This window comes from Saccopteryx bilineata, chromosome 6 (assembly GCF_036850765.1).
Source record: "Saccopteryx bilineata isolate mSacBil1 chromosome 6, mSacBil1_pri_phased_curated, whole genome shotgun sequence".
In the NCBI taxonomy this organism is placed as follows: Eukaryota; Metazoa; Chordata; class Mammalia; order Chiroptera; family Emballonuridae; genus Saccopteryx; species Saccopteryx bilineata.
Window position 1 is genome coordinate 205814904 of NC_089495.1, and position 68854 is coordinate 205883757.

The window sequence follows — 68854 nt, forward strand, 5'->3', positions numbered from 1 at the left end:
CCTTTTCATCGTGAAGTCAACGTGCAAGGTCCACGGGAGTTCATATTTCTTTTCTGCAAAAAGCCTATGTTTTCTATTTTCTTACATTGGTACAATCTCTGGAAGAGTAAGGAAGGGACTAAAAAAAGTGCTTGTGGCCTGACCAGGTGGTGGCGCAGTGGATAGAGCGTCAGACTGGGATGCGGAAGGACCCAGGTTCGAGACCCCGAGGTTGCCAGCTTGAGCGCGGGCTCATCTGGCTTGAGTAAAAAGCTCACCAGCTTGGACCCAAGGTCGCTGGCTCCAGCAGGGGGTTACTCGGTCTGCTGAAGGCCCGCGGTCAAGGCACATATGAGAAAGCAATCAATGAACAACTAAGAAGTCGCAACTTGCAACAAAAAACTAATGATTGATGCTTCTCATCTCTCTCTCCGTTCCTGTCTGTCTGTCCCTGTCTATCTCTGCCTATGTAAACAAACAAACAAAAAAAAGTGCTTGTGTGTGTTAAGAGGAACTGGGGAGATGGGGGACAGAAGAGGCATGGAATTATTTTGTAGAACACCATTTTATATTTTCTTTAAAAAATTTTTTGATTTTTTTTTTTTTGAGAGAGAAAGAGAAATGGAGAGAGAGAGAGAGAGAGAGAACACCGACTTGTTTCACTTATTTATGCATTCACTGGTTGATTCCTGTATGTGTCCTGACCGGGGATTGAACCTGCAACCTTGGCGTATCAGGATGATGGTCTAACTGACTGAACTACCCAGCCAGGAGCCACCAGTTTATATTTTCTGATTTTTGAAACATGTGACTATATTATCTACTCAAAATAAATTAAAAAGAAGGGGTAGTAGCAAGCAGACAAAACAAACCACTGAGGAACAGAAATTCCAGGTCCAGACATTCTCTGAGCAGAAATGAACTTGATTCTGTTCATTTCTGAGCTCAGTCTTGACCTTGGAGCCAAATGAAAACTATTAATTATATTGATACATTTTACAGAGGGTTCATGATGGATTTTTTTTTTCTTGGAAGATTGATTTTAGTGTAAAGCCAGAGAATGTCTTTATTTTATTTTATTTTTAAAAAAGGAACAGTAATTAAAACCAGAAAACAGCCACGTAATGGACACACTTCTCCCCATATCCCTCCTCCCGCCCAGCGGGAGAAACGCTTCCCAGGGTCCTCCGCCGGTGGGGTGGGGGTTGGGGGGCTCACTTTCAGAGGCTTGGCTCCCCATCTCTCTCTCCTCCCAGGAGGCCACTTAACTCTCCAGGGAGCAGGCCTTCACGAATCATGAGGGGTGATGGGAAGGAGTGTGCCTGGGAACAGTGTCCCCCCATCCTGGGAATCGGGGACCCAACATGCCCAAGGTTCCACCAGGAGCCATCTGTCTCCTAGAAGCTCCTCGGTGGGGATAGTGGGGCAGAGGCCATGGAGCCGGGCTCATCTCTCAAGCCCTCTGGCCGCGTTACGTTGTGTCGACTGTCGCTCTTGTCTATATCGTTGGGCGTCAATCAGGTTAGGAGGTCTTTGCCACAGGCTGGGTATGACTCCCTTTTGTCCCTGTGTCCAGTCGATGAGGTAGGTGCTACTTAGTATAACCGCCGTTTTATGGACGAGGAAACACAGGCACAGAGAAACCAAGTGACTTCTGCCAGGTCACACAGCTTGGAAGAGCCGGCTCACTGTCTCAGCTGTTTCCCTCGGACACCCCTGCGCCTGCCTCCTGCTGGGCGCTCCCGGTCAGGTCTCCCTCCAGCACGTTGGAAGGAAGTTCGGAGAGCGGCGTGGCAAGCACTGCCACTCAGAGCTGGGCCGGGGCTGTGCGCTTCGCATTTCCACGTCCCGTGGGAGGCCTGCGGCATTACCCACCTCATGGAGGGGAGTTTGTGTTGATGGTTCAAGTCCTCAGGCTCTGCCTCCAAGACCCCCCAACACGTGCCCGGTGACCTCGGTTCCTCGCCCTGTCTCTCCGGGCCCCAGTTTTCGGTGGGCCTAAGCGGGGCACTGCAGGCTGCAGAAGTCCGCGGACGCAAAGATGCGCCACACGTTGACCAGCGGGAACATGAGCAGAGCTCCGAGCAGCGAGCCCAGCTGCACCGCCGCCCCGCACCACAAGAGGGCGCTGCGGCTCCGGTCGCGCAGGGTCACGCCCAGCATCACCTTGACGTAGCTCAGGCAGCCGGTGAAAAGCACCCATGAGGTCACCTGCGGAGGATGGGGGGAAGGGGAGATGCAGAGTACAGGGGTTTGGGGGCGACCCTATGGGGCAGAGGATGTAGGATGACCTAAGATGGCTAAGGGAACCCCATGAGTTGACCTCTCCGGGGCAAAGGAGAGTTCTGTCACCCATGATCAAGTCCAGGGTCTCTGGGAGAAGGCCGCTGCTGACGCAGACAAGGTGGGAAGAGTGGCCTTCCGGGGACAGGCTGTACCAGCACCTTGCGCTAGTCCCCTCACCTTCCTAAGGCTCCGCTCCCAAAGGAGAAGCACCCCAACCCCGCGCCAGGGGCCTCCCCAGGCCTTGCCCAGGTCAGGGGTACCTGTGGGAGCAGATACTCACGATGCAGACTTCTCCAGCCCAGTGGCCCTGCAGGAGAGGGCAGGGGCTCAGCACCGCCATGGCCATGTTGTAGGCCCCAAAGCCGGTCCCCAGCACAGCGAGGAGCCCCAGGAACAGCAGAGACCTAGAGGGCAGAGCGGGGGAGGGGAGGGGAGCCGGTGAGAAGCCCGACTCCCGCCTCCCCCTCCCTGAGAGCCACGTGGGTCGGTCAGCCTCTCCACCGACAGAGGTTAGGCCTGTGCGGAAGCTTCCAGGCCACCAGGTTGAAGCGGGGCAGTAAGGTTCCGGGGGGGGCGGGGGAGGCTGGCCTCGGGTACTCCGAGCATTGATGGCAGGGCCCAGCCTCCCAAGGGGAAGAATGGAAGGACTCCGGTGCTCCACGGACCGGGTTCAAATCCCAGTTCCACCGTTTAATCTGTGAGACTGGCCCCTGAGCCTCAGGTTTCTAACCTGCAGAATGAGTCTTGCAGGACTGCGGGGGCCCGTGGGAGCAGTGTGCGCGGGTTGGGGCCTGGCAGAGGGCCCTACCTGGCATTCTACCTGCTGCACGCCCCACCTCAGACAGGAAGCTGGACCGAGGAGATGGGGGCATGGCTGGGTGTGGGGTTTGACCTCGGGCGACCCCTCCAGGCTGGCCTCAGCGGGCCCTGTCTACACCCTGAGGTTTGCATGGTCTGGGGCCCTGGGGCCCAGCTTGGATGCATGCTACTGGGGGCCTTCCATTTAGAATCCAGGTCTGACAACTGAGGACAAGGTCCTTCCTTTGTTCGAAATCTCTGCCCCTGGGGACCTCCTGTCCTACCTGCAGGACACCAAGGCTGTCTGTGTCCCAGGGTGGAACAGAGGGCCTGCCCCTGCCTCTGAGGGCTCCTTCTGCTCCAGGGAGCTTGGAATCCTTGACTCTCAGATTCTGCATTGCTAATAGCCTGCATGTCTCAGATTCCACAGGTCTGTGGCCTCTGGTCCTGCCTCCCTGGAAATCTCCAGCCTCGTCTATAGTTCATAAGGCCCCGAGGGAGAAAATCCAGCTTTCTGGCCGGTTGACATTTTCTGCTGCCTGTCCTGTGTTCATTCTCCCTGCTCTGGGGCTGGGGGAGGTGGGAGTGGCCAGTGGGGGTGGGCAGGGCTGGGGGAGGTGAGTGGGGCAGGTGGGTGTGTGCATGTCTGAGAGTCAGGGAGGGCACACAGGGCAGATGCGTAGACAGGAGGCTGGCGGACTAGTTTCAAGACCCCAAAGGTGAGCTTTCCTCCCCTGGGAGTCTAAAGCCCTTGCATCGGAACCACTTAAGTTGCTTATTAAAATCTGAAATCCCAGGTCCAGTCCAGCTCAGTCTGCAGCTCATCACTCTGCACAGCGACCGCTCAGAACGGCAGCCCAGCCGTGAAGGCACCAGCTTGGGCTGCAGGCAGGAGGGCAGGCCCAGGCCCTGGGAAGGAGAGCGGGGCCAGACCTTTCTCTGAGCCTCAGGGTCCCCATTTGTAAGTGGGAACCCCAGTTCCTGCCTGGCTGCTGCTTCTCGTGGGACATCGGCAGTGAGGGTTGACTCTGCACCCAGACTGCTTTGATAGCTGTACAGGATTAATTAGCTCGTCTCCTGCTGTCCGACACCCTAGGAGGCAGAACAGCGATTACCCTCATTTTTCAGCTAGATATCCTTGAGGCCCAGAGAGGTGGAGTGACTTGGCCAATATCACACAGCTAGTGAGTAGCAGAGCTGGGATTTGAACCCAGGCAGTCCAGCCCCAGACACCATATATTCTTTACCACTGCACGTAGAGCCTGATGGTGGGGTTTTGGAGTGCTGGCTTTTGAGGTCAAGTGCATCCCCACCCCCAGCTCCCCAGCGCCAGCCGCAGGCAGACCTGTTAGGCAGCAACATGGCGAGGAAGCAGGCCAGGGGGTTGGCCATGGAGCTGAGGGTGGCGGACAGGTGGTAGGCCACGGGCCCATAGGACAGGCAGGAGTAGGTCTGCACGGACGGCAGCACGCCGTTGGTGAGCGCGTTCACGAAGGCCACCAGGGCGTAGATGAAACACAGCTGGGCCGGGGCGTGGGGAGCCGTCTTCTCCTCCAGACGCCCCTGGGCCTTACTGCTGCCCACCGGGCACGGGGGGCCTGGGGGGCCCGAGTCCTCTTTCAGCTGCCGGATGGAGTGGAGGGTGACCTGGGAGGCGAGGAGGTCCTCTGAGGAGGTCTTCCAGCGCCTGCGATGACGCTGGAGGAGAAAGAAGGCAGCGAGGCAGCCGGCTATCATGAAGGAAAGGAGCAGGAAGAAGACCAAGGGTGAGAAGTTGGCAGGGAGGGAGCGGCTCTCCTGGTGGCCCACGGAGGGCGCCGTCCCCATGGGGCCGCGCCCGAGAGCACTGTCATTTCCCTGGGGAAAGACAAGACAAGGCTCATCAGATGCCTGGGTGACGTTAGGACGCCGGTCACAACGTTAATCAGAATAATAATAACAACACACCATAAATATGATGCATTATTAGTACTAAGTACGTGAAGAATGACAGACCCATAACTACCAGGTATAAGTGCTCACACTGACCGCTCAGGGGGCACCAGCACCTTGCATGCGCCCGCAATGGCCCCGTGCCGTGGGCACCATTATCCCCGGTTTTAGAGGGAACAGAGGCGTCGGAACAGTGTGTCCTGCCTGAGGGTTACGGGGAGCAGGTGCCGAAACCCGTTCACATGGTTCTTTCTGACCCAGCTCTCCCCCTCCCTCACCCACGTGCGTGACTTCCCTTGGTCGCTGGCTCCATCTTCATGCTCAGAGGCGGGGCTGGCTGGGAGCCGCCACCCTGTGGTGATGCGGCCCCAGGTGGCCGGATCTCTTTTCAAGAGCTACCCTAAGTCTAGATCGAAACATGCGCAATTGCAAAAGAAATGAGCACGTCATTGGCTAATTCAAACACTTAAAAAAAAAAAGGCTTGCCGGCTCTGGGCAGCCTGGGTCGCTGGCGGGCAGCCTGGGTCGCTGGCGTGCAGCCGCTGCTGTATTGCTGGGTGGTGGTGGATGTTGTTTTAGTTTGTACCGTGTGGTTTGGATAATATCAGACAGGTGTAAGTCGCCCCGATAACCAGCGGAAGAAAGGTTGACGTGCCTACGAAAAAAGGGTTCTGTGAAATGTTGCCTCCCAGGGTGATCTGATCATACTCTTTTTAAAAAAATGCTTCCTATTGATTTAGAGAGAGGAAGGGAGAGAGGGAGAGACAGGAACATCACTCTGTTCCTGTATGTGCCCTGACTAGGGATCGAACCGGCAACCTCTGCACTTCAGGTTGATGCTCTAGCCCACCAAGCCATCTGGCCAGGGCTGATCATAAGTTCTTAACTGGGCCAGTCATGGTGGGTAGTCAGTAAATGTTTAAGTCTGTTGGTTTCAGGAGCACATGTATCTTTTGAGTTACTGACATTAAATATGATATTTATATTTTACCTGGGTTTACAGAAAATCAGTACAGCCTTGACTTTGAGGTCTACAGACTGTGTTTCTAGAGGGAATAAAACGTCTTCCGTAAATTTGCCAAGTGAAAGAATGTTCAAGGCTTACTTCTCGGTGGTTGTTAGAAATTGAGGTTTGAAGGGTTAAAGTCTTAATGTATGGAGGAGCGACCTGGCGGTGCTCCAGAAGGGCCCCTGGAACACCTCAAAGGTTTGGTCTTTATGTTAACTTGTAAAATAAATGCTGAAAAGACTTCAAGGGTATAAGGTGTGGCTAAACGATGCTTATAAGTGAAACAAATAGTCAGGGCGATGGGAGTCCCAGGAGTGCTGCCTGGTCCTCATGGCTCCCTGGCAAAGTCCCTTTCTCATGCATCACAGCGCCTTGAAGCTGGACTTCCAATTAGAGAAAGGAACGGGGGAGCTTGACAGTCTTCAAAGGGTCCATTCTCACACTCTTGCTGAGGCTGGATGGAGTCACTTCAAGAAAATGCCAAATTAGGGAACTGCATCCTTTCACAGCGAGCTCCCAGGAGGCAGATCCTCCGCTGCCAGCTGGAGAGTTTGTTGTTTGCAAAGGACATCAATTAAAAGACACTCTCCAACCTTGTTGGAAGGGACCTTATCAGGCGCCTGACTGTGAATGGATATCTACCTTTTGTCTGGGGACATCATGTCTAGGGACACGAGAAGCCACTGACATCAGAGGTGGCCGGCGATCCCCACACACCGACAAGGGGCCTGGGTACCTACCTATGCACACTGACGTTTCTCTGAGAGACCAGCTGTTTGATGGTCTTTCCCTGTCTGCTAACGACACGAGTCATAACAATAGTTCTACTTGTCCGTTGGGTTTCTCTACAGAGTCTAGCTGCTTGCTGATTACTGAAAATGCATAACTTTCCAATACCCTTTTCATGGCTGACGTAAATGTTACACTAGACGCCAAATGCGGAGAAGGGAGACAGAAGGCAAAACTTGGATGGTGAGAGTTCACAGGGTAGAAATGATCCAAGGGTTTTTTTGTGCAGGGAAGTCTGTAAGATCTAACTGACTTTCATCGACCTGTCCTACCTTTTTTTTTGGGGGGGGGGGGATTCAGCCTCAGTCACATGCCATGTCTATGGTATTGTCCCATCGCCGATGGTCCACCACTTTAACCACACCGTGTGGATGCTGAGACTTCCCGGGACTGAGCCTTCCCTAGTACTGTGGGACTACACTAGCCAGCCAAAAGGCTGGTCATCATTGCATCCTGAGGATTGAGTTAGGACAAAAGAGGGACTAGTGGCCAAAAAACAAAAGGGAGGGGGTTCTACAGAAAGTCACCTCACAGGGTGTGATCCGATCATAAATTCCTAACTGGGCAGGTCATGGTGGGTAGTCCCGCCCCAGGGATAACACGATAACACTTTTTTAGTAAAAGGCTGCTCCTTGCCTTAAGCAAGCCCTGCCCACTGCCTCTGCCCATCTAGGTTAACACACCCTTCACATGCCAGAAGTAGCACCCCTTGAAGGCGTAATTGAGGGAGCCCAGAATCTTAACTTCTCATCTCTGCTGTCCTGTGACCCAGCCCCTGCCTGCCTTCCTCTCGTCTTCTTGGGCTCTCCCTTCTACCCCCTCCTTAATTTCAAATGCATAAAAGGAACAGCAGGAACCCTCAACCCTCCAAAGGATCTGAGATTTTGCTTCCTGACCGTTGTCATCCGTGTCGGCTCAGATGAACTCTCAGGAAACCTCTCTACTGGTTTTGGATGTTGCTTACGTCAACAGATGTTTTTTTTTTTTTTACTGCTGTGAGGTGTTGAAGCAGTGTCTAAAGTCTGTGGGTCTCAGCCCTGACTGGACGTGGACGTGAGCGTCCCCTGGGAAATTCTAAATGAATACAAGTCCCCCCTCCCATCTGTATTTTGAAATTCTGAAATCCAAAAAAGCTCCGAGTTTGTGATTCAGTGGGCAACAACACTCAAAGGGGCGTGAGGCCGGGTACAGCTCTCATCTGCCCACTGGGCACGGGTGCCTCCGTGGACACGTGATGTCCACTGTGGGGCTGGACTGCTGTCACAGGCGGGGCAGGCATGTTCTAAGAGTGGAAACTCCAGATTCTAAAACACATCTGACCTCAAGGATTTCAGGAACGCCCCACGCTCAGGAATCTTACCGGGTTGGTCTGGCTGAGTGTGTGTGTGTGCTTGGGGGGGCCCACTGTGTGTTTCGGTAACTCTCCCAGGTTACCTAATGTGCAGCCAGGTCACGGACACGGGCCCACCCAACGTTTTGGAACTAGGAGCCCTCCACACGATCTCGCTGGGACCAGGCACAGAGAGAGCAAGCACTGTGCCGGCTCTGGGCGATGCCAGGTACCTGTAGGGTGCCGGTCCTGCTGGTGGTATAGGGGCTCGAGGTGGCGGAAGGTGTCTCGGTGACATTGACACAGGTGGTGAGGCCTGAGCCCTGGGCCAGAGCCACCAGGGCAGGCAGGAGGCCGCTGAGCCCCTCACCCACAAAGAAGGTGGTGAGGTAGTGGGCAGACAGCCGGCTCATGAAGGGCAGGAAGGTGACGGAGGAGGTGCAGTCCACCAGCGCCAGGAAGAAGGTGAGGACCAGGAAAGGGACGCTGCGGTGGGCGCCCTGCACCCGGGAGGTGATGTTCCAGAGGAAGGCCAGGAGGGTGCAGGCGACGGTGCCCACGCCCAGCACGGCGAAGATGACGGGCACCTCGGAAACGGAGCCGGGCCGGAGGCGGTGGAGCAGGGCGAAGAGCAGGGGCCCGACGTTGGCCAGCTGGATGATGATGGTGAGGTAGGAGGGCAGGTACCAGCCCTCGGGCAGGTCCGCCACCAGCAGGGGCAGCTCCACCCAGAGCCCGTTGACGGCCACCCAGGAGCCCATGCCGAAGGTGCAGACCAGCAGGTGCGTCAGGAGGGCCATGGCGCCGCCCGCCCCGGGCCGGAGGCGGCCCCCTCCCCGGGTCAGCCCGCAGCGGCAGGGTCTGCGGAGAAGAACACCGGGGGAGCGAGATCAGCTTCAGCGTCGAGCAGGAGATGGGTTTGGGAGCCCAGAATTTCCTCTCACTCCCCCCTTCCTGGACAAGGTGGCTCTTTTATCAGCAGACAACACAAACAAATTCCTTTACCACTGACCTCCCAGTAGGAAGGGACTTTCTCACTGGGACTTGGCAAGCCAGAGACCACCAGAGACAAGTTGGATACGTCCCCTGACCCTGTGGCGACCCCTGACCCCTTAGTTCAAGGCTGTCCCCACGCCCAGTCGTCCGACTCCTTGTCTCAGTTAGAACATGCAGGAGTGTCTCTTGTGGCCGTGCCGCACCCGGGCAGGCTGTGACAGCACAGCAGGGGTCCCACACCCACACTTGACTCTCCAGCGCCCGCTCCCTTTCTCCCTCCGTCCCCCCCTTCCCAGAGCCATCCCTTCTTTCTCTCCCAGAAGCGGCCACAGAATGCGGTCCGACCTGCTCTCCGGCCCACCCCCACTTTGTGAGGACAGCCTGGCTTCGGGGCACTGAGGGGTCCTGCTGGAGAGACGCCGCTCTGGGTGGTGCTGCCTGCCTGCCCCCCCTTTTGCCTGGGCTGTGCCCCGAGCCTGGCACGCCACCCCCTTCCTCACTGACAGCCCACCCAGCTTTCTGCGGAACCCCGACCCCGGGAACCTTCTCCGGCTGCCCGGGGCTGGGCCCCAGGCTCCCTCCGCGTGGGTTTGCTGGTGTGGACGCGTGCAGGCGCTCCCAGGGGGCGTTGGGCCGCTTAGGAGCCTGGCACCGGGAAGGCAGAAGTGCTCTCTGCAGGGGACCCGGCTCAGGGTTCGTGACCTGGGGACCCCATGGCCTCCGCCCGGCAGCACCTGTGTCACTTGGTTCGCTGTGTGTTATCAACAGTGACCGAAACCCGCCCCCTTGGGAAATGGCACCCGAAACTCATGATTTCTAGTATCTCGGGATGTTACCTCAAATCTGATGATAAAAATCCAGTAATTCACTTTTATTGTAAAAGTGTAAAATATTTTGCACAAGCTTGCAACAGATTGGAACTAGAAGACGGAGCTAGCCCACGGGGGAAGAAAGACTGCTGGTTTCTTAAGAGTATTTATCGTAGAAGACCACAGCAGGCCTGCGCGCCCAAATGGCAACCATCACTCTTGGCCCCACCCCCACCCCGTTCACTTGAGGTTCCTGCCTGGGCCCCGCCTGACCCCTCCAGCGCTAGGGTCCCTTGTCGTTGAGTGTGGCTTGCCCGGGATCCCTCGCCGGCTGGGGCGTGGTGGGGGCTGGAACCCCGTCCTGTGTCTCTCCCTCACTCAGCCCCAGACTCCAGGTACTGCCTCCTGCCACCTTCCCGCTCTTCCCTGCAGTACAAGCTGGAGCCGGATGTGTAGGTTCAAAGCCCAGCTTCTACCCTTCCACGCTGAGCAAAGGACTTAACCCTCCAGCGCCCTCATACCTCTCCCTCGGAGGCGTGGGGAGGCTCCCAGCGCGGCAGTCAGAGCCACGCTGGCTGCGAACTCCTGCCGTGCGGGATGGCTGGTGCCCCGCATCGGGGAAGGAAGCGCCTGGCAAACACGGGCCGTTTTGATCCCTATCTCAGTGAACAGATGGGCCGCGTTCGAAAACACGCAGTTATCCTGGACGCACTTCCGGATGTCACACGAGTAATTTCCCAACGGCAAGATCTTGTCATCCCTTCCTCACGCTCAATCAACAAGCACCTACTTTGTGCCCAGAGCTCTGAGTGACGAAAGCAGAAAAGCCACAGGGGCCATCCCCAGAGACAAGTACCAGGAAGAGGCGTGGGGGTGGCAGATGTCAGGTTCAACCAGAGGCCAAAGCAAGAGGTGAGCGAGCGGAGGGCAGGGGCGGCTGGGACCGGGCAGGGAGACGCGAGGTCCTAAACACAGTTCTCCCACTAACACATGTCACCTTGTTGTCACTGTGTGGGAACTACCTTTCTTTCCTCTGACCTTTATTCCTTCCTCTCCTTCTGATTGAGACTGGCCTCACCCAGCACCCGGCTCCCAGGCCTCCTTCTCCCTTAATCATTGGACCCTCAGGACAATGAGGCTCTCTGATCAGCATCAAATCACCTTAGGAACAAAGCCTGGAGCCTGTTGACCACAGAGACAGAGAGCTTCAGTCAAACCGGAGATAACATCTGGGCCTCGGCTGTGTTTCAGCAGCCAGGGGTTATAAACCTTAAGCTCCCAACAGTCCACAGTCGTATGACTTCCCCAGTGAGCCCCGGTCTTCCACAGGCTTTCCTGGGGCTCGCTGCCAGAGTGGTCCCCAGGAGGCGGACATAACAGCTTGCTGCAGAGACACACGTTCCTCGGGACGTGTAGGTTAGCGAACACGAACTCACTGGCTGATAGCGCCTAACAGAGACCATTGCTTTTTTTTTTTTTTTTCTTTTCCAAGTGACAGGAGGGGAAATAGAGAGACAGACTCCTGCGTGCGACCTGACCGAGATCCACCCGGCAACCCCCATCTGGGGCTGGTGATGCTCTGCCCATCTGGAGCCATGCTCGCAACCAAGCTATTTTTAGCGCTTGGCACTTGAGGCTGAGGCTCCACCAGGAACGATGCTCTCAAAACAATAGAGCCATGGCTGCGGGAGAAGAGAGAGAGCAAGAGAAGGGGGAGGGGTGGAAGAGCAGATGGGCACTTCTCCTCTGTGCCCTGACTGTGAATCGAACCCAGGACATCTACATGCCAGACTGACGCTCTACCACTGAGCCAACTGGCCAGGACCCAGGGTCCGTTTCTGTTCCTAAAAGTGTTAGCTGTACTTTCTTTTCAGTGGATACTCCGACACCACCTTGAACAACTTCTTCATCAGAATCTGAGTTCCACCGTGGATGTGGTGGCCCGAACTCCGACAGCCGTTTCTACACTGGGGGGGGGGGGAGGCTGTGGGGGCTTGACAGAGACCAGGCCCCCTCTGAACTTTGGGGCATGGAGCCGCCATGCCAGCCCTGCTCTGCCTGCCACTGAACTATGTTGTTTATTTCATGCTGCTTAAGTTGCAAACGAGCTCTTTGGTTTAAGACACTCATTTTAGATAGAGCAAAAACACTGCCTCAGTCTACAGAGATATATTCTCGAGGATATATATTGACCAATGATAGTAACTGAAAACTAATGTGTATGTGGTCTCCTTTACTATAAATGCCCGACTCAGAAACACAGGTCCTCTGACCTGTGGTGGCACAGCGGATTAAGCATTGACCTGGAACGCTGAAGTTGCCGGTTCAAATCCCTGGGCTTGCCCGGTCAAGGCCCATACAAGAGGCAACTATGAGTTGATACTTCTTGCTTCTCCCCCTTGCCTTTCTCTCTCTCTCAAAAAAAATAAATAAAATAAAATCAATAAATAAAATCTTAAAAAGAAAAAGAAACTCAGGTCATCCTGTCCTACTACCCAGGATTTGATAGAAAACCAAGATCAAACAAAATTAGTTGTTGCAAGACCTTTTTTAAAGAGACGCCAAAAGGTTCGCACAGTAAACGTGGGGGCAAAGGTCTGTTCCAGGCCTGGACGGGAGAAGGCGGCGGATACAGAGGAGGTGATCAATGATTTGCCTAATAAATAGGAATAAAAGTAAATAATTAAAGACAGGTGCCGGTTACCTCTATCATCTGAATAGCAATTAAGCTAATGAGCGAGCTTGGCGCGGAGGTGGTTACACATTTACAAACCTGCCGTTTTTTTCCTGCATAGAACCAGTTTGGGAATAAGCTTTGCTACTGAGTTCTCATTTAGCAAAAACAAAGTCAGCTGAGTATCCTTCTTACCTCTTACCCCCCTCCCCCTCCAATCAATTCCAGCTGGATTGACTTTTTGTTTTAGTGAGAAGCAGGGAGGCAGTCAGACAGACTCCCGCATGCCCCGGACTGGGATCCACCCTACCAGCCCCTCTAGGGGGCGATGCTTTGCCCATCTGGGGGCCCTTGCTCCCTTCTGACTGGAGCCATTTTTTAAGCGCCTGAGATGGAAGCCATGAAACCATCCTCAGTGCCCAGGGCCGACTTGCTCTAATCAAGCCATGGCTGCAGGAAAAGACAGAGAGAGAGAGAAAGAGAGAGGAAGAGAGAGAAGCAAGAGGGGGAGGGGTGGAGAAGCAGATGGGCGCTTCTCCCGTGTGCCCTGGCCGGGAATCGAACCTGGGACATCCACACACTGGGCTGATGCTCTACCACTGAGCCAACTGGCCAGGGTGGGTCGAATATTTAAAATGTTTTTAAATTAAAAAGATATGGTCATGCACCACCTAACAACATTTTGTCACTGCCGATGGCATAGATGGTGGTGATCCCATTAGCTTCTCACGGAGCCGAAAAATTCCTACAGCCCAGTGACGTCACTGGGCGAAGCATTCTTCATGTATTTGTGGCGATCCTACACTGCCACTGCGGTCCAGCAAGACTGTAGCACACACGAGTGTGCATGGTACATAATAATTGATAATGATTAACAACCGACTATGTTACTAGTTTATGTAGTTACTATCTTTTTACGTTATTTTAAAGTGTACTCTTTCTACTTATTTAAAAAATAAAGTGGTCTATGAAGCGGTAAAACCGCGTGGCGCTGTCAGCAGCCTCTCCCGTCTCCTGTTGGCCACACCTGTAGGTTCTGGTCTTTTCTCTCGTGCCCCACTTCATCTTCTGTACGGTACCACAACCGTGCTGGCTTGTAGCCTAGGAACAGCAGGCTCTCCCATCCCGCCTAGGTCTGCAGTAGACAATATGTCACCCAGGTTTGTGTGAGTGCACTCTGTGTTTGCACAAGGACAAAATCACCGAAGGAAAGTCCCTGTCATTAAGTGTTACGTGACTGTAATAAAAATACCCAAAGTCTTTATGGACAACTGATATTTGACAAAGGAGGTAAGAGCATACAATGGAGTAAAGACAGCCTCTTTAACAAAGGGTGTTGGGAAAATTGGACAGCTACCTGCAAAAAAAAATGAAACTAAGACCACCAACTTACACCATTCACAAAAATAAACTCAAAATGGATAAAAGACTTAAATGTAAGCCGTGAAACCATAAGCATCTTAGAAGAAAACATAGGCAGTAAGCTCTCGGACATCTCTCGCAGCAATTTATCTCCATGGGCAAGTGAAATAAAAGACAGGATAAACAAATGGGACTATATCAAACTAAAAAGCTTTTGCACAGCTAAAGATAATAGAACAGAATAAAAAGACAAACTACACAATGGGAGAACATATTCGACAATACATCTGATAAGGGGTTAATAACCAAAATTTATAATGAACTTGTAAAACTCAACACCAGGAAGACAATCCAGTCAAAAAATGGGAAAAGAAATAAATAGATACTTCTCCAAAGAGGACATACAGATGGCCAATAGGCATATGAAAAAATGTTCAACATCACTAATCATTAGAGAAATGCAAATTAAAACCACAATGAGATATCACTTCACACCAGTCAAAATGGCGCTCATCAACAAAACAACACAGAATAAGTGCTGGCGAGGATGTGGAGAAAAGGGAACCCTCCTGCACTGCTGGTGGGAATGCAGACTGGTGCAGCCACTGTGGAAAACAGTATGGAGATTCCTTAAGAAATTAAAAATCGAACTGCCTTTTGACCCAGCTATCCCATTTTTAGGAATATACCCCAAGAACACCATAGAACTGTTCCAAAAGGAGAAATGCACCCCCACGTTTGTGGCAGCATTGTTCACAATAGTGAAGATCTGGAAACAGCCCAAGTGTCCGTCAGTGGACGAGTGGATTAAAAAGCTTTGGTACATACATACTATGGAATACTACTCAGCCATAAGAAATGATGACATCGGATCATTTACAACAATATGGATGGACCTTGATAACATTATACTGAGCAAAATAAGTAAATCAGAAAAAACTAAGAATTATATGATTCCATACATAGGTGGGATATAAAAATGAGACTCAGAGACATGGACAAGAGTGTGGTGGTTACAGGGTAGGGGGGAAGGGGGCTGAGGGAGGGGAGGGGCACAAAGAAAACCAGTTAGAAGGTGATGGAAGACAACTGGACTTTGGGTGATGGGAATGCAGCATAATCAAATGTCAAAATAACCTGGAGATGTTTTCTCTGAACATATGTACCCTGATTTATCAATGTCACCCCATTAAAATTAATTTTAAAAATCCAAAATAAACAATTAATAAAAAAAGAATTAGCAAATACAAATAAAAGGAAATGTAATTCTATTAAAAAAAAAACCCAGCCTGTCCTGTGGTGGCGCAGTGGATAAAGCATCAACCTGGAATGTTGAGGTCGCCGGTTCGAAACCCTGGGCTTGCCTGGTCAAGGCACATATGGGAGTTGACGCTTCCTGCTCTTCCCCCCTTCTCCCTCTCCCTGTCTCCTCTAAAAATGAATGAATAAATAAATAAAAATTAAAAAAAAACAACCCAAAGACTATCTAGGTAGCAGGAAGACATTTAGCAGAGGACCTGGACAGAAGGAGTCCGGACAAGTCTGGCTGGAACAGCGGGTTTGATGGGAAGGGCAGGGCAGACAAGAGCAGATAAGGGGCAGCCTGGGTTTCACTCACATGCCGCGAGACCCACACACTAAAGGCCCGAGTCCCCATGCCCCTACAGAGCCCAGTTCTCTGGGTGCTGATCGGGGCCCCAGCACAGCCGTATAATTTGAGGGAGGTGATTGGGCTCTTTGAGCCTCTGTGTCCTTATCTGGAAAACAGTCATGACAGTGGAATGGCCCAGCATGACTCGTCTCTTTATGGCTCCCCTGCCCTGGCCCACTGATGGCCAGCCAAACCAAGTGCCACGTGCTCCTGGACTGGGGGACACAGCCATCAATGACAGTGGTTGTGGGGGTGTCCAGGGCGGAGGGAACACCATGTGAAGAGGCCTGGTTGTTTTCCGAGAACTAAGGAGTGGCGGCTCAGAATGACTAATACTCGAGTATATTGGGATCTTTTTTTTTTTTTTTTTAATGCGTATCTCTATTGTCTATTTTTTCTAGAGTGGCCTTACAGTTCTTGTTCATTCGTGTAACCAGTCTTTGTTGGGCACTTGCTCAGTGCTGGATGGCAATCTCTGCTCTCGGGGATGTGGGAGAAGCAGTCACTAAGTAAAGTAACAAAAATATCGAGCCGGTCGGCCGCTGATAAAGGCTGTGGAGGAAAGTGAGGCTGGCAGGGGGGTGGGGTGGGCGATCATGGGGGCTGGCTGCAATCATAATGAGGTTGTCGGAGGGAGCGTGAAGGAAAGGCAGGACTGAGCCAGTTGAGGGGAGAGGGGTCCAGGGGGAGGGAACAGCAAGTGCAAAAGCCCTGGGGTGGAGCCTCACCCACCACGTCCCAGAAATAGATCCTGGTGTTGGAAGAAGAGCCGGAGGGCAGTGCGGCTGCAGCAAGCAGTGTAAGCGGGGACGGGCAGGTCACAGAGGGGCTCGCAGGTGAGAGTTTGGGTGTTTTCTCTCAGTCAGAATCCTCACTGCTGGCTAGGCAGAGGTGGGACCGGCTCTAATTCACTGTTTCACAGAATCATGCTGGCTGCTGTGAGGAGAACGGTGAGGGGCCCAGGTAGAAGAAGCAGGAGTGAAACCTGTTCACATTGTTGGGAAGCTGGTATGGTCATGCAGGTTAACAAAGTTAAGACAAGTAACGATAACAATAATGGCAACTACAACAATAGCGACCCTCTGTGGGCTCCCTGTTTTGCCAGGCCCTGTGCTAGGCACTTTACACACATTATCCATCGAACCCTCTCAGCCCTCAGGGAGGTAGGCATTAGGATTAGCGCCATGTTATAGATGAGCAAACGGAGGTGCAAAGAGAGAAAGCAATTTAACTGAGTTTCTCTGAACATATGTACCCTGATTTATCAATGTCACCCCATTAAAATTAATTTTAAAAATCCAAAAAAATTAATAAAAAAAGAATTAGCAAATACAAATAAAAGGAAATATAATTCTATTAAAAAAACAAAACAAAACCCAAAGACTATCTAGGTAGCAGGAAGACATTTAGCAGAGGACCTGGACATTTAGCTCCCAGCTGGCCGTTTGGGAGCTGATGTGTGAGCCTGGGTACATCTGGCTGTGGACTCAGCCTTCTTAACCAGTCCTGGGGTGAGGGCACTAGGAAGCGGCTGCAGAGGCCAAGCTGAGCAGGACCCCTCTGCACTAACCCCAGGCCTCCCAAGCACTTGGGCGGAAAAAGGGAGAAATGTGTGTGTGTGTGTGGGGGGGAGACAGTTCCCAGGGAATCTAAGAGAGGCTTTCAGACATACCTGCTTCCTGGGGCCCCTCCTGCAATTGTGGGAGACCAGAAGCCCAAGGCTTTGAATGGGACACTAAAGGCACTCCCATAAAAGGTGGCAGACAGAGCCTGGGGAGGCTCAGGCGGTATCTCTTTTCTTTGCATTCCTACATCAAAAGCCAAGAGTCCCGGGGCGGGGGCGGGGGAGGGGATGGAGGAGGGTTCTCGCCCAGGGCCAGTGCACTCTCAGGGACGGTCCTGTCTGACCTTGACCATCAGAGCCCAAGCAGCAGCCTCCACCCCAATTCCCTCCTGCCCTCTGCTTTAGTCCTTCACAGGTTGATGGTGCATCCACTCTCTTACTGGAGTGTACCTGTGTCACCTGTTGGGTGACGGTCTCTTCCACATGGAGTGTCATCTCTTGACAGCAGGGACTGGACCTGTCCTTTCTCCCGCTGTCCAGGTGGCCATCTGGTGTGCTAACGCCAGGGCCACCAACCGCGCCCGCCATCACCATGTAAGCTGGGCTGGCCAAGGTGGCCCTGGGCAGACAGGGTCTGACAAGGTCTGGACAAGGGGCCTGAGTCCGTTTGTCCCAGATTTCAGGCTGCTGGAGAACTTGGTCCAGAGTCCTTGGCGAGTCCTGCAGCCCCCCCCCCCCAACCCCTGGGCCTGCCCCGCCCTGACAAGGGTGGAGGGGGGCGGTAGCAGGATGACTCTGAGGCAACAGAACAGGGAAACTGTGAGGATCAAAACCAAAAACCTAGAGGGAGAGATGGAGACACAGAGACAGGAAGAACCAAAGCTAGAGCAGAAATGGGCAGAAAGAGAGACAGAGGGCCACGGCCCGGCAACAGGAGGAGATGGAGGCCGGGGCGGCTGGGCGTGCGGGTGCCTGGCCTGGTGCAGCACCCAGCGGCTCACAGCTCACAGCCACGCGCATCAAGACGCCTTCTCCACCTCTCCTTGTCTGAGTCCCCTGGGGCTTCCTCCAACTCCATGTCCCCATCTCACAGATGTTGGGACTGAGGCCCAGCGAGGAGGTGGTGCTTGCCCACACCCTGTCCAGCCCCCCCCCATCTCTAATCATCCAGGCTTGTGCTCACTGCTGTGTGTCCTCAGGCTAACTGCTCACCCTCTCTGGGCTGAAGTTTCACCAAATGGGTTCTGAGGATGCCCAAACTTGTTGGACCTGGGTGTCAGCAAGAAAACAAGGAGATAACAGGAGGCCAGGCTGGCCAGCTGGGACGGTGAGTTCCTGTCCTCCTCCTCCTTCCTGGAGCCGGGAAGGGCTCAGGCCTCCCACGGGGCTGACCTTGGCTACTTTCATCTCCCCTCAGTTCCCATCCCAACCCCCCACTCCCACCCCCCACCCCCCATGTCAGGCTGGAGAGGCTCCAGACCCCACCTGGCAGGAGCAGGTGTCTAGAGGACCCAACAGCGGGGAGATGCCGCCGGGCAGAGGTCAATAGGGGCCTGGGGAGGAGAGGTCTGGAGTCCACCCAGCTGGTTCAGGGTGTCCCAACTCCACCCCGACCAACAGGTCAGCAGAGAAGGAGGCCCTTCTTCCCTCCTATTCCTCCAACCCAGCAGCTGGAAACTAGGGGAAAGGCCAAGAGCCACCTCTGTCTCCAGACAAGTGCCCCTCCTCCACCTCGTGCCAGGTGCTCCCGATACCAGCGACCGCGCCTGATACCTGCAGCTGTGGACTAACAGGCCGGAACCGCCCCGCGCTGCCGGCTTACCTGCTGGTTTAGTCCTCCAGCGGCTCTGCACGCAGGGGCGGGAGGTGGCTCTGTTAGTATGAGCCCGGCTCCGCCCCGAAGTGGGCGGGGCTCCCCGAGCCTCCAAGAGCCTACTGTGTGCCTGGAATCTGCGGAGCCCTTAGCGCGAAAACCAGCTACGATGCTTGAGTGGTTTTTTTTTTTACAAAGTGAAAATTTTAAAATCTATTTATTTATTCATTTTAGAGAGGAGAGGGAGAGAGAGAGAGAGAGAGAGAGAGAGAGAGAGAGAGGAGAGACAGAGAGAGAAGGGGGGGGAGGAGCTGGAAGCATCAACTCCCATATGTGCCTTGACCAGGCAAGCCCAGGGTTTTGAACCGGCGACCTCAGCATTTCCAGGTCTATGCTTTATCCACTGCGCCACCACAGGTCAGGCGCTTGAGTGGTTTTTAACATGTTGAGGACTCCCCTTAAAATCTGAAAGCTCATGACTTTTCACACACACACACACACACACACAATGCACATAAACATATGATTTGTGTAAAATAATCAGGAGGTTCATGCTCCCGTGAAGCCCATTCATGACCCTCAGGTCACAACTACACCATCCCCATGGGCCAGATGTAGAGAGTTTATTAGTTAAATAGACATCTGGCCAGATGGTCTCCACCCTTTCCGGGGGCGAACCAGGTTCTCAGCCAATCACAGACACACAGATCACCTTAAATCAGGGCAGCTGTGACAGACAGTCTGTGCGACTCTGCCAGGCACAGTGTAACAGGCGTGGAGTCTTCACCACAGCCCTTTGGGCGGAGATACTATCACTCCCCGTTTTGTAGATGAGGAAACAGGTGCCCAGAGGTGTCAAGAGCCCGGGCCGAGCTGGTCTCCGATGCTCACTGGACAAAGACTACTCTGACAAACGCTAAGAGTTCCCGTCTGATGGACTCGCTCAAAAATCCTAGGCTGCAGGTAAGTGCTACTTTACAGACGGGGAAACGAGGCTCAAAGCATGGAAGTGACTTGCTCAAAGTGCTATATAGCCAGTAAGTGGTCAGGAGTCAAACCCAGGCTCAAACTGACAGCCCCCACCCCACCCTGGTGTAAAATGCACCACACAGGGCCTGGCACTGGGCAAACGCTCTCTGGATGTTGACTGCTACCAGTAAGTCTGGCTTGCTTTTTGCAGCATTCTCCAGACACGCATTTACTGACCAAGCAATCCTTCTCCCGGTAGATGCTTGGGATGAGAGGTGCGAGAACCCTGGACCCCTTTCTCAGCAGGCAGAGGCTCAGGTGGAGAATACTTGGGGTCACAGGTGCACAGAGTTTGTTCCTGGGGAGCCCGAAATGCTTAGCCTTCACCAAGGGGGATTCCAGCAGTGAGGCAGCCCCTGGCCCCAGCCCCTCCCTCCCAAGGACACTCCCCTTCTGACTCCAACAGAAAGTACTCCCTTCGGTGTGACCCACATCCCTGCTTGAAGTGGCCTCACTCTGGCAAGCTCTCCGGGGCCTCGTGTTATTTTAAATTTAAAAATGTCTCTTCATTATCAGCCTTCAAAGCCTCCTCTGTTGCTGACCCAATCGAGAAAAAAAAAAGTCTAAGATTCACTTATATATGTCCTTCCTCCGCCGGGACCAGACAGACAGCCTTGACAACTTTCTCACTTGTCTTTCTTGACTGTAAGCTTTGCAGCTTACAACCAGAACTGCTTACCACCTTGAAGTATATCATCTAGGACATCTGTGCCGCCAAGCTTTCCACGCCGATCCTTCCGATACAACGTCCTTCCCGCCCCATCTCTTTCGGGCACAACCCTGCCCGTATTTCTGAGCCAATCTCAAATGCCTTCTCCTCCAAGGAAGCCTTTCCTGATATCTTTATCTGATGGAACCAGTCAGTACGTAGCGTGCACCTGATTCATGTTTGTTGCATACATGAATGAATGAAACTCAGCCAAAATGTTCTCCTCTTTCTTGTCATCTTGTTGTTTCATTAATAGACTTTTTTTTTTTTTAACATAGCAGTTTTAGGTTTACGGGAAAGTATCCCACCACCATTCTTTTCACAGTGGGGTGCGCCGTCCACATTGGTCTGAAGCTTGCCTTTTTGTCTTAATATTGCTTAGAGGCCTTTTTATATCCTGTACAGTGAGATCTTCCTGCATTGACCCAACCCACAGTAAGCGTTAGCTGTGTTGAGGAAGGAGGGGCAGCCCCCCTCTTCCCTGAGAAGGAAGAAATGAGAAAAATACAGGGGAAAGGAGCCAGCAGGGGTAACCGAGTCAGCCAGTGATAAATTAACTACATCCCATAGTTACAATACAAAACAAGAATAGCAGGATCTGTATTGTAACTATGGCCAGTGATCTGGAAACTCCTTGCCCCTTGCTGACCCCACGGAAGCTTTCCCTCCCCTCTCTTTGAGTCCTGGGAAACCTTAAACAAAGAAATCACATGCCCATTGCTTAGATACTATAACCTGTAAGAAAGTCAACTTCGGGAAGCCCGTGTTTTGGAGTTACAAGCCCCACGTGCTTCCCTGGCTTGAATAAATTCTCCTTCCTTCATTGATTATGTTATCTGAGTGTCTATCCTCCCTCGGGTTGCTTCCTGCTACAATGTGCCGGGCACCCATAATATGTGCTTGGGATATAAAATTGAACAAAATCCTCAAAGCCTTTGTCTTTGGGGAGCTGACATTCTCGCGCAGGGAGATGGGTAATAAACATAGTAAATAAGGAAGTTATTTAGCATGATAGAAGATATGTTTAGTAAAAAGAAAAAAAGAAAGAGGAGCGTGGAGGGGACCTGGAGTTGGGGTGGACCGAGTGGGGGCAGGTTGCAGAGTGGAGGGACCGGAGGAGACAGCCTGAGGGGGAACACATCCCAGGTCTGGGAAAGGTTAGGCTTAGACACGGTCCATCCCCCAAACGCACCGGGTGAACTTAGCCAGCCCTGTGGCGGGGCGCATATAATTTGCCATCAAGAACAATGCTGCAGCCAACAGGCTGCCGTTTTACCCATGTGCGGGTGACCTGTAGATTCGGGTCCTACCAGCGAACTCCAGTGTCCTTGAGAGGGACCACCCACGGCTCTGCATCAGGACAGAGCGCTTCCCTGGGTGCTTACAAACTGCTGGATTCTTCTGGTCGGTCCTGAGGGCGCACGCACTTCCCACCAGGAGAGTTGACAGGACAGAGATGAGCTCATCCGCAGCGGTGCCCCCTTGCAGGCACAGGCGGGCTCACGGGCAGGTAGTGTGTTCCTTCCTGAGCGAGTTCCTGCGGGCAAGGTTTAGAAGGCTGCAGTTACTCAGAGAAACCACCAGGAGGCGCAGGAAGCCCCAAACTCAGAACCTTCTCAAGGTCATCTGGGGGCTTCAGACCATCTCATAAGGCGGGTTAGTTGTGTGGGGCCTCAGTGCCGGGGTGAGAAAAAGTGACAGACAGGAAGGAGAGAGCAAGAGAAAAGGAGATGCTGGAGAAGAGGGTTAGAGAGAGGGGCTTCCGAGGGTGCCTCCAGACCAGTTAACTAGTTTCCTTCCTGTAACCATTGGCAGCCTGGTGCAGCTCTCCCCATCAAAGCGAAGACCTCTCATATCCATGAGTTGAACTCAAGAGTCCAAAACAGAGTGAAGAAAAATGGTCATGGGATAAATACGTACCATAGGATTCCGCTTGTGTAGAAAAATAACCCTTATAAGTAAATGCTACGTACACTTTAGGTGCGTGTGTGCATGCGCGCGCACGTGTGTGTGTGTGTGTGTGTACTATATATACATCCAAAGGAAAAGAATCTGCAAGGGTGAATTTCGCGTCGACAACAGTGGCTACCTTTGTTCCGGAGGAATAGGAATGGGAAGAGGGCTGGGGAGTGAGCAAAGAGGGCGCAAGCCCTAACTGACGCATTTTAATGTTCTGGGAGCCTGTTACCCTGTTAGTTGTATAACATAAAATTAAAATTACTTTAAGAAAAGAAACATGAAGAAAAAGAAATAAAAGAAACATCAAATGTCCTCTTGTGTTGCATCAATAGAGGTCTTAACATGCAGCTCCAGGGAGGTGACCATCCCCTCTGCTCTGCTTAGAACATACTTGGGATCTTCCTTCCTCCCCTTGGTTCTGTCCTGTGGAAAGAACAATGACAGCTCAAGGCACACCAGGAGCTGAAGGTGGGAGGGGGAATCGTGGCGCCATCTGAATGGGGTGCCAATGGGGGAGCAGGTTCCTTGCCAAACTGGAGGAATGAGTATGGGCGGGGAAGGCAGCAGATTTCAGGTGTGTGTAGGGGACGGGATTCCAGGAGTGAAGGATGGTGTAGATTCAAGCCCACAGGGGTTCAAGATTTCCCTTTCAGCCAAGTAGGGGTGACAAGGGCTAATGGGTATTTGGGGAGTGCCTAGACCTGGTGTGTATGCAGACCCAGGCAGAGGATGCTTCCTAGGGATGTAGGAAGACAGTGGATGGACTTCCATCCTCCCATTCAGAGAGTGTGAATATTTCCCTGAAAAATCAATTCCATTCTGGAAAACAATAGCTGGGTGGCCGGAAGGGGCGGCCACTGGGATGGTGTGCAGACCTCAATGCCCTGTGGGCCTCAGGATCTTCATCTGTGAGATGGTTGGGGGGTGGGATGCTGTCTCTGATTTTATCCAGCTGACGATCTTTCAGGGTCCATTCTCTGCTCTTTATGGTTCTCAATGTGGAGGTTTGCAGTTTCAATAATTCGCCACCAGAGGTCGCCTTCTGACAAGGTTGAAAAAGTAGGAAACGGTGGGGTGGGGGACCCCCACTCTGGTCTGAGGGGGGAAACTGAGACTGGGATTCTCTTTCTTCCTTCCTTATTTTGCTCTTTGTCTTTCAGTAACTGTTGATTGAGATCAACTCTGTCCTGTGCACTGAGGCCACAGCAAGGAGCATGGTCTGCTGTCTCCCCTCCTAACGTCTCTTTATTTTTACATCGGACAGCTAATCCCTTAGCAGATCCAGAGTTGGGGCCCTCTGTACCCCTCCCCTGCCACCACTGCTGTCCAGCCTCCTTCACGTCTTGCCTGGACTATTTCAGTAGTTTCTTCCCTGGCCACTCTACGATTTGCCCTGTTTCCCCTTCACCCTATTCTCAGCCAAAGGAAAGCTGTTACCATAAGTCAGAGGCTGCCTGACTTCTGCTTAGAACTCTCCCACCCCTTCTCAGTTCCTCCTCCTGGGAACCCTCTTTACCCCTGACCACATTTCCCTCCCTCCACCCTCTCATTCTCCACTCCAGCCACACTGCCTCCCTTGCTGCCTGCTGTGCTTTCTGAGGCAAACTCATTCACTGCCCCAGGGCCTTTGCACTTGCCATTCCCTCTACCCTAAGGCTATTTTTCCCCAGGTAGCCCCATGGTTTTGCCTGGTCTCCCTAGTTGGCTCTCTTTTCTATCTCATTCCTCAGCAGGGACCTCCTTTTAAAAATAGCCTCATTGCCGTAATTGCTGTCACTCTCTGACTTCTAATGCCTCCGCCCCCCAGTTTTCCTCAATGCGTTTTTGACGGTGTGTTAGGTGTTCACTTATGTATCTTGTTCGGTGTCTCCCCCAGTGTCAGCTCCACAAGGATGGGGGCTGTGTCTGTTTTGCTTGTGGCTGAAGCCCAGGTGCAGAGTCTGTGCCCGGCACGCAGACCGAGCTCAGGAAATATTTGTTGACTGACTGAATGGAAGGGGAGGGCTAGAGGAGGGGTAGCTGATTGGATCTGGGAGGAGGAGCTCCAGGGACTTGGAGGTTCCTGCTTGAGCAGTGGGTGCGGGGAGCACCTCTCCTCCAGCGAGGGTGACAGAGGTCGCTCCGAGGGGGGCATGACTAAGGAGGGAGAGCTCTGTCCTGCTGGTGGGGGGCTCACCGTGCAGATTCTCTCCCTTCAGGGATCTCAGCCTCCTGGGGTCTCGTCCCGACCCCCTGCCTATGACCCTGCCTCCTGGAGGCCAGGGGCCTGCTTCTGACCCTTTCTGTGCCCTGGGTCCTCTCTTCACCTCTTCCTTCTGCGGGTGGGTATGTCCTTGGTGCTTAGGAAGAGCATCGGCCGTGGAAATAGGGGACCTGGGTCAGGCCTGGGGCTCGGTTTCCTCGCCTGTCCAGTGCAGGGACAGCAAGGGGGCTGATGCCCGGGCCCGGGTGTGGGCTGATGTAAAGGGTCACTGTCCTTCTGCCCCCTCCGCACTCCAGACCAGCAGGGTGGCCAGGCCGTCTGCTCAGGGCGCGGACACAGGAAAGCCGTCTCCCGCCTGGCCCCAACCTGAGAGCAGGGTACCGGGGATGGGGGTGGTCAGAGGCCAGGCCTTGCAGCTGCTCTGAGCGCCAGATGCCAGCGCTGAGGAGGACAACTGGGGTGTCCCAGGGGAGGGCCTCAGACAGGGAAGGGACGCACAGGGCCCAGGGGCCTCTCAGGACCAGGGCTGGCTCTCCCTACCTTGTCCGTCTTCCTCCATTCTCATTTCATGGTCACAATTTTGGCCGCTCCCAGGGTCCTCCACAATGAATGTTTCTTCATGTTTCTCTCTAAATGAACAGGCTTAGATGGAATTAGAATAATATTGATACACAAAAAAATAGAGACCGATGTTATGAAGTCTAAACCCAACTCCCCGGTTTAACATGAGCATTTTTCATATTTGCTTTTTCTACTTCTTTCTGAGGTATGTTAACGTGAATTATAGATATCAGGGATTTCTTACCCCTCTTTCCATTTCTGCACGTTTCTGTTAGTCAGTGGTATGTGTCTCTTTATATTGAAAGGTTGTTTGCTGTTTTGCTGTTGAGTTGTATAGGTTTTTATTTTACTATCAATCCCTTAGCAGCTATATGAGTTGCAGATATTTTCTCCCGTTCCTTGGGTGGCCTTTCATTTGGTTGGTTGTTGCCCTTGCTTTTGGTGTGGTATCTAAAAAAAAAATAAAATAAAATCAATGCCAAGACTAAGGTCAAGTTTCTCGTTTCCTTCCAGGAGTCGTATAGTGTCAGGTTTGTGTAGGTCTTTAATCCACTCCTGGTTAGTTTGTGGGAGTAGTGTAGACCAGGAGTTCGACTTCATTCTTCTACATGTGGTCATCCAGCGTTCCCAACACTATTTATTTATTTAGTTAGTTAGTTAGTTAGTTAGTGTTTATTCAGTGAGAGGAGAAGAGGCAGAGACAGACTTTCGCATGCGCCCGACCAGGATCCACCCGGAAAGCCCACTAGGGGGCGATGTTCTGCCCATCTGGGGCATTGTTCCGTTGCTCAGCAACCAAGCTCTTCTTAGTGCCCAAATCGGAGGCCATGGATGGAGCCATTCTCAGCACCCGGGACCAACTCACTCCAATCAAGCCATGGCTGCAGGAGGGGTGAGACAGAGAGAGAGAGAGAGAGAGAGAGAGAGAGAGAGAGAAAGAAGAGGAAGAAAGGGTGGAGAAGCAGATGGGTGCTTCTCCTATGTGCCCTGACTGGGAATCGAACCTGGGACTTCCACGTGCTGGGCCGATGCTCTACCATGGGACCAGTCGGCCAGGCCAGGGCCCCAACACCATTTATTTTATTAATTAAATGTACAGAAGTGACATTGGTCAATGACATTATGTAAATTTTAGATAGACACATTGTCATTTGGTATCTGTGTACCCTCTTGCTCCGACACTGTTAGTTGAAGAGGCTGTTTCTTCCCCGTGGAGTGTTTTAGGCTCCCTTGTTAACTCGTAGTTGACCACATCTGTGTGGCTTTATTTCCAGGCTTTTGATTCCGTCCCATTGGTGAGGTGTGTTTTATGTCAGGATCACACTGTTTCGTCTGCTATAGCTTGGTAATACTGATTTGTGTTTTTGAAAGTTCTGCCTGAGCTGGGGATGGGGGGTGGGGGGATGGGTAAGGGGGAGAGGGCAGGAGTGACCCAAGGTCTGATGCAGCATCTGTCCAGGCAGAGATGGGTCAGGCGAGGCCACTTTATGTCCCTGTCCTAGTGCAAGGGGTCTGAGGATGTGGGGCTGGGATGTGAGTCTGGGGCTTCAGTCCCATGGGTGTCTGGACCTGTGGGAGGGGCCCCAGCCAGAGAGAAAAGGAGGTTGAGCTCCCAGAGGCCGTGAGGTTCATTTGCATCTGGTGTGCATGTGGCGTGGAGGGGTCAAGTTGAAAGTTAGAAAGGCCTGCAACCAAGCCCCTTGGATGGAGGGTCTTGGCTGTTAAGTTTCCACAAAGATTCTATCTCCGGGGCTGTGACCTTCTAGTTTGGGAGGGGCCCTACTTTCCCCACCCCCTCCGGCTTGGCCCTGCCATCTGGGGTTGGGATGCTAAGAGGACAAAGGCCCCTCACTCCCCAAACCCTTTTCCTCTGCAAAATCCCATCTGTCAGGCCCAGCCTCTGACCTTGGACCGCCCAGCCAGTGCAGGCTGTGGAGTAGGGGAGGGGAGAGCCCCCCCCCAGCCCTGAGGGAGACCCGAGCCTCTCCCCTGAGCCTCGGCCATCTGCTCTGGGCAGCACGGGATTCCTTCTGCCACCTGCTCAATCGATCCAGGCCAGGCACCTCCCCTTCCTGGGCTTGGTTTCCCCCGCGTCACAGGCACAGGGTGGGATCGAGGGGCTTTTCCAGTGACTTGCGACCCACGTACGGAATTGTTGTCGTATCCACGATCCACCTGTTCTGTTAAGTGACTTAGGGGTTTGTAAGTGAACTGTACGCCCCTTAAACAGATTTAATGTAAAAAAAGAATGTCACATTGTATCTCTAAGTAGAACTCCCTTATCATCTGCCAGAATTAGCAAAACATGGGGGGGGGGGGAATAATGAGAACGGCAACAAAACAATGTTATTAAATTCTAATCTAGCCTGAAGAGAAAGAAACCAAACATGGTTATATTGATAATTTTAGAAAAGGCAGAACTACCGAGAGAAAAGAACAGATCAGTGGAGCCCAGAGTGAGGGGAGGGGAGGGACCGATGGTAAAAGGGCGTGAGGCAGGTTTTCTGGGCCGCGGGAACTGGTTCTTCATTGTGGTTGTGATGACGGACCACACATAAAAGTCACCGAAGTGTGCACTGTGAAGCTGGTGGATTTTATTGTACTTAAATTTACCTCCAGAGGCAACCTTTTTTTTTTAAAAGGAACAAAAATTCCCGGTTAGCCTTGAGTCTGAGGCCCCCTCCTCTCTTTGTTGAAATGAGCAAGTCCAGGGTGGGGTGGAGGCAGGTAACTAACAAGAGTAACGCCAGACGAAGCCCTTGTCTTTGGGGTGACCAGAGATCGGGGAAAGGGGATCCGAGAGGAAATGACTTGGAGCCCGGAGCTATACGGGCAACCAGAGGCCATCGCCGTTAGGCTTGGGTGGCTCTTTTTCTTTAAGTTAACTAAAATTTGGTAAAGCTGAAAAGTCAGTTCTTCAGCTGCACTAGTGACATCTCAAGGTCTCAGTCACCACACGTGGCTCGCAGCCACTGTAGCGGACGAATACCGACCGTGTGCGCACACAGGAAGTCACACACGCAGGAAGTTCTAGTGGACGGCACTGCCCGAAGAGGCGTCTTTGGTGCACCTAACTTAGAAGTCATCTCTTCTTTCTCCTGCTCCGGGGAAGCCTGGGTTTGAGGTTCGCCTCACTGTGTGGAAGCCACCGTCTCTGCGCTCCGATGTTCCCTGGCACCGGCAGAGATGGGAGAACCGAAAGTCCGGAGTTTCAGGGACTTTCCCCAGGTCAGGTGGCTGTCAGGCGGTGGCGCTGGAACCCTCAGAGGCTGATTCCAGAACTGCTGCCGCCCCCCCCCCCCCCCCAGCTAGAGAGACAGAGAGAGGGACAGATAGGGACAGACAGACAGGAAGGGAGAGAGATGAGAAGCATCAATTCTGTGTTGCGGCACCTTAGTTGTTCATTGATTGCTTTCTCATATGTGCCTTGATCCAGGAGGCCAGAGAGAGAGACCTGGGACCCCCCCCCCAGCACCCTGCAGAGAGAGAGACCTGGGGCCCCCCAGCACCCTGCAGAGAGAGAGAGACCTGGGACCCCCCAGCACCCTGCAGAGAGAGAGACCTGGGACCCCCCCAGCACCCTGCAGAGAGAGAGACCTGGGACCCCCCAGCACCCTGCAGAGAGAGAGACCTGGGACCCCCCCAGCACCCTGCAGAGAGAGAGACCTGGGACCCCCCAGCACCCTGCAGAGAGAGAGACCTGGGACCCCCCAGCACCCTGCAGAGAGATAAACCTGGGTACCCCCCCCCCCCCACATTCCTGCTCCAGTCCCCGGGGCAGGTCTCTGACCCTACAGGCTGCAGGAGGCATCCATAGCTCCCAGCAGACCAAGCGACCCTTTGCATCAAGCCAGAGACTTTGGGCTCAAGCCAGCGACCTTTGGGCTCAAGCCAGCGACCCTGTGCTCAAGCTGGTGAGCTTGGGGTTTTGAACCTGGGTCCTCAGCGTCCCAGGCTGATGTTCTATCCACTGCACCACTGCCTGATCAGGCCAAACTGCTGCTTTTTAATCTTTAAAATCTAAACTCCTCCCTGTGGCCTACAGACTCTCGGCTATTTAATGTCTGTCTCTTCCTGTCTCTCTCTTGCAGCCACTGGCCTTTTGGCTCCGATACAGCGAGCTCATTCTTGCACCTGGACCTCTGCCCATGGCGTCCCCTCCCGGCCGGCCTCGGGCTTGCTGGCGGCGCCCCTTTCTTGCCCTCCATGTCTCAGCTCAGAGCACAGGCTCCGGACCGGGCTGTGGAGAGCAGCCCCTTTCCTACCGGCCGACCGTGTCTTCACTCTACTTGATCTAGCACATCTCTCACTTCCTGAGTGACTACCTGGCTGCTGTTTTCCTCCCTCCCCAGACGGGAGCTCCCCGTGTGCCCATCTCTCTTCTAGTCACTGGCACAAACCGGGGGCTCAGACAATATTTGTCAGATGAGTCCATGCATTCTGAAACAAGCCAGGAGGAAGTGGAGGAGGGAGGCGCGCGGGGACAGGCGGGCCCAAGTCCTCCCTCTGTCCTCAGGGGTAGCTGCTGTCTCCCGACTTTCTGTCCAGACAGAAAGCAGAGGCTCAGAGAGTCCGCAGGCAGGGGAATGCTCAGCCCCAGCAGCAGTTCCGGGAGCACAGCCCCATCCTGAGGACCCGGCTTTATAGACTTCCCAAGCCCTTTCTCAGATGGACACCCCGGAAGCATCCAGAGGGAGCGCTGGGAGCTATGGATGCTTCCTGCAGCCTGCAGGGTCAGAGACCTGCCCCAGGGGCTGGAGCGGGAATGTGTGTGGGGTTCCCAGGTCTCTCTCTGCAGGGTGCTGGGGGGGGGGTCCCAGGTCTCTCTGTGCAGGGTGCTGGGGGGTCTCTCTCTCTGTGCAGGGTGCTGGGGGTCCTAGGTCTCTCTCTGCAGGGTGCTGGGGAGGTCCCAGGTCTCTCTCTGTGCAGGGTGCTGGGGGGTCCCAGGTTTCTCTCTGTGCAGGGTGCTGGGGGGTCCCAGGTTTCTCTCTGTGCAGGGTGCTGGGGGGTCCCAGGTCTCTCTCTCTGCAGGGTGCTGGGGGGTCCCAGGTCTCTCTCTATGCAGGGTGCTGGGGGATCCCAGGTCTCTCTCTGTGCAGGGTGCTGGGGGGGGGGTCCCAGGTCTCTCTCTGTGCAGGGTGCTGGGGGGTCCCAGGTCTCTCTCTATGCAGGGTGCTGGGGGGTCCCAGGTCTCTCTCTGTGCAGGGTGCTGGGGGGGGGGTCCCAGGTCTCTCTCTGTGCAGGGTGCTGGGGGGGTCCCAGGTCTCTCTCTGTGCAGGGTGCTGGGGGGGGGGGTCCCAGGTCTCTCTCTGTGCAGGGTGCTGGGGGGTCCCAGGTCTCTCTCTCTGCAGGGTGCTGGGGGGGGGGTCCCAGGTCTCTCTCTGTGCAGGGTGCTGGGGGTCCCAGGTCTCTCTCTGTGCAGGGTGCTGGGGGGGGTCCCAGGTCTTTCTCTCTGTGCAGGGTGCTGGGGGTCCCAGGTCTCTCTCTGTGCAGGGTGCTGGGGGGGGTCCCAGGTCTCTCTCTGTGCAGGGTGCTGGGGGGGGGTCCCAGGTCTCTCTCTGTGCAGGGTGCTGGGGGTCCTAGGTCTCTCTCTGTGCAGGGTGCTGGGGGGGGTCCCAGGTCTTTCTCTCTGTGCAGGGTGCTGGGGGTCCCAGGTCTCTCTCTGTGCAGGGTGCTGGGGGGGTCCCAGGTCTCTCTCTGTGCAGGGTGCTGGGGGGGGTCCCAGGTCTCTCTCTGTGCAGGGTGCTGGGGGGGGGGTCCCAGGTCTCTCTCTGTGCAGGGTGCTGGGGGGTCCCAGGTCTCTCTCTGTGCAGGGTGCTGGGGGGTCCCAGGTCTCTCTCTGTGCAGGGTGCTGGGGGGGGTCCCAGGTCTCTCTCTGTGCAGGGTGCTGGAGGGGGGTCCCAGGTCTCTCTCTGTGCAGGGTGCTGGGGGAGGGTCCCAGGTCTCTCTCTGTGCAGGGTGCTGGGGGTCCTAGGTCTCTCTCTGTGCAGGGTGCTGGGGGGGGGTCCCAGGTCTTTCTCTCTGTGCAGGGTGCTGGGGGTCCCAGGTCTCTCTCTGTGCAGGGTGCTGGGGGGGTCCCAGGTCTCTCTCTGTGCAGGGTGCTGGGGGTCCTAGGTCTCTCTCTGTGCAGGGTGCTGGGGGGTCCCAGGTCTCTCTCTGTGCAGGGTGCTGGGGGGTCCCAGGTCTCTCTCTGTGCAGGGTGCTGGGGGGGGTCCCAGGTCTCTCTCTGTGCAGGGTGCTGGGGGGGGTCCCAGGTCTCTCTCTGTGCAGGGTGCTGGGGGGGTCCCAGGTCTCTCTCTGTGCAGGGTGCTGGGGCGGGTCCCAGGTCTCTCTCTGTGCAGGGTGCTGGGGGGGGTCCCAGGTCTCTCTGTGCAGGGTGCTGGGGGGTCTCTCTCTCTGTGCAGGGTGCTGGGAGGTCCCAGGTCTCTCTCTGTGCAGGGTGCTGGGAGGGGGTCCCAGGTCTCTCTCTGTGCAGGGTGCTGGGGGGAGGTCCCAGGTCTCTCTCTGTGCAGGGTGCTGGGGGGGGTGTCCCAGGTCTCTCTCTGCAGGGTGCTGGGGGGTCCCAGGTCTCTCTCTGTGCAGGGTGCTGGGGGGTCCCAGGTCTCTCTCTGTGCAGGGTGCTGTGGGTCCCAGGTCTCTCTCTGTGCAGGGTGCTGGGGGGTCCCAGGTCTCTCTCTGTGCAGGGTGCTGGGTGCTGGGGGGTCCCAGGTCTCTCTCTGTGCAGGGTGCTGGGGGGTCCCAGGTCTCTCTCTGTGCAGGGTGCTGGGGGGGTCCCAGGTCTCTCTCTGTGCAGGGTGCCGGGGGGTCCCAGGTCTCTCTCTGTGCAGGTTGCTGTGGGTCCCAGGTCTCTCTCTGTGCAGGGTGCTGGGGGGTCCCAGGTCTCTCTCTGTGCAGGGTGCTGGGGGGGTCCCAGGTCTCTCTCTGTGCAGGGTGCTGGGGGGGTCCCAGGTCTCTCTCTGTGCAGGGTGCTGGGGGTCCCAGGTCTCTCTCTGTGCAGGGTGCTGGGGGGGGTCCCAGGTCTCTCTCTGTGCAGGGTGCTGGGGGGGGTCCCAGGTCTTTCTCTCTGTGCAGGGTGCTGGGGGGTCCCAGGTCTCTCTCTGTGCAGGGTGCTGGGGGGGTCCCAGGTCTCTCTCTGTGCAGGGTGCTGGGGGGGGTCCCAGGTCTCTCTCTGTGCAGGGTGCTGGGGGTCCTAGGTCTCTCTCTGTGCAGGGTGCTGGGGGGTCCCAGGTCTCTCTCTGTGCAGGGTGCTGGGGGGTCCCAGATCTCTCTCTGTGCAGGGTGCTGGAGGGTCCCAGGTCTCTCTCTGTGCAGGGTGCTGGGGGGGGTCCCAGGTCTCTCTCTGTGCAGGGTGCTGGGGGGGTCCCAGGTCTCTCTCTGTGCAGGGTGCTGGGGGGGTCCTAGGTCTCTCTCTGTGCAGGGTGCTCTGGGGGTCCCAGGTCTCTCTCTGTGCAGGGTGCTGGGGGGGTCCCAGGTCTCTCTCTGTGCAGGGTGCTGGGGGGGGTCCCAGGTCTCTCTCTGTGCAGGGTGCTGGGGGGGTCCCAGGTCTCTCTCTGTGCAGGGTGCTGGGGGTCCCAGGTCTCTCTCTGTGCAGGGTGCTGGGGGGTCCCAGGTCTCTCTCTGTGCAGGGTGCTGGGGGTCCCAGGTCTCTCTCTGTGCAGGGTGCTGGGGGTCCCAGGTCTCTCTCTGTGCAGGGTGCTGGGGGTCCCAGGTCTCTCTCTGTACAGGGTGCTGGGGGGGTCCCAGGTCTCTCTCTGTGCAGGGTGCTGGGGGTCCTAGGTCTCTCTCTGTGCAGGGTGCTGGGGGTCCCAGGTCTCTCTCTGTGCAGGGTGCTGGGGGGTCCCAGATCTCTCTCTGTGCAGGGTGCTGGAGGGTCCCAGGTCTCTCTCTGTGCAGGGTGCTGGGGGTCCTAGGTCTCTCTCTGTGCAGGGTGCTGGGGCGGGTCCCAGGTCTCTCTCTGTGCAGGGTGCTGGGGGGGGTCCCAGGTCTCTCTGTGCAGGGTGCTGGGGGGTCTCTCTCTCTCTGCAGGTTGCTGGGAGGTCCCAGGTCTCTCTCTGTGCAGGGTGCTGGGAGGGGGTCCCAGGTCTCTCTCTGTGCAGGGTGCTGGGGGGAGGTCCCAGGTCTCTCTCTGTGCAGGGTGCTGGGGGGGGGTGTCCCAGGTCTCTCTCTGCAGGGTGCTGGGGGGTCCCAGGTCTCTCTCTGTGCAGGGTGCTGGGGGGTCCCAGGTCTCTCTCTGTGCAGGGTGCTGTGGGTCCCAGGTCTCTCTCTGTGCAGGGTGCTGGGGGGTCCCAGGTCTCTCTCTGTGCAGGGTGCTGGGTGCTGGGGGTCACAGGTCTCTCTCTGTGCAGGGTGCTGGGGGGTCCCAGGTCTCTCTCTGTGCAGGGTGCTGGGGGGGGTCCCAGGTCTTTCTCTCTGTGCAGGGTGCTGGGGGTCCCAGGTCTCTCTCTGTGCAGGGTGCTGGGTGCTGGGGATCCCAGGTCTCTCTCTGTGCAGGGTGCTGGGTGCTGGGGGGTCCCAGGTCTCTCTCTGTGCAGGGTGCTGGGGGGGGTCCCAGGTCTCTCTCTGTGCAGGGTGCTGGGGGGGGTCCCAGGTCTCTCTCTGTGCAGGGTGCTGGGGGGTCCCAGGTCTCTCTCTGTGCAGGGTGCTGGGGGGGTCCCAGGTCTCTCTCTGTGCAGGGTGCTGGGGGGTCCCAGGTCTCTCTCTGTGCAGGGTGCTGGGGGGGGGTCCCAGGTCTCTCTCTGTGCAGGGTGCTGGGGGGTCCCAGGTCTCTCTCTGTGCAGGGTGCTGGGGGGGGTCCCAGGTCTCTCTCTGTGCAGGGTGCTGGGGGGTCCCAGGTCTCTCTCTGTGCAGGGTGCTGTGGGTCCCAGGTCTCTCTCTGTGCAGGGTGCTGGGGGGTCCCAGGTCTCTCTCTGTGCAGGGTGCTGGGTGCTGGGGGTCCCAGGTCTCTCTCTGTGCAGGGTGCTGGGGGGTCCCAGGTCTCTCTCTGTGCAGGGTGCTGGGGGGGTCCCAGGTCTCTCTCTGTGCAGGGTGCCGGGGGGTCCCAGGTCTCTCTCTGTGCAGGGTGCTGTGGGTCCCAGGTCTCTCTCTGTGCAGGGTGCTGGGGGGTCCCAGGTCTCTCTCTGTGCAGGGTGCTGGGGGGGTCCCAGGTCTCTCTCTGTGCAGGGTGCTGGGGGGGTCCCAGGTCTCTCTCTGTGCAGGGTGCTGGGGGTCCCAGGTCTCTCTCTGTGCAGGGTGCTGGGGGGGGTCCCAGGTCTCTCTCTGTGCAGGGTGCTGGGGGGGGGTCCCAGGTCTTTCTCTCTGTGCAGGGTGCTGGGGGGTCCCAGGTCTCTCTCTGTGCAGGGTGCTGGGGGGGTCCCAGGTCTCTCTCTGTGCAGGGTGCTGGGGGGGTCCCAGGTCTCTCTCTGTGCAGGGTGCTGGGGGTCCTAGGTCTCTCTCTGTGCAGGGTGCTGGGGGGTCCCAGGTCTCTCTCTGTGCAGGGTGCTGGGGGGTCCCAGGTCTCTCTCTGTGCAGGGTGCTGGGGGGGGTCCCAGGTCTCTCTCTGTGCAGGGTGCTGGGGGGGGTCCCAGGTCTCTCTCTGTGCAGGGTGCTGGGGGGGTCCCAGGTCTCTCTCTGTGCAGGGTGCTGGGGGGGTCCTAGGTCTCTCTCTGTGCAGGGTGCTCTGGGGGTCCCAGGTCTCTCTCTGTGCAGGGTGCTGGGGGGGTCCCAGGTCTCTCTCTGTGCAGGGTGCTGGGGGGGGGTCCCAGGTCTCTCTCTGTGCAGGGTGCTGGGGGGGTCCCAGGTCTCTCTCTGTGCAGGGTGCTGGGGGTCCCAGGTCTCTCTCTGTGCAGGGTGCTGGGGGGTCCCAGGTCTCTCTCTGTGCAGGGTGCTGGGGGTCCCAGGTCTCTCTCTGTGCAGGGTGCTGGGGGTCCCAGGTCTCTCTCTGTGCAGGGTGCTGGGGGTCCCAGGTCTCTCTCTGTACAGGGTGCTGGGTGGGTCCCAGGTCTCTCTCTGTGCAGGGTGCTGGGGGTCCTAGGTCTCTCTCTGTGCAGGGTGCTGGGGGTCCCAGGTCTCTCTCTGTGCAGGGTGCTGGGGGGTCCCAGATCTCTCTCTGTGCAGGGTGCTGGAGGGTCCCAGGTCTCTCTCTGTGCAGGGTGCTGGGGGTCCTAGGTCTCTCTCTGTGCAGGGTGCTGGGGCGGGTCCCAGGTCTCTCTCTGTGCAGGGTGCTGGGGGGGGTCCCAGGTCTCTCTGTGCAGGGTGCTGGGGGGTCTCTCTCTCTCTGCAGGTTGCTGGGAGGTCCCAGGTCTCTCTCTGTGCAGGGTGCTGGGAGGGGGTCCCAGGTCTCTCTCTGTGCAGGGTGCTGGGGGGAGGTCCCAGGTCTCTCTCTGTGCAGGGTGCTGGGGGGGGTGTCCCAGGTCTCTCTCTGCAGGGTGCTGGGGGGTCCCAGGTCTCTCTCTGTGCAGGGTGCTGGGGGGTCCCAGGTCTCTCTCTGTGCAGGGTGCTGTGGGTCCCAGGTCTCTCTCTGTGCAGGGTGCTGGGGGGTCCCAGGTCTCTCTCTGTGCAGGGTGCTGGGTGCTGGGGGTCACAGGTCTCTCTCTGTGCAGGGTGCTGGGGGGTCCCAGGTCTCTCTCTGTGCAGGGTGCTGGGGGGGGGTCCCAGGTCTTTCTCTCTGTGCAGGGTGCTGGGGGTCCCAGGTCTCTCTCTGTGCAGGGTGCTGGGTGCTGGGGATCCCAGGTCTCTCTCTGTGCAGGGTGCTGGGTGCTGGGGGGTCCCAGGTCTCTCTCTGTGCAGGGTGCTGGGGGGGGGTCCCAGGTCTCTCTCTGTGCAGGGTGCTGGGGGGGGTCCCAGGTCTCTCTCTGTGCAGGGTGCTGGGGGGTCCCAGGTCTCTCTCTGTGCAGGGTGCTGGGGGGGTCCCAGGTCTCTCTCTGTGCAGGGTGCTGGGGGGTCCCAGGTCTCTCTCTGTGCAGGGTGCTGGGGGGGGGTCCCAGGTCTCTCTCTGTGCAGGGTGCTGGGGGGTCCCAGGTCTCTCTCTGTGCAGGGTGCTGGGGGGGGTCCCAGGTCTCTCTCTGTGCAGGGTGCTGGGGGGTCCCAGGTCTCTCTCTGTGCAGGGTGCTGGGGGGTCCCAGGTCTCTCTCTGTGCAGGGTGCTGGGGGGGTCCCAGGTCTCTCTCTGTGCAGGGTGCTGGGGGGGGGTCCCAGGTCTCTCTCTGTGCAGGGTGCTGGGGGGTCCCAGGTCTCTCTCTGCAGGGTGCTGGGGGGGGGTCCCAGGTCTCTGTCTGTGAAGGGTGCTGGGGGGTCCCAGGTCTCTCTCTGTGCAGGGTGCTGGGGGGGGGTCCCAGGTCTCTCTCTGTGCAGGGTGCTGGGGGGGGTCCCAGGTCTCTCTCTGTGCAGGGTGCTGGGGGGGTCCCAGGTCTCTCTCTGTGCAGGGTGCTGGGGGTCCTAGGTCTCTCTCTGTGCAGGGTGCTGGGGGTCCCAGGTCTCTCTCTCTGCAGGGTGCTGGGGGTCCCAGGTCTCTCTCTGTGCAGGGTGCTGGGGGGTCCCAGGTCTCTCTCTGTGCAGGGTGCTGGGGGTCCCAGGTCTCTCTCTGTGCAGGGTGCTGGGGGGGTCCCAGGTCTCTCTCTGTGCAGGGTGCTGGGGGGGTCCCAGGTCTTTCTCTGTGCAGGGTGCTGGGGGTCCCAGGTCTCTCTCTGTGCAGGGTGCTGGGGGGGTCCCAGGTCTCTCTCTGTGCAGGGTGCTGGGGGTCCTAGGTCTCTCTCTGTGCAGGGTGCTGGGGGTCCCAGGTCTCTCTCTGTGCAGGGTGCTGGGGGTCACAGGTCTCTCTCTGTGCAGGGTGCTGGGGGGTCCCAGGTCTCTCTCTGTGCAGGGTGCTGGGAGGGGTCCCAGGGCTCTCTCTGCAGGGTGCTGGGAGGGGGTCTCAGGTCTCTGTCTGTGCACGGTGCTGGCGGGTCCCAGGTCTCTCTCTGTGCAGGGTGCTGGGGGGGTCCCAGGTCTCTCTTTGTTCAGGGTGCTGGGGGGTCCCAGGTCTCTCTCTGTGCAGGGTGCTGGGTGTCCCAGGTCTCTCTCTGTGTGGGTGATATGGCTTTACTCTTGCCCCTGCAGCAAGGGGCAGGAGGTTGGGGTAAAAAAGACAGTATCTGCCCTCAAGGCCCCCCAACAATATACAGAGAGGGACTTGGGCCGACCTGATTCACAGGTGTGGCTTTCTGCTGGTGGGCAGGCCCAGGATTCAAGGCAGGAGCTTTGCAGGGGAACCAGGTGGGACATTCGCCCTGAGCTATATACTAACAGCGATTCTGATAGCAGCAGTGACAGTCATCGTGTTTCTCAATCCCTTACCAGGCGACAAGCTCTGTGCAGAATGCTTGGTGCCCATTTGTTTTCATTCTCCTGTCGCCCCTGGGAAGCCAGGTGGAGGCGCTGGAGCCCAGAGAGGTGGGCCGCTTTCCCGTGTCACCCAGGCAGCAGGGCGTGGAACCAGCGTTTGAACGCGTGTCCATCAGGGCTGCCACCCTGCTGCTGCACGTCACCCCTTCCCAAAGCCCCTTGGGAGGAGAGAGCCGGGAGAATGGCGGCTGTGTGGAAGGGGATCTTCAGGCTCTTTCTCCGTTCCGCTGTCTAATGTCAGTTGAGTACCCGCCGCGTGCACTGGGCAGGCTACCGTGGGACAGGAGATGGACGTCCCACGTCCTACGCCTGACATGCTCACTGTCGCCTGTGCGGGGAGAGGGGACCCGTAAAGGGACACGTGCAACACAGTTCAATAGGACGGGAGAAACCCAGGAGAAAGGGGAGGCAGAGAAAAGGGTCCTCCACCTCAGCTGGGGAGGGGCCAGGAAAGGCTCTGGGGAGGTGACTTCCACAGGACATGGTGGCCCGGCCAGCAGAAGGAAGAGCAGGAAGTGCGCTGCAGGCAGCGGGCACTGAGGGGGCAGCGGGCGGTGGTGTGGACGGGGCAGCTCCAAGCAGCTGGATGGTGCTGGGGTGGCCGAACGGGGCAGGGAGTCGGGGTGTGGAGGCTGCGAGGGTCGTCCACACGCACAGACCCAGAGAAAAGCCCTGAGACTGAAAGTCTCCCTCCCTATGCCGAGGGCCGGGGCCAGCTGACGGAAGGGGCTGGCTACTCCGGTCTGGTGATGAATAGAGTCTGTGAAGGGCAGCTTACGCACAGGACGTGTCTTGAGCGGCAAGATGAAATGGATTACTGCATACAGGAGGGCGGGGAACCCGTCACGGGGACTCGCACCTGACCGCTCCCAGGTATAGAGATGACTTGATGTGCTTGACCACATCAGGACAACAACCTGTTCCAGGAAGCAGCACATAGCACGAGGCCGGGGAGGAATGCCAACTGATGTCAGAATGAACATCAGTCATGATCAGTCTTGGGGCGGGGGGGGGCGGGTTGCAGAAAGCAGTCTCTGTGCTGGCCCAGGTCCAGTTTGTGGGACAGACGGCGGTCACGTCGTGGAACTGTCTCTTGCTCCGCACAGAGGAAGATAGCATTTTCTCTGCTTCTGGGGGCTGCTGCGTATGTGTTGTGAGGGCACAGGACTTCAGGGTTGCATCGTTTGAGGCCTAGTGGAGTCAGCAAAGAGAAAGAAATGTTTCTGACCCAGTACGTCTCAGAGCCTTTACTATGGTGAATGTAGGAAAAGTCGACAAGAGAAGCGTGGGCCCTGCGTTCTGGGAGATCACCGTCACTGGAGGAGACAGATAAAGACAAGCACAGGGACACAGCAAGTGTCAGGTGGCTGGAGCCCTGTGAAGAGACGTGCGAATGATGAGGGGAGGCGGAGGGCTTCCTGGGGAGGATGACATTTGAGCAGGGACCTGAAGGAGATGAGGGGGCAGCTATGTCTGGGGAAGAGTGGCCTGGGAAGAACAGCATATGCAAAGGTCCTGAGGCCTGTGGGTGGTTGATGTTTTTGAGAAGCAACATGAAGGCCAGTGGCTGGAGCAAGTTGGGCTGAGGGAAAAGGTGGGTAGGAGATAAAGCTGATGGGGGTCCGCTCCCAAAGGCTGTGGTATTCAGAACTTGTTGGGGAGTCCTTAGAGGGTTGGGGCAAAGGGGTGCTACCTGGGGACATGCTGCCTCATGAGTTTATACTATCAAACAACCTTATAAGCAGAGCAGCAGAAGCAATAGTTATAGGGTGCTGAGGATCAGTTAGGTTGCTGTGTCCCTCATAAGCCTGGGAGGTAAGCACGATTAAATCCCATTTTACAGGTGAGGAAACTGAATCTCAGAAAGATGGCCTTGTATCTGTGTGGTAGTCTCAAAAACATTTCTGGAACCAATCACTGAATGGAAAGACACATTAAAAAATATCTTCCCCTGTCATTTAATATTCTTCAAAGCCATCATTTTTCATGGCTGTATAGTACTCCATCCGGTACCATTCCCATTGCCTTTTAGCCAGGACATTAGGTAGTAGTTGTTTTGTTTTGTTTTGTTATTAATAGCAATGCTATAGTAAAGCTTGTTAAATCTTTATGAATCTCCTTTATTATATAGTTAGGGTCAATTTCTGAAAGTACAGTTGCTAGGTCAGAGTACAAGCCTGTTGATGAACAGCATAAAATTTCTCAAAAGTTACAGAATTGTGACTCTGTCGCCATCCTAAAAGGACATCCCAGTTGACCTTCTCACCTGCTCTGTGTTTGGAGGGACATGTTTGGGCTGAGCTGTCTTTTCATTCACTGCCTCATTTTGTTCCCTCATGGAATAGCCTTAACAGTGTTACTAATTAAAAAAATAATAATTTATTATATAAGGCACAGAATCCAAAAGATATAAAAAGTATTTTGTGAAAAGCTTTTCTTTTGTGCCTGTCTCCCGGTCAGCCCAGTAGCCCCCCACCCCCAGCCCCACTGGGAGCTTTCTTAGTTTCTGGTGGTCCTACCGGGAAAGTTCAGATGCAAGCAAGCATGTACGGAGAGAGAACACCCTTGAAATGAAATACAACAAAAAGCATGCGTCTGTGGGGCGCACAGAAGACAGCGAACAGACACGTGAGGCTGATTCCATCTGGGTTTCGGGTTGGGTGAAGAAAACACCGCCAAGGTCAAGATGCTGACGGAGGCCTGGAAACAGCCCCAGGCCTGTCTACTGGGCAAGATGTCGTGGTTGCTTAATTGCCGGGTCAGGGTAAGGTCGTCAGGATCCTGCCTCTCCCTCCGGTCTGGGCACACCAATGACAGCTTGTCCACCTTACTTTTATGGGCTCACCCTCCCCTACCCCCTACGTGGTCAGGGAGGGGAAGGACTGGGATGCCCGCAGCGTCCCTGACTTGGCTCCAGGTACTTAACAAATCCTTGAAGACAGGGGGCACCACCAGTGTGCTGTTAGCAGGTGAAGGTGTTCAGAGTTCTAGAATCTATGCCCAAAATGACCTCTCTCTGTGGGGCCTGCTGTGGAGTCCAGGGGAGGTTCCTTTGGCCATCTGTCCGTCTGGGAGGCTCAGCATTTTTGTGCTTGTTTTGTTTGAAGCTCCAGGGCACGCAGAGCTTTGAGGATGCCAGGGCCAGTAGGCCCTTTCCCGAAGCATCTCAAATATCTCCCACATCTCAAATATCTCCCAGCCCCTGATTACAGGTGTGGACCTTTGAGAAGAATCTGACCACACCGCCGTTGTCGTCATTCCTGACCTTAAAACGGGAAAAAGCTGAAGTCCGGGAGGCACCCGAGCAATGTGTTCACGGGGTCATTTTGTAAAATCTTCCAAATCAAGGGGTGTTTTTAACCTCACTCTGCGTTGCAGTAATATAAGGTTATAGTAATTAAATATGTAGAAACATAGAAAAACGAGGAAGATATATAAAAGTAATTAAGATACAATATTAAAAGCAATTAAGGAAATTAAATAAAGTTATGCCGTCTGGATAGGAATTAATCTAGTGTGGTACAGATATGACAAACAGACTCCGCCTTTCGAGCAGGGCCCAGTTAGTGTGTGCGTGAAGTTATATATAGATAAGAAGTGGCTTGATGTCATAACTCTGTAAGTTAACATAAACAAGAAGCTTCCCTAGGAACACCTTAAAAGTGGCTTGATGTAACATTTCAGTAGATTAACATAAAAAGGGCTCCCTGTGAGGAACTCCCCAAAAGGTGGCTTGAGGTGACACTCCTGTAGATTGACACCTGTTAGAAGGCATAAGCCAGAAAAGGTACTAAAGCTGAGCGCCCCCTGCTGCAACAGTCGCCCAGACTCCAAGATTGACATGGACTGTCTCCACGCCTCTCTGACCAAAAACAGCCAAGAGGAGCGTGCCCGCGGGGCCCCCTTCAGCTGTACCCAGGCATGCCAAAAGGATTTGTGAGTAATAAACTGCCTGTGTGATTCTTGCAACTAACTGGTGTATCGTTCTTGTGTCTTTCCTCTGGTGGCAGTTACTGTCGGCACTGATAAGTAGAATGAATCCTCATAGCCGCCTCATGAGTAGTCTCGAAGAGGCTGCCAGCCCTGCTGATAAGCAGGAGTGTCCCACTGTGCGGGGAAGTCAAATGGGGGATGCCCGATCCAGGTAGAGCTTGGGTTCTGCTGGGACACTCTGTTCAAACCTCCGTCTTCTACTCTAACTTCCCCTTGTATATGGGGATGTTGGAGTGAGTGTCAGCATGTTGGGGATCTGGCCAAGAGGACCTTGACATTTCATTTGGGTTCAGTGGTTTTATTTATGTTGCTTCCAGTCACTGTTGTGACTCAATTATCTCCCACTGACCTGGTATAGGAATGGTTTCCAGGAATACCCCTGCTGAGCACACTGAGCTGACTCAGGTGGCACGGTGACATGAAAGTGTCAGTCAGAGGTTATATCTGGATACACATGAATGGTCTTACTTGTCTGTGAAAGGTATTGTAGAGGTCATTCTTAAATGTAATGTTATTTTTTCTGGTGGTTTTGTACTGTTTGTGGAACTTGTCATTTGTCTTGGTTTCTTTGATCTTTCTAACCAAATAATCACTTTATGACCTAATTTTCTATTTGTAATTTTGTGGTTTCGTTTTTCTGAAATAAGTCTCCCTAAATTATGTAAGCGCCGGGAAGTTACCGCGTCTGGACCTGGCCGCCCTCGGCTTTCTCTGTCTTCCGGGATCTCCGGCCCTCCTGGTCTTTCCTCTCTGCTACCGCCAAACATCTTGCACATTTATACGGAGATATGACAAAATTGTCGTGAGGACTCCTGCTGGGCCCAGACAAACCTTTGTTTTCTCATCTATAAAACAGGAAGACTAGAATAGAATAGAATAAATATCTTCTCAGTAATAAAGTCAAATGTGTGGAAGGCCTCAGGTACAGTCTAGCAGGGGGCAGGGTTGGTGCCAGGTTTGATGTTTAGCTGGTCCTCACAACTATGGCAGATGCCCGGTTTCCAACAGTGTCTGTTCTGATTGGTAGGTGCCCATGCCAGAATGCCGAATCATTGCTAGCTAGTGGTATATTGACTAGTCCCTTCCCCTACTTCCCCAAGATGTGTACATAGTAAGTGCTCAGTCATTGGCAATCCAGTCCAAGAATTTGAAAGACACTTGCTGGAACAGAAAACAGAGGCTGGTGCTAAGTTGAGCAATGCCTTAGTCTCAAACACTGACTCACAGCTATGAATTTCCTCATCTCCACGAACCTTTTGAGTCAACTGATTCTTTCTTTCGTTCTTTTTTTTTCTTCTTCTAATAATTCTTCTTCTTCTTCTTCTTCTTCTTCTTCTTCTTCTTCTTCTTCTTCTTCTTCTTCTTCTTTTCTTCCTTTTCCTCTTCCTCTCCTCCTTCTTCTTCTTCTTCTTCCTCCTCCTCCTCCTCCTCCTCCTCCTCCTCCTCCTCCTCCTCTACCTTACTCCTCCTTCTCCTCTCTTTCTCCTTCTTTTTCTCCTTCTCCTTCTCCTTCTTTTCCAAGTGAGAAGAGGGGAGATAGAGAGACAGACTCCCACATGCACCACCACCAGGATTCACCTGGCGACCCCCATCTGGTTTCATCCTCTGTCCATATGGGGTCATGCTCTCAACCCAACTATTTTTAACGCCTGAGGCGGAGGCTCCATGGAACCATCCTTAGCGCCTGGGGCTGATGTGCTTGAACCAATCAAGCCATGGCTGTGGGAAGGGAAGAGAGAGAGAGAGAGAGAGAGAGAGAGAGAGAGAGATAAGGGGGAGGGGTGGAGAAGCAGATAGTCACTTTTCCTGTGTACCCTGACCTAGAATTGAACCCTGGGACATCCACACGCCGGGTGAATGCTCTACCACTGAGCCACCAGCCAGGGCCAAGTCAACTTATTCTAATCCTCTTTACAAATATTTTTTCTTGACACATTTAAAGTTTAGAAATTTGGAAAATTTACAAAAGCACAAAGAAAAAAATAAATGCTGTTATTATACTACGATTATGTATTAAATACATATTTATGTTGTATATAGTGCTTTGAAACATGGTTCTTTAAAAAATTGATTAATTTTAGAAATGTTCTGCTTGGTTGTGCCTTCATTGGTCACTTCTGATATGTGCCCAGACTGGGGATTGTACCTGCAGTTTTGGTGTTTCAGGGAGATGCTTTAACTCATTGAGCTAACCGGCCAGGACTGAAACATCTATATATCTATTTAAATCTAATGCTTCCTTAGCATTACCTCCATACTTTAAATATCTTTTAAGTATATCATTTTAAATACTGCATAATATTCCCGACCAGTACATGGGGATAATTTAAGGTACCCATCTCAAAGGGCTAACGCCATGAACCCTGACAAGAGTTATGACATATAAAGCCACCCTGGCACGTGAAAGGCTCAATTCAATCAACTTAGCTCTTCCGCAGAATGGATTTATCGAACCAACCCTTTTTCGCTGAGCATGGAGGTTATTTTCCTTATTTTGCTACGAGAAATAATGCTGGGTAGACTATATTAGTCTCTGCTCATATCTGCGGTCATTTCCTTAGTCCACATGGAGACTGCTGGGTCTGCACATTTGTAAGAGGAACCCCCTCCTTGTGCTGTCATAGGAACGAACGGAGAGGAAGAGGGGCTCGCCCCGGCTCATAGAGCGAATTAGCTACAATGTCAGGGCCGGAACCCTACATGGTGGCTCGTCTGGCTGGAGACCGGGAGAGAAAGTCCAGGCTTAGCTAAACTAGGTCGGCGTGGGGCACAGGCCGCCGCGGGGAGAACCGAGGTCCCAGGGCGAAGAGGCGAAGGGGCGGAACCCACGTTAAACGGTCGCCTGGCAACCCGGGCAGCGCGGCGTTCGAACGGAAGCGAGGAACCAATCAGGATGTCCGGGGCAAACCATTTCCGTGACGGGGGTGGTTCTGGGGGTTGGGGAGGGAAGGCACGCTCACTTCCCGTTCCTCCGCGCACCCGGACCTCCGTTCCGGCGGGGGCCTTGGGACAGTCGGGTCACCCTCCACTTGGGTGCAGAGGCGGCGTGGGGCGTGGCCACTCGCGCCCCGGGTCCGAGCTGTTGTCCGCCTCTCCGCGACCCCCGAACTGGCAGAGCCGGGACTCGCCTAGGGCGGGCTCCAGGTGAGGGCGCGGGTGGCCTGGGGCCGCGAGCTCGGGTGGGTGGGTGGGGCTCCGTTCACCGCGAGCCTGTGAGCCTGCGCTGCGTGTCCTCCCCGCGTCAGACCTGCGGAGGTCGGTGGTCCCCCATTTCACAGATGAGATCAGTGAGGCTCAGAGAAGCGTGTCTTAACCCCGAGAGGTCGGGCTGAGGCTCCAGTTCATGCCTTTATGCTCCCCACGCCGTCTGGAGCCAAGGTAGCTCTAGATTGGCCTCGCGAGGGGCAACTTGTGGTGACCTTTTTAGCCTCTCAGCAGTAGGGTCACGGCCCATGGATCCCTGCCTTAGATCACCTCCTTTCCTGTCCCTTCCCCACACCGTCTCCGGGTGCCTCTTCTGGGCATCTGTCGCTGTCTTCTCCAGCATGTTAGGGGGTGGACTTGGTCCTTCTGCCCACGGGGTCCTGAATTACAGTGCTGTTCCTGTCAGAGGGCCGCTATGGGGGCGGGGAAGGGGGCGGATCGGACGGGACTGACTTGTCTGGGCTAGATGCCAGATGGAGCTCTGACCCTGGAGTCATTATTGGACTCTTGGGAATCTAGCCCAGATTCGGGGAAAGGCTAGATAGAGGTAGCCCCTCAAGGGGAACCGGTAGTCACCAGAGCCACCGGCGATTTTGGAGTTGGAGGTGGGGCTTGGACTCTTTCCTGATCTAGACTCTGCTGATCTAGACTCTGTCCTGCCTCCTGGTGACACCCCTCCCTTTCCATTGCTACTGTTGGTATCATTCTGCAGGTGGGGAAACTGAGGTTCTAAGAAGATAAGCCCCTTGCCCAAAGTCACAGAGTCAGACTTGGCACCGCTGGGGTTGGCTCCCAGTCTCTCTGGCTTCAGTCTTAGCACCCTAGACGCTCAGAATCTAGCATCTGGGAGTCTTGAATTTCTTCAAGGGGCGTTATCCTCTCTCCTCCAGACTCTCCTCGTGGCTCCCAGGGAGAGGAGCTCTGGGAACTCAGAAAAAAACAAAACAAGTCTTTCATTCTTTCTTTCAACCACTATTTATTGACTTCCTATGCCCAGACCTCCTTGTCCATTTTTTTTATTTTTTAGTAGCACTTACTGCTGTCATATATATATATATATTTCACACTCTAGTGAATTTATTATCTTCCCCAACTGGAATGTGATGCAAGGGAGTGGGGTTTAGATGAGGTGAGAGAGGGACTCGCCTCCAATGCAACCTCGAGGGCTGCCAAAACCCTCTGCAGTCAGAGTATCTGAAGCTGACACTTAGTGACCATTCGTGGTGTGTTCCGCTGGCCGAAGCCAACTCAGATGGCCTCTTGTGGAGTGCAGTCTCCCCCCACGCCCCTCTCTGTCACAATTACAAGTGCGTCCCTCTCTCCAGCTGTCCTACTTAGGCAGAGTGACGTCAGTGCAGTCATGCTGCAGCGTGACAGGGAGAGACTGGGCAAGGACTAAGTGGCATCCGTAGGGGCTGATGGGTTCTTTCTGTACCGAGGTGGCACAACATATGTTTTTCAACCATGTATTAAGTATGTTAATACCATAATCAATATGTTAATAACATAATATTAGTAAGAACAACATGTCATTAAAATGAGCAAGATGAAAACAGTATACCCGGCGTGTTGCCCTTTGTGCACAAATAAAAAAGAAAGAATATATGTTCTTGATTGCTTGTCTCTGCCTAAAATCTCCCTGGAAGGACACAGCTGTAGTTACAGTGGTGCCTGCTGGGAGGGGAATGGGTGGCTGGGAACAGGAATGGGAGGGAGTTTATTTTCGCTTTATTTCCTTTAGAGCTCTTGGATTGAGCCATGTGCTTATATCACTTGGTTGAAAAACTGTATTATCTGTATCATCTTTACCTCATGTTTATATATATTAGATCATATGTTTAATCAAAAGACTACTGCCCTGTCTGTGATCTGTCATTGACTTGCTGTGTGACTTTGGGCAAGTTTCTACACATCTCTGGTCCAAGATAAGTCATGCTGGTGAGCTCAGGCCTGGAGAGAGGGCAGTTCAGGAAGCGGGCTTGGCTGTGGGTCTGCCCCAACCCGACCTTCCCCATCCTGTGCTCCAGGCCCTTCCCTAAGGTGCTGCATGTGGTATCTCTCACACTGTCTCCACGGCAAGCCCTTTTATCCCGATTTTGAAGCTCAGGGCAGACGGAGGCCCAGAGGGTTGAGTTGGAGAGGTGGGTCAAATAGAAGATTGCTGCCTCAGGGGACTGCCCCCATGTCCTTCCTATAGCCTGCTCACCTCTGCCTTCCTGAGGTTTGTGCAAGGTCGCCCTGGGCGAGGCTGACGCCAGGCAGGTCAGGGCATGAGCGTCTGGGGAGACTCCAGAAATAGCATGGGGCCTGGCGTGGCCCTGGAGTGGAGGATGCCCAGCTAGCTGGGTGTCTGACCCTGACAGCTGGGTTGAAACTGAGCTGGGGCTGCCCCCCTGGCCAGCTCCCGCCCTGATGCTTGGAGCCTTCCTGATCCTCCTCCGGGGCAGGTGAGGGCCTCCCTGTCTCCTCCGAAGTCTGGGCTGGGGTTCCACGGAAGAGAAGGAGAGAAGCAGGTGGAAGGAAGAGGTGGGGGGTGCAGGGTGTCGTGGAAATTCTAGACATCAGAAACCAGACCTTCTGTCCCCTTAGCAAAGAGTGAAAACCACTCACACCTCTTGAACACTCACTGTGTGCAAGTACAGTATAAGTAGGAGCCCACTGAATTCCCTCTGTACTCTGATAGAAGGTAGTTCCCAGTTATTATTTCTACCTCCCAAAGTGAAACTGAGCCCAAGGTCACCGAGGGCTGGAATTCAAACCTGTGACGTCTGGCTCCAGACTCTGTACTCGCTCTTTCTCTCTCTTTTTTTTTTTTTTGTAAAATGTGTTCAGATAAAATGGACCGTTTTAACCATTTTTAAGTGTACCGTGCAGTGGCATTAAGGGCCTCCTCTTTGTCGTGTGACCGTCGCCACTGCCCGTCCCTTGAACGTTTTCATCTTCCCAGATGGAAATTCTATACTCGTGAAACACGAACTCCCCGTTCTCCTCCCATCCGGCCCCTGGCAACCACCATTCTGTCGCGATGGATTTGTCTACTCTGGGTACTCATACAACTGGAATCACACAGTATTTGTCTTTTTGTGTCTGCTTATTTCACTTAGGATAATGTCTTCAAGGTTCACCTGTGGTATAGCACGGGTCAGAACTTCCTTCCATCTTAAAGCTGAGTAATGTTCCGTTGTATGTAGATACCACATTTTGTTTAATCCATTAACAGTCACTTGGGTGGCTTCTACCTTTTGGCTACTGTGCATGATGCTACTATGAATGTGGGTGTACAAATATCTGTTCACTTCCCTGCTTTTAATTATTTTGGGTAAATACCCAGAGGTAGAATTGCCTGTAGTAATTCTGTTTAGAAATGTTTGCCTAACTGACATACTCTTTTCACAGTAGCTGTACCATTTATATTCCCCACAGTGCACGAGGGTTCTAATTTCTCTACAGCCTTAATAATACTTGCTATTTCTGGTGGTTTTATTTTCTTTTAATAATGTCCATCTTAATGGACGTCACATGGTATCTCACTGTGGTTCTGATTTACATTTTCCTAATGCTTAGTGATGTTGAGCATGCCTTTACACACTTACTGTCTGTTTGTATACCTTCTTTGGAGAAATGTTGATTCAGGTGACTACACTCTTAGATTTATAACCTCTGACAGAAGTGGGTTAACATTCTGGGCTGATGAAGCCCTCACCCAGGAGCTGGGCACTGGAGCATCTGGCAGGTGGACTAGTTATCACAGCTCACACTTCGGTGGCGTTTGTCAGGCACAGATCTCATGCTTGGAGGGAGGCAGTGTTGGGAGTCCTGTCTTACAGCTGAGGGAACAGAGGTGTGGAGAAGTTGAATAGCTGATCACTGGGGGAGCTGGGATTCGAACCCTGGCAGGCTGGTTCCAGAGTCCATGCTGCAGAGGTGGCTACAGAGGAAGGACACAGAGTGGGAAGACTGCAGGCAGCAGACTCAGTGTGTGCAGACGTTTAGGGACAGGACAGGGCTCAGCTAGAAGTGGCCAGAGCGGTGACTTGAGGCTGGAGGAGGAGTGGGCAGGTGGGTGAAGGCCTGGGCAGGTCTGGGGTTGGGAGGGGGCTTGGTGCTGAGGGGCCTTGGCCTCTGAGGTAGCCTGCTTCCAGTCCTGCCAGTTGGTCAGTGGTGTCCCCTCCTGTGTTTGGTCCCTAGAGAAAGACTGTTTGGAAGAGTGTGGTAGAGTTCTCAGCCCAGTGGGGGAGATACACATGACAGACAAGTGGACGTCCAGAATAACAGGGTATAATGAACACGTGGAAGGGAACAGACCAGGGGAGAGAGTTGGCGGGAGCCTCAGAGTGCTCAGGGGACTCTCTCTGAGGAGGTGACATTTGAAGTGCAACCTGAAGGAGATGAGGGAAGAGGGTCTGGGTGCAGCACAGATGGTGCAAAGGCCCTGAGGCAGTAAAGACCTTGGTGTGTTCAGGAACAGCGGGGAGGTCTATGTGGCAATGCAGAAGAGCTAGGCAAAGAGGTGGGAGAGGAGGGCGGGGACTGGATGGGGGGGGCTGAGGGACCAGCTTGGATTTTATTCTAAGGTGATGGGGAGACAGAGGGGGTTTTAAGGAGAGGAATGATGAGATCTGATTTCTGTTGGGAAAACATGGCTATTGTTTTCCCTGTTTTATAGCTGAGGAAACTGAGACCCAGACCATATAGCCTGGGAGTGCTTCGTAAGGTAGCTTCTCCCTCTGGGGTCCAGAGAGGGAGTCTGTAGATTCCTTAGGACCCCTTAATGAGTGGCCGAAGCCCAATACTGGAGATCTGTTCTCCCTCTTCCCACCAAGACCCATACCTGGGTTCACATTCCTGGCTCTGCCAGTTACCAGCTTTGTGACTTCAGGCAAGTGGCCCCACCTCTCTGTGCCTCAGTTTTCTCAAGTGTAAAACACTAGTAGTACCTATCCCACAGGGAGGCTGCGAGGATTAAATTAGTTAACATACATAAAGAGCTTAGAAGTCTGCCAGGTCCAGAGAAAACACTCAGAAAAAGTCTTACCTGTTTTATTATGAAAACTGTTATTGTTGCTTTGCCTTTCCTACTATCAGTGCCGAACTGAACCTTCCGCCACCCCGTTGCTGCCTCGGCGGAGGGCCAGGAGGGGACCCAGCAGGCCATTGTGGGGAACGATGGCCCTGTTGCCTCCCTCAACCCTCTAAACTCAGGCTCCGGGGCTGGAGGGGGCCTCAGGGTTGACTCCCTCTCCGGGGCTGGAGAGCCTTTGCTTGAGTCACTTCCTGTCTTCCCATGCCCTCCGCCCCAATTCTATCACAGCCTAATCAAATGTGCCACCTGAGGTGACATAACAGGGCTTAGGGTGCAGGGGAGACAGTCACCTCCCTCCCAGGGATTCCTTCCTTCCAGCAGGGCTACTGTCTCCTCCAAAAATGGGAATCAAAATGGTTCCTTGGGTGGTGGGCGGGGCTGTTGTCCAGAGATTTAAATAAGTACAGTACCTGGTACTCAAACTTTTTAGTTGTTATTATTACTCATTGCTGTTGTTACTAATGTTTGCAGCTTGCTCAAAGCTTCTATAGGCGCTCTCAGGACCTAAGAGCTCACTCTGACCCAGTCTGGAAGGTCTGATGCAGAGTGGAGGGCCAGAGAGGTCCAGTGAGCTGCTCAGGGACACACAGCTAGAAAGGGGTGGGGTTAAGGCTTGGTCTGGAGGCAAGGTACCCGGGTTGGACTCCTCAGGATAACTTTGGGCGACTGATTCAGCTTGTCCCAGCCTCAAGATTCCCTTGTTGGGGAAAATAATAGAGCTCACCTCATAGGAGTTGTTGGGAAGATTAAAATGGGTCATTGATATACCAGGAAAAACACTTTCTCATGCCCAGCACAGCGAACGTAAACTGGCGGTCACTGAGGCTGTAGGGAGGACTCAGATTTTCCATCGCCATGGTGGACACGCTTGTGGGCGTGGGCCACGGGGACTCCATACCTGGGCGGTGCGGCTGGGGGCAGTGCGGCTGTGGAATGGGCGTGCCCGGCGCACGGAAGAGCTTCCTGGCGTGGGCCCTGGGCGGCTAGGACCCGGTCCTGGCGCGGAGCCCGCTGCCAGCGCATCTGGGCTCGGCTTCTGGCTGCTGCCTGGCTTCCCTTCTCTCTTTTCGGGTAACACCTGGGTCGGCGGGTTCACCCGCTTGCCACCGGCCGCCGGAAGTTGCGCAAAAGCTTGTTACTTGAGCCCCAGGTGGGTAGGGGTGGGGGGGGGGCACGGAGTAGCGGCGTGGGCACAGCCCGGTAAGTGCGGGCGGAGCTGGGGGCGCCGGATTGGGGCAGGGGGCGGCCCGGGCACCCATTACTCCTCGCTGGGGAAGGCGGGGAGGGGGGCAGGGGCTCAGTGTCCGGCCTGGATGGAAACCACAGAAACCGTGCGGCAGTCCCCTCATTTGAAAGCCAGGCCAGTCTGGGCTTGGAGAGGGGCGACCAGTGGCCAGAGTCACAGCGCGCTGCAGCTGGGCTGGGCTCGCGGTGCCCTCCGGCGCTGGGAGTTCCTAAGATTGGCCTCGAAGTCAGGAAAGGCAGAAGCCAGGCCGGGAGCCGAGCCGCCCCTACTCCCTCTCTCCTCCTGCGGGGGCTGCCTTCAGGCGGCCGATGGGGAGGGGACAAGGTGAGGATGCATGCCCCAGAGATGCCAAGGAGAAGGGCCAGCCCGGGGCGTTTGGGGCCATTTGTGGGTAGCGTTTGAAATCCATGGGTGAGGAGTTCCGGGATGAGAGGAGGTCCAGAGACTTAGAGAGGTCGAGTCCCACCTGGGGACTGGGACCCTGGCATTTCTGTTTGCCCACCTGTGAAATGGGGCTTATTTAGATCAGCTCATGGACTAGCCTCTATCCTCTGCCTCCCTGGTCCGTGGCCCTGGGCTGACACCCACAGACTCTTCGGAGAGTGCTTAGAAATCCCTGCAGGGGGGAGGGGAGGGGTCTGCAGAGTTGGACGGAAGTCCTAAGACAAACAAGGAGCCCCATTCCTGGTGAGCCACCTTTTTGCCCCATGCTGAAGAAGGTCCTCAGCCTGTTCTGCCTGTGCATCCTTGAGGTGACCTGGAGGCTCAGGGAAGTCTGTTTTTAACGTTTCACAGATGAGGAAACCGAGTCTGTAAGAGCTGAAGCAGCTTGCACAAAGAACATCAGGTGGGTGGCCAAGCCCCAGGCAGGTGGGCACGGCTCTTCACACCTGGGGGAGGGGGTCAGACCAGAGAGGGTAGGGGCCTGAGCAGAGGGTGTGCGGGGTTTGTGCCCTGCCTCTTCCCATCTGACCCCGTCTCCCGCTCCCCGATGGTGGGACGGTGCTGGGGAACCAGCACCGCTGACAGGTCCGACTGGTTTGGGAGGCGGCAGCCCGGGGCGGGGCAGAGTCTAGCTACTTCAACGACTGGGCTCAGCAGGGCTGCCTTTCCTGTCAGCCCCTTCCCTCCTGAGGTCTCCTGGGGGTCTGCCCTGAGTGGGACCGCCTTCCTTCCTCACCTACTGGACCCCTTCTACTTGGGGTATAGCTCTGGCTCGGGGCCAGCAGCCCCCAATGTTCTGTTCTCAACTTGCCATTGCCCAGATGTCTCCGGAGGGCTGGGCCAGATGGGACGGGTAGCAGGTATGTTTGCAAAACACGTTTTGTTCACCCTGTACATGCAATGTTTTATTATTATTATTTAATCTGCTAACATTTAAGAATCTAGAATTTTCCTGCACTTCTGGATTTCCAGCTTCCTAGAATATCCCACACTTACCACCTGGGACCCATGTCCTGCAGCAGATTGGGTGTGCCCTTCTATAGTTTTTCCCTGGTCTGCCCGTTCACATCTGGCCCCAGTAGGCATTTCAAGTCAATAAAACTGTATTGAACACCTGTTGTGTGTCAAGAGCAACCTCTTGAAACTTAGATACAGTGAGCAACACAGATGATCTCCCCGGCTCTCACCCTCACGGAGCTGATACTTTAGAGGAATGGGACAACAAAGAGGAAAACTACCATAGAGGTAGTAGATAAGTGAAGTCAGCTTCATATATGGATTGGGTGTTATTGATCTGCTCTAGGACCTAGGTTGGTACCTTCTCTGAGTCTCAGTTTCTGCGTCTGTAAAGTGAGGTGACAGTGACCCAGCTCGCTGGCTTGGTGGAGGATTGCCAGAGAGGACGGTGTCAACGTCCAGCATACAGCAGAGATCCCTGCATCTCACCCCGATCTAGACTTAGCTTTCTGCTAAGAATGGAAATGCTCCAATCTGTGTGGTCCGTTGTTGTGACCACTAGGTACCTCTGGCTGCAGAGCACTTGAAATGTGGCTAGGGTGGTTCAGGAACCTAGCTGTAAGCTTTTATTTCATTTAAATTTAAAGCTAAGGTTGTGGCTAGTGTCTGTTGAATTAGAAAGGACAGCTCTAGATGGCCGGAACTACAAGTCCTCTTGGTTATATCACCTAGACAGAGCCTTCCTCCCCCAGTTAACAGATGAGAAGGTTCAGGACCTGGTCTGCAGGTTTTCTTGTGGCCCATCTCTAGGGAGACTGCAGGGACACTTTGTGGTCCCAGGCCTTCCTTTGAAAAAGTGACAGGGATGGCCTGATCCCTGGGACACCAGGCTCTGATGCCTAGGTGATTATGTGGGTACTTGTGCACCCAGGTGTGGGCATTCCTGCCTGTGGGCACTCATGCTCTGCTGCTGGCACATCAAGAGTCTGCTGGATGCCCCCAAGCAGGGCTCCATGATCTTCAGGCACTCCGAGCGGAGTGGCATAGCTTAGGGCTGACATTTCCCTGTGACAGGCGTTCAAGAGCCTGGCATTGGAGTCCCATACTGGAAGCTGATACTGTCTGTGCTCCACTGTGGCGGGGGTGGCGATTTTCTACACTCCTCCCCCATGAGCTCTGCTGCTGTGCCTGGAGCCTGGCATGTCTAGGCTGGTGGGTAGCACAGGGCAAGCTTCCTGCTTGGGTGGGTGAGGGGTGGAGGTGGTACCAGCCTTCCTGTGGCCAGCCCAGATTGGGTTGGAGCCCTTTCTCTTGGTTACCCAACCCCAAGACTCCTATGCCAGCACCTCCTTGCTTGGAGTCAAGGAGTAGAGCCACCATCCGACTCGCTGACTTAGCTTCATCATATTGGTTGCCTCCCTGGGCTTCAGTTTCCCCATTTGAAAAAATGGAGCTGTTAAGAAGACCCACGGAGGTTGAGCCGGCTGGTGCCCGGCACACGGCTAGGAGCCTGCTTTGCTTTCTTTAAAGTGTGCCTTGCGCTGTCTTTTCTGCTCAGGCTGTGCACAGTTTTTCTCTGTGGCACCTTTTTTCTCTCTGCCCGGGTTGAGTCCGGTCCCCCCGAGCGGGGAGGGGTGTGGGCGGAGTCACAAACCCTTCAGCTGGCGCTGGTCCTGCCTTCTGATTGGCTCCCTGCGAGTCAGGGGCGTGGCCTTCACTTTTAATGGGGAAGGCGTCTGCTGCTTCTCCCAGTGTTTGCTGAGCCTTTGTCTGAGTGTGCTCAGCCCCTTCTCTTTCCTCCCCTGCAGTCGTTGCCGGCGTCTAGCTGCCAACTTTCTGCCTGGATCGCTGTCTCATTTCGCCAGTCGCTTCGTACAGAAAGCCTTGGGGTATGTAACAGCCATGCCCGTGGACATGCTGTCTCCCGGAGCCCGGGACACCCCCGCCCTACCTTTCCGCCTGCGGACCAAGGTCCCCAGCTACCTGCTCCGGCGGCCTGCGGACAGCGGAGCCCGGAAACCTAGTGCTGTGGAGCGCCTGGAGGCTGACAAGGCCAAGTACGTCAAGAGCCTGCATGTGGCCAACACCCGCCAGGAGCCTGTGCAGCCCCTGCTGTCCAAGCAGCCGCTCTTCAGCCCCGGGACTCGCCACACTGTGCTCCCTTCTAGCCGCCGAGCCCTGCCTGGCCCTGGCCGCCGGCCCCAGCTGGACATGGACATCCTTAGCAACCTCATCGACTTGTGTGATAGCCCTGTGTCCCCTGCCGAGGCTAGCCGTACCCCTGGACAGGCAGAGGGAGCCCACCAGGACCCCCCAGCCACCCCCCCACGCCCACCGCCCAGTACGACTGCGGTCCGCCGAGTGGATGTCCGTCCCCTGCCGGCCTCACCTGCCCAGCCCTGTCCATCACCAAGCACTGCCACCTCCACCTCCAGCCCAGCCCGACCCTCAGGTTTGCAACGCTCAAAGTCGGACCTGAGTGAGCGCTTCTCGCGGGCAGCCGCCGACCTGGAGCGATTTTTTAACTTCTGTGGCTTGGACCCGGAGGAGGCACGTGGGTTGGGTGTGGCCCACCTGGCGCGGGCCAGCTCAGACATAGTGTCTCTGGCTGGGCCCAGTGCTGGTCCAGGCAGCTCCGAGGGGGGCTGCTCCCACCGCAGCTCTGCCACCGTTGAGGAGCGGGCCCGGGAGCGCGTCCCCTATGGCGTGTCAGTGGTTGAACGCAATGCCCGTGTCATCAAATGGCTGTACGGGCTGCGGAAAGCGCGGGAGACCCCAGCGGCGGAGGGATAGGCCTTCACTGGACTCTTCATTCTGCGCAGGGCTGATCTTAGAGAGGCGGTTGGCCCCTTGATCTCTCCTGCACCCTTTCCCTGGTTTGCGGCAGACCAGAGACTGCTGCCTTTTGTGAACTTGGCACAGAGGTAAAGGCTCAAAGGCTGGGCCAGCATCCATCCGGCAAGGACTGAGCGCGGGGAGAGTAGGAGCACTCTGGATTTGTCACATGTAGGGGTTTTGACATGAGTGTACCTCTGCTTGGTTCCTCTGCCCGGGTTTGGGGCACTTAGCCCTCCCACAGAGAGTGAGGGGCCGGGGATCTCTACCCTGTTGGTCTACGCAGTGGCTCTCTCGTTCTTCCCTGGCATCTGTCCTTTGCTGACTCCCTCTTCCTTACCCAATGGGCCCTGGCTCCCTGGGAACTCACCCTGGGGTGGGGTCAGGGAAGAGGGGTCTAGCCCCTGTTCCCAGGCCTTGCAGCCTGGCCTGGGTGGGTAGATTGTAGGAGGGACTGGAAGGAGTCTGCACTGCTCGGGCTTCCCTCCCTTTTGGTTAATAAAATGCACATGCTTGTTTTTCACGGACTGGGTCATCAGACTCTTCTGTGTCCACAAGGGGAAGGGGTGGGAGAAGTCTTGGGGTGGGGCCTCCTAAACCTAGGAGTTGTTTACCCCAGGGTCTGGGGGGACAGGAGGTCAGTGGCTGGCCTGGCTTCAGGGATCCTCAGGAAAGCTGCGGTGCTTCCTTCATGAAAGAAGAAGCTGGGTCCAGCCACTGAGTGAGCTGGGACGGACCAGGAAGGGGAACTGCCCTGCAGGGGAGAGGCTGACAGGGTCGGGACCCTCCCGACCCCGACCCTGACCGTTAGTGCTCTGACTTCCCAGTTCCCCAGGGGAAGCCCAGTGAGGGCAAAACCTGAGCTTGTGGTCACATGGGCCACAGACGTGGGGGTTGGAAGTGGCAGTCCTGAAGGAAGAGGGACTTGGGGTGGACAGCACAAAATGAGTGCACTGGCTTCCAGCTCTGGGTGCCCCTGATCAAGCCCACCTCCCCCTCTGGGCCTCCGTGGAAGGGCTAGACCACACAGGCTGGGAGCGGGGGGAAGGCGGACAGAGCCCCAGAGCACGGGGCTTCGAGGTCTGGGCGCCTTCCTGTCTCCCTCCAGGTCAGTTACCTGTTCGGAGCCCTCACCTCGGCTGGTGGAGCAGTCAGTGGACGGGCCAGCCTGGGACACAAAGGATGAAAGGCTGGGTGGCCTCTGCCCGCCCTTGGGTGGGAGCGGGGAGGGGCTGGGTGGTGCTTCCTTCCATGCGGGCTGCCCTGGCCGCAGCGCTCAGAAACAGGAAGCTCTATGGGGGCCCTGGTGACAGGTTTGATGTAGCTTTTATTTAAAGCATAAAGAGGAGATTTCCGTTGGGCTGTTGACAAACATCCAGGTCAGCCTAGCTGTCTGTCTGTCTGTCTTGACAGTCTACAACCAGCTGCAGGGGGATTGGGCTAGGCCCGGCAATTAAAGGAGACAAGAGGGAAATTGGGTTATAGAGGAGGATTCTGTGAGAGCCCATGAGAATGGAGTCCACCCCCTCCCCCCATGACACAGGTGAAGAGATGGGCACAGGGAGGGTGGCGACCTGCCCATTCGTGCCCCACGGGGTTGGTAATATACGAGCTGGGCTTCCTGGTCCCTTTGTTAAAGGGGTGATGGGGGCAGGTGGATAATCTGGGCAGGTTCCTCAGAGGTGGGATCCTTCGAGGGGGTCAAAGACTGGCCCTCCGGGCAACCTGGCCAGAATTTTGCGCTGTGCATTGCCCCTTGCTGTGACCTGCCAGCAGCACCCCAAAACACAAGAGGGTGGGTATGTTGGCTGCAGTTACATGTGAAGAAATTGAGGCTGGGAGACCCCTTGTTCCTGGGGGAGGCATAAGGCTGGGCGTAGACCCTTTACACGCGTCCGGTCACCGAATCCTCAAGATGACCTTTCGAGGATCACCTGAGAAGGTCATCCCTTGTCTTTGAGCAGGAAGGGCGGTGGCTTGTGGGCTGTCCCAGCGCAGGTCTGCGTTCTGGCTTGCGGACATGCCAGGCCGTGGCTCCCTGATCCTTTTGACCCTTGCCTTACGTCTTTGCCATCCTGGCAGCTTGTCCTGCTGGTCACTTTTTTTTTTTTTTTTTTTTTTTTTTAAGAGAGAGAGCAGAGAGAGGGATAGATAGGAACAGACAGACAAGAATGGAGAGAGATGAGAAGCATCAATCATCAATTTTTCGTTGCGACACCTTAGTTGTTCATTGATTGCTTTCTCATATGTGCCTTGACCACGGGGCTACAGCAGACCGAGTAACCCCTTGCTCAAGCCAGCGATCTTGGGTCCAAGCTGGTGAGCTTTGCTCAAACCAGATGAGCCCGCGCTCAATCTGGCGACCTCGGGGTCTCAAACCTGGGTCCTCCGCATCCCAGTCCGACACTATCCACTGCGCCACCACCTGGTCAGGCCTGGTCACTTTTATTGAGCACCTACTGGGTGCTCAGCAGTGGGTGAGACAGATAGGGGCCCTGCCCTAGCCTTGGTGGGGCGGGGGCCAACAGCTAGCAGTACGCACATAGTCATACAACACGGAGCTGGTATTGTTTAGGGACGTCTGCCTGAAGACCAGAGCTGTCCCCAGGAGCTGGGCCTGGGGTCGCCGAGAAGGGCATTGGGAAGGTCCGTGAGGAAGAGAGCAGAAAGGGATTCTTAAAAATGTGCAGGGTGCCAGACTGAGCCTTGACTTCTCCAGCAGACATTCATTCCCCGGTTCTGGAGGGCTGGCTTCCCCTCTGCCAGGAGTTTGGAGCCTGCCCCCTCCCATGTGGGGGTCTGTGTGGGGAGCGGCTGGGGCTCCCACCACTGCCCCCCACCGGCCCTCAGCCTTGCCAGCCTCCCCTGCCTCTCCAGCCTCAGGGATCTGTGGAGACGGCCCCTCTATTGTTCCACCTCCAGTTGGAGCGCGGGGGGCAGTGAGCGGCAGCCACTGCCTTGGAGCCCCTCGGCGGGCCCGCAGCTGCCACCCCGGCCCCCAGCGCAGCTCCCCCAGGCCAGACTGGCCCCAGCTGCCGAGCCCCTAATTAGACAGAGATGAGATCTGCCCCCTGATCTATTTCCCACCGGCTAATTATATACACGTGGGCTTGGGAGGCTTGGGAGACCGGCAGCCTGGCTGCTCACTTGTCGTGAAGGTGTCACAGGCCCCTGGGAAAGGCACCTGACCCCAGCTGCCACCAGACCTCAGTTTACCCTCTTGGCAGAGGATGGGGTGGAGCTAGAGGGCCACTTTACTGCTCCAGGTGAGATGGTTCTGGTTCTGCTCCTGAGGCTTTCAAGAAGACAGGTGGGGTGGGGTGGAGTGGGGAAGAAGACCCCCCCACCCTGCCTGACAGACAGAGGAGCATGGAAGGACCGAAGAATTAGGCTATAGGTCCCTGACTCTAGGATTCAGGCTAAGGTGGGGATATGGGTGTGATCACTGTGACAGCTGTCCCTGCCACATAGACGTGCACAGGGGGAGGGCTTAGAGTCGTGCGGGTCCACCCAGGCTCAAACCCCATTCAGGTTTTTAAATTTTTAATATTATTTTTCAGATAAGATAGTCACATATTTTCTCCAACACTTTATTAAGAAAAATATCAAACGTAAAGAAAATTTGAAAGAATTACACAGTAAACATATTTGCACACATCTTAATATGTTGCTAGATTTGCTAGATCAGGCATCTAGTCTACCCATCTATTCAGGCAGATTCTTTCTGAGACTCGTCGACCCATCTATTAAGACGGCGTGTCTTCCTGAAGCTTTTCAAAGTAAGTAACAAACATTAGCACCCTTCCTCTTACTGGCGTCATTAGCTATATAGTTCAGTAGTGTTTGTTTACAGTTCTTTTATCTTTTTGGGGGGAGAATGGGAAGGTAAAATTTATATACAGTGAAATGCATAGATCTTCAAGGTACCCCTTTGCTGAGTTCAGATGAGAGTATACTGTACCCCAAACCCCCCCCAATCAGGATGCAGAGCCGCACGACCAACGTGGAAAGTTCCCTCGTGTCCCTTCCCTGTCGGTTCCTGTCCCCGCCTCGTGGGGATAGCTAGCTATCCCCGTATACCTGTAAATTAAATAGTTCCAACCGAAAGCCTCCTCCTGGCCTAGCCCTCTCACCCCAGCCCAACTTCCTCCAAGCAGCCAAGTCAGCTCTTAACAGTTCCTTCTGGTAGTTTTCTCTAGATTTCTAAGTAACATGTTTTTCTCCGACTGTTTTTGTTTGTTTGTTTGTTTATGATTAATTTTAGGCAGATACTGACCTACTTTCTGGCCTGAGGTGTTCATCTATGGCTTCTGCAGCCTGCCTGCCTGCCTGCCTGCTGGGGTTTGAGTCCTCCAGCCTCCCCCCTCCCCCCCACTGGTCATACATAGGACTTTGGGCAAGTGACTTAACCTTCTTGTGCCTTCGGCTCATCACTGGTGAAATGTGAGTAACATAAATATTTAAGTGGCTGGGTTGTGAGGATTCTGCATGTAAAGTGTCTAGAATAATGCCCATTAACCCAGTGAGTGGTGGAAAATGGTTTCTTTTTATAATTAATATGATCAGGGAGGTTTTAACTGGTCTCACCTTCCTCTGCTTTTAGTCCACACTGGGTCACAATTTCCATGAAATGAATACCTAGTGTTATTGATATGATAACGACGTAAGAATTGTTCCCTGCCAAGCCAAATCACGTATTACGGTTACATTTCCTTTCTTGTGAAACTCTTCTTTCTTCCCTGAAGTTATTACCTGCTTTGCTTTTCATTCCCTTAGTTTTCCTGTTAACCCATCCGTAATTCCCAGACATCCTTACTCTCGCCACCATTGCACATAGGAGATAAAGTATTCGTGCCAGATGGTTCCCTGTAACCCTTCAAGTACTTTTAAACAACCTTCGCTTTTTAATAAAAAATAGTGGAACCAGTTTTAAAAACGGAACCTCCGGCACCAGGACAATTTGTAAGAGAAGTGTTTGTGAGCACACTGTGTGTCCCTGCCCACGTGGGTCGCTAAGAGGGGTAAAAGCGGAAGCTGTGGCCCCTGCCGCCAGGCCGCAGCCTCTACCCACGGGCAGCCCTCAGCGCCGTCTGCCCACTGGTGCCCTTCTACGGCCCCTCCTCTGCCCTTTGCTTTATTCATCCGTTCATTCAGCAGAAGTTTGCTGGGTCCTTGTCCACACTCTGCACTGTGCTGCCCAGTGCCAGGGACTTAGAGCTTGGGCAGTGGTGACCCTCCCATTTCCAGGTTAGTGTTTACACTGACACATGAGGAGCCAGGGAAATGGAATAGAGATGTCTATGGGGTTGGGTGCTGGCTAGCGTGTGTGTATGTGACCTGGGCACGTGAATGTCTGTGTGGGTTCTGACAGATTTTCAATGGAAGGCCACCGTGTCCATTTACGGGCATATGCATATGGGTACAGGTGTTGTCTGCACAGTGTGTATTCACAAGGCATGTGAATCAGTTAGTCTTTGCTGCTTCACAAACCACCCTGGCTTATTATTCTATGAATTGGCAGTCGGGGCTCAGCGTGGCGGTTCTTCTGGTCTGCCTTAGGCTCACTCATGTAGTTACAGTCAGTGGTGGGCTCCCTCACATGTCTTGCAGTTGGCAGGCTGTTGGCTCAGGTGCCTCAGTTTACCTCCAGGAGGCTGGCTGGGGCTCATTCATGTGCTCATTTCTGAGTTCCGTGTTTAGCAAGAGAGGACAAGTTCCAATGCCTCTGGTGGTGTTGACAAATGACCCAGACAACACAACACGGCCAGGTCACATTCAAGGGATGGAGAAATAGTCTCCATCTCTTAGTCATATTGCAAAAGGGCAGGAGTACAGGCATAGAGGAACCACTGCAGCCAGTTTCCAACTGACAACAGCCTATCTGTGCCAGTAAAAGTCTTGGGGAAATTCCTAGCCTGGGAGTCGGAAAAGCCTGGATTTCCTGGTGCTACCACTTACTTGCTGTCTGACTTTAGTCAGGTTGCCTCGCTGCTCTGCGTTTTGTAAACTGGATGACACTGAATGAAGTGAGATCTTTATAAAGTGCCTGTGATATCATTCATTAATGCAACACATGTTTACTAGAGCCTACCATGTGCCAAGATATGGTGGTGAACAAAATGAACCAAAACACTTGTCCTTGGGAAGCTCAGTGTAGGTTTCGGACAGATATTAATTGATCATCCCAATAATTTTGTAGTCATTAAGATTGGATCGCGGCAGGAAGGAGGGGTTACTGACCTGGCCAGGGAGGTCTGGAAGCCTGAGATATTTGAGCTAAGATATAAAGGATAGGTAGGAAATTTGAGCTAAGATGTAAAGGATAGGTAGGAGTTAACCAGGAGGAGAGGGGATAGGAGAAGGAAAAGATACCAGATTGAAGGAAGAGCACGTGCAAAGTCCCTGTGGTGAGAGGAGTTGATTGTAAGAACAGAGAGAGAGAGAGGCGAGGCCAGACCTGGAGCATAAGAGCCAGACCCTGTGATGTTATAAGAGTTCCTGAATAATGTGAAGATCTATCTTGCCAGGTTGTCTGAAATAAAACCCAGAGGGCTAAGTACTTTATGAGGCCCTCAAAACCCAGATTCCTGTTACTCCTCCTACCTTCCTTTTACCTACACTGGTCAGCTACGCCGCCTCCTTGATGTTCCAGGAATGTACCAGACACATTCCTACCTCAGGCCCTTTGCATGTGCTGTCTTCATTGCCAGTATCTATCCTGCCCTGCACAGCCACATGACTCATTCTCACTTCTTTCAGCTCTCTGCCCACATGTAACTTCCTTAGAGCAATCTCCTCTGACACGCCCACTCAAGGCCCTCCCCATCTAAACCATCAGCATCCAGCGGTCACTTGCTCCCTACGCTGGTGTATTTTACTTATTTTTTGCTGGAAAAATACACATCACCCCCTAACTTACCATTAGCAGAGGCCCCATTATCTGTGTCCTATCTGTATCTCTTACCAGAACTGCAGCTCCAGGTGGCAGGGACTTCCTTTCTGCTGTAGGCTGTGTCCCCATTTCCTGGGGAACAGTAGGTGTTCCACAACATCTGTTGGATGAAGGAATGAGTGGAAACAAGTGAGCAGCATCTGCCACGCTGGAAGGAACTGGCCCCTGGACGTGAGGAGGTCTGGCTTCAAGCCCCTGGGTGACCTAGATGAATTGTTTGCCCTTCTGTTCCTTGGTTTCCCCAGCTGTGCTATGAGCCATCAGTGGTCTCTAGGTAGGTGCCGGGTTTGGAAAGGAACTCTCTATAGCCAGTGGGACGGGACCTGTGGGGGAGGAAGGGAGCTGGGGCCCCGTCCGTGGCCCTCCTGAGGATGAAAATAGCCAAGCCCAGGCCTTAGGATAACCCCCTGCCCTCACTGTGGCATCCGGCCGGAGCCAGGGGGCTCTGTCTGGAGCCTGCCAGCCTGGCGCTGGGCTGGGATCGAGGCTGCCTGACAGCTGGGCCCTGCAGTCCTGGGAGGTTTCTAAGGGCAAATGTGGCCTCTTGGAGGTCCCTGACCTCCGTCCCCACCTCTCTCTCCTCCTTCAGTGTCCACGGGAGGTATAAATCCCTTAATCTGCATGCTTGCAGCCTTCACCGCTTGCAAAGCCGTTTCTCACAGTCCGTGTCTAATTTCACCCCGCTCGGTAGCTGCTTTATCGGTGGGGACACTGAGGCTCAGAGACAGCTGCCTCATGGAGGTTATATAGCTGGGACGTATGTAACAGTTACTGTGGGTTCCCTGGTCTGGTCCCGCCCCGCCCCGCCTCACCAGTGTGTGTGTGCAGGGTGGCACGACCGCAGTTGAGCCTCACTAGCAATGCCCTCCCTTCGCCACTGGCCCCCTGGATGTCTGGTCCCTGATAGGATGTGGCGGTCCATTGCACCGGCAGCCATTCTTCCTGGGTTCACATCCCACCGTTGCTACTTCCTAACTGGGACTGTTCGGTCCTCAGCGTCCCCCCTACCTCCATGTCTGCCGGTAAGATGAATCCCTCAATCCTGGGCATTAGCAGGACTAACTTTAGCATGGCCCACGTTTTAAAATTTTAATTAGTGCCTACTGTGTGCCCAGCAGAGAGCAAAATGCCCCCAGGGGAGTTCATTCCTGAAAGCAGGCGCCGTTGTGAAGTGGGTACTAACAGAGTCTCAGAAAAGTGAAGCCATGTGTCCCGGGTCACATCACCAGGGAGGAGGGTAGAGGCTGGGAGGGAGGTGAGTTTTGGGGTGGCCGAGACCCCAGCACTCACCCCTCTGGGCTCCTTGAGATCCCATGGCGTTTATTCAGACAGGTCCAGGCATTCCTGTTGGCAAGGCACGGTAGGGCAGTGGTAAGTGCAGAGGGTCTGCCTGGCTCCAGGGGCCGGGGGCTAGGGCCCAGCCCACTGCCACCCTCCAGGAATGTGGGCTCCCTGGGGCCAAAGTTCCAAGTTCTCATGAGAATCAAGGTCTCAAATGACTTTAAGTAGGTTATTCTTTCACTGTTTAAATGTGGGAGAATAACAGTTTAAATGCAAAATACCCCCATTCAAATGTTATTTATTACACCATTGTTTGTAATAGCAAACAGCCCTAAATGTAAACGTCAGTCCAAAGAGACATGGGTAAGTCAGCGCGGGCCCAGCCAGGCACTTGGAACTCCACGCAGCCGTCAGAAAGCTGCCCTGCCCGTGCGCCCTCTGTGGAGTGGGCGATACCTGGTGACTGAAGCGAGGCTGGCGTGGCCTGCGTGGGGCGCTGTGCTGGCAGAAACCGGAATCTGTGTCCCTCTGCGCTCGTACTGGCATCAAGTCTCCCTGGAGAACCACACAGGGAGCCGCACACACTGTCTGCCCCTGGGGAAGCTGGCTGGTGGAGCCTGGGGCGGGTGGGGTCCCACTTCTTACTTTTTGTACCTTTTGAATTTTGAACCATGCGAATATATTATCTATGCAGCAAAAAAAGAAAAGAAAAAAAAGAAGTAAAATAAAATAGGCAACAAGAAACCTGAAACAGACAGACAGACAGACACCAGGCTTGCGGGCCCAGGCAGCTCCCTCCCTTCCCCCCACCCTGGGACAACCCTGGGCAACCACAGACCACGTTCTGGGCTCCACCCAGCTTGGTTTGGTGGCTCCACCCTCTATGGTAATATTGTGGTTTCCACAGGCACTGTACCCATGGGGAAACCCCAGCCAATGGGCATCGGGTTCTAGCTGGGCCTCCTGCCAGGGTTGGTGGTGGGCATTACACACACAGCCCAAGGAATCGGTGTTGCCTAAATGCCTGCGTGATGACAGAGCCCCGACGGAAGGCTGACACTTCCCACAGTCTCACAGGCCCTGCTGGTCTGGTGTTTGTCCTGCAACCTCCAGGTGGGTGTTTGGACATTTCAAAACAGCCATCCCATCCACTAGCTCTGGATCTTCAGAGACTGAATCCATCCATCCATCCACCCACCCACCCACCCATCCTTCCACCCATCCATCAATCCACCCCACCCACCCACCCAATATTTATTAATCACCTGCTCTGTGCTGAATACTCTTCTAGGCACTGACGATAAAGCAGATAACAAACCGAATAGGATCTCCTGCTCCTGCAGAGCTGATATTCCCGTGGAGAGACAGACACTATCTGCCGGACAGTAGAGAGAGAGCAAGGAAGGAAGGCCGGGGGACTATAGGTGTTTCTTCCCCCTTTTTATTGAGCTCTAATGGAAAACAGTCAAGTTGGCCCATTTTGGATATATCGTTCAGTGAGCCCGAACAGCTGCCTGCCTCTGTGCCTCCACCACCTCGGACATGTTATACACTGTTGCTATCAACCTGTCGAGCTCCCTCCAGTCCCCATGCAGCCAGTCCGCGCCTCCCACCCACTTCCGGTCTAGAAACTGCTGGCTGGCTTTCCTTTGCCTTCGGTTGGATTTGCCTTTTTCTAAGGTTGGTGCCGACGGAATCTGGCTTCTTTCTCTCAGCACAATGCATTCATGATTCAGCCATGTTGTGTGTTTGTGTGTGTGTGTGTGTGTGTGTGCGCGCGCGCGCGCGCGCGCGCTCTTTTATTGCCGAGTAGTGCGGTGTGGCGTGAATGTCCCATTCCTGTTTGTTCATCAGCCTGTTGATTTGCGTCCGCATTGTTCCTGCTTTCTGGCTATTGCGCATAGAGCCACAATGAACATCCGTGTACAATTCCCATAGGCGCACGTGTTTCCATTCCTCCTGGGTGAATGTCCAGGAGTGGAAGGGCCGGGCCTGGTGGTCCGTGTGTGTTTCACTGAATTAGAAGCGGGAATTCTCCAGTGGGGTAGTCCGCACAGCTCCCACCGACGGGGTGACCCTTCTGCAGAGGCTGGAAAGAGGCGAGGGGAGCCTCGTGGAGCTTTTGTCTACAGGGTGAACCGAGGCGGGGCTAGGAGGGCTGTGCCCCGTGTGTTCAGAGGATCAGCACCGAGATCTGTGTGTGTGGGTTGGGAGTAGATGGAGTGAGGGGGCGGGGACTCGGAGGTGGGGTCAGTACGGAACATGGCCGGACAGTGTAGGGCAAGGTGAGGACACTGGCTTTTACTCTGAGAGCCCATGGGAGGGTCTGAGCAGAGCTGAGTGAGGGTTAAACCTGTATGTATTTTAATACCGCGCCCCTTCCCCAGCCCCCTCTTCCCCGCCTTCCAGGCTGCCACGTGGGAGGCTACTGCACCAGTCCCGGCCAGAGAGGTGGCCAGGTAGTGGAGGGGAGGAGCCTCAGCGCCTCCGTCCACTCTGAAGGAGGAGCCTGCAGAGGAAGTGTGGATGGGGGGGGGAGGGAAGTAGAGACCCGAGTGGCTGCTGGGAGTTACAAGTGACCTCCAGCCAACCACCAGCAGGGAAATGGCACCTCAAACCAGCAGCCACAAGGAGCTGAAGTTTGCTGATCACCCGAGTGACTGTGAGCCTCCATAGAGGGACACAGCCCAGGCCACAGCTGAGCAGAGAACGCAGCGATGCTCTACCCAGACATCTGACTTATAGAAACTAAGATGTTGTTTTTTAGCCACCAAGTTTATGATAATTCTTTAGTCAGCAGTAGCTGACTGATACAGGTATCTCCGAATCCTGCCATGTCAGACTTAAGGGGGTCCTTAGCAACCATGGAGTCCAACCTCCTCACATACAGATGGGGAGACTATAGCTGAGAGAACAGAGGGGACTTGAACCCTGGTTCCTGCAGGGAGGGGATGCCAGGCAGAAGCTGCCCAGCCCCGGAGGCTCTGCCAGGCCCAGCCTTCCCTCTCCTCAGAGGCCGCAGTACCGGCCCCTCTGCTCACCCCTCCTCTGTGGGGGCACTGAGCCCCCCAGAGAGCCAGTTTCCGGCCACCCACTGAATACCCTCATCTCCCGGGGAGCAAGCCTGGGCAGGCTCCCCACCTGGCTCCGCGGGTGGCCAGGAGGTAGAGCCCTCGCCCCCACAGCAGAGCATGGCCCAAGGGTGCAGGAGCCAGGCCTGCCGGCATCCGGGATCTCAGGGGAGAGGGACAGAGCACAGGCTTAGGTCAGGGGCACCCTGCCCCTCACCAGCTGTGGGACATGCTCTAGGGCAGGGGTCCCCAAACTTTTTACACAGGGGGCCAGTTCACTGTCCCTCAGACCATTGGAGGGCCGGACTATAAAAAAAACTATGAACAAATCCCTATGCACACTGCACAAATCTTATTTTAAAGTAAAAAAAAAATGGGAGCAAATACAATATTTAAAATAAAGAACAAGTAAATTTAAATGAACAAACTGACCAGTATTTCAATGGGAACTATGCTCCTCTCACTGACCACCAATGAAAGAGGTGCCCCTTCCAGAAGTGCAACAGGGGCCGGATAAATGGACTCAGGGGGCCTCATGTGGCCCGCGGGCTGTAGTTTGGGGACCTCTGCTCTAGGGACTTCCCGCTGCTGAGCTGCGGTGTCCACATCTGTGCACCAGGAGCCCGGGTGCTGTCCTCCAGGTGGTGGACGCACTAAGATACCTGCAACTAGACAGGAGCCCCGTCCGTGCACAGGTGCATGTATGTCCCCAACCTCTTCCTTTTTACGGCCCTCATTTCCCCCCATCTGTGAAATGCTTTTGTACCCTGTTTTGGGGGCCCTAACAATTGACCATGTTAGGGCTCAAAATTCTAGTCACATTTCCTGCTAATCGAATGACCTCGGATACATCACTTGAGTTCTGCAAGTCCCAGTTCTCCTACCTGTAACAGAGGGCTGTTCATAATACCTCCCATTACAGGAGAGACGCGGGCCAGACGCCCAGCCCAGGGCCTCGGAAAACGTCAGCTGGCCTTATCATCATCATTATCACCCTTCCGGGTGTGTGAGTTAGGCCATGCCAGCTGGAAAGGGCAGGAGGGCAGCGCCTCCCAGGGTGAGGGACGTTTGGTTTCCTCGGAGACATGTGTTTGCAGGCCGGGAGCATTTTTGTACGTGCGTACATTTCTGGGAAAACAAAATTCATTCGTTTCCCTCAACTCTCTGACCCTGCGCCCGTCTAAACCCCTGCCCCCAAGCACCACTGTGCTTGTAAGCAGTAACACCACAGGCAGGGTTTGGAAAGCAAAAAAATGTGCATTTATTTCTGCTCCCAGATCTGGGAACGACATCGCGTTTTTCTCTAAAGGGATGGCAACAGCTTGTGCAAATGGCCGGAGGTTGGCGACATGTGTCAGGCATGAGCTGGGTGGGCATCACCAGTGTCCCCTCTGGCCTTGTCTGATTTACACACGCTGTCCTCTGACCACAGCTGGTCTCCTGCTGGTGACAGGCACCTGGTGCAGGCCGGGCAGGCAAGAGTCTCTCCTGGGAATTTGAAACTTGAATGCAGGGCACCTAGGCAGAGGGTAGTTGGAGATGTGTCATCCCCGGCTAGTACCCTAGAGATGACAGCCCCACAGGCTCTGCCGCTGAGCCCCCAGAGACCCCCCCGAGGGATACTCATGCTGAGTGAGGGTTTGCTCTCCTCCCTTCTCAGGAACCACTTCCCGTAAACCCACTGATGGGCTTGGTTAGCACCTTTCTGGAGTCCGCCACTCGGCTCCCCTTGGTTGATGTGATGACTGGGAGGACAGAGCGTTGTTGGGGGTTGAGGGCAGACTGTGGGGTGGAGCAGTGACCCCTCTGGTCTGCGCAGGCGGCTGTGGGGTGCTTCTGTACAGAAAGAGCATTGGACTCGAACCTGGTTCTCCCTGCCCTATCGGCTGTGTGACCTTGAGCAAGTGACTGAGCCTCTCTGTGTGATCCGATCAGATGGGGAAACTGAGGACCAAAGAGGAAGGGCTTTACTTAAAGCC

At 54.8% G+C, this 68854-nt stretch overlaps 2 protein-coding genes across 13 annotated transcripts; one reads left to right on the forward strand and one right to left on the reverse strand.

Moving 5' to 3' along the window:
• Positions 1–1037: 1037 nt before the first annotated feature.
• Positions 1038–22137, reverse strand: SLC52A3 (solute carrier family 52 member 3). 3 transcript variants are annotated; one of them, XM_066234346.1, is made up of 5 exons: positions 22116–22137; positions 8357–8984; positions 4409–4920; positions 2546–2669; positions 1038–2190 (listed from the first exon to the last, which is right to left on the reverse strand). In XM_066234346.1, the coding sequence occupies exons 2-5, from the start codon at positions 8921–8923 to the stop codon at positions 1978–1980; spliced, it is 1416 nt and encodes a 471-aa protein (XP_066090443.1). In that variant the 5' UTR covers positions 8924–8984; positions 22116–22137; the 3' UTR covers positions 1038–1977. The 3 variants fall into 3 exon arrangements, with proteins under 3 accessions (XP_066090443.1, XP_066090441.1, XP_066090442.1); XM_066234344.1 differs by lacking the exon at positions 22116–22137 and adding an exon at positions 19002–19043; XM_066234345.1 differs by lacking the exon at positions 22116–22137 and adding an exon at positions 17288–17346.
• On the forward strand, positions 19754–56092 carry FAM110A (family with sequence similarity 110 member A). Of its 10 annotated transcripts, none has more exons than XM_066234356.1 (3): positions 44760–44946; positions 52131–52182; positions 54545–56092. In XM_066234356.1, the coding sequence occupies exon 3, from the start codon at positions 54639–54641 to the stop codon at positions 55527–55529; it is 891 nt and encodes a 296-aa protein (XP_066090453.1). In that variant the 5' UTR covers positions 44760–44946; positions 52131–52182; positions 54545–54638; the 3' UTR covers positions 55530–56092. The 10 variants fall into 10 exon arrangements, with proteins under 10 accessions (XP_066090450.1, XP_066090453.1, XP_066090454.1 ...); XM_066234349.1 differs by lacking the exon at positions 44760–44946 and adding an exon at positions 51061–51289; XM_066234351.1 differs by lacking the exon at positions 44760–44946 and adding an exon at positions 51113–51239.
• The last annotated feature ends 12762 nt before the right edge of the window (positions 56093–68854 follow it).

Bases quoted from the DNA above. Each gene is read 5' to 3' on its own strand.
- SLC52A3 (XM_066234346.1), bottom strand. From the start codon at position 8,923: ATGGCCCTCCTGACGCACCTGCTGGTCTGCACCTTCGGCATGGGCTCC. The intron at 4,921-8,356 runs GTACCTGGCATC...GTCTTTCCCCAG, and splicing joins GCAGGACCGGCACCCTACAG to GGAAATGACAGTGCTCTCGG. The intron at 2,670-4,408 runs GTCTGCCTGCGG...TCTGCCCTCTAG, and splicing joins GCCATGTTGCTGCCTAACAG to GTCTCTGCTGTTCCTGGGGC.
- FAM110A (XM_066234347.1), top strand. From the start codon at position 51,403: ATGGAAACCACAGAAACCGTGCGGCAGTCCCCTCATTTGAAAGCCAGG. The intron at 51,660-54,544 runs GTGAGGATGCAT...CCTCCCCTGCAG, and splicing joins GCCGATGGGGAGGGGACAAG to TCGTTGCCGGCGTCTAGCTG.